The 71,757-nt window shown below is 46.3% G+C and overlaps 1 protein-coding gene and 1 long non-coding RNA gene across 2 annotated transcripts; both read left to right on the top strand.

Annotated features, from left to right (window-relative positions):
* Positions 1 to 51,183: 51,183 nt before the first annotated feature.
* Positions 51,184 to 54,898, top strand: LOC139359355 (uncharacterized). The gene is made up of 3 exons (XR_011615274.1): positions 51,184 to 52,222; positions 53,662 to 53,734; positions 53,897 to 54,898. It is a non-coding gene; the product is annotated as an uncharacterized lncRNA (long non-coding RNA).
* A 1,900-nt stretch (positions 54,899 to 56,798) lies between these two features.
* Positions 56,799 to 60,599, top strand: LOC139359529 (TBC1 domain family member 3F-like). Its single transcript, XM_071082651.1, has 6 exons — positions 56,799 to 56,905; positions 58,138 to 58,186; positions 58,468 to 58,588; positions 59,301 to 59,395; positions 59,745 to 59,810; positions 60,281 to 60,599. The coding sequence occupies exons 1-6, from the start codon at positions 56,799 to 56,801 to the stop codon at positions 60,557 to 60,559; spliced, it is 717 nt and encodes a 238-aa protein (XP_070938752.1). The 3' UTR covers positions 60,560 to 60,599.
* Positions 60,600 to 71,757: the final 11,158 nt, after the last annotated feature.

The following is a 71,757-nucleotide window of genomic DNA, read 5'->3' as shown; positions in this document are numbered from 1 at the left end:
AAAAAAAAAAAAAAAAAAAAAAAAAAAAGACGGGCCCATGTTGTCCAGCTTTGAGGTCTTGGAAGAAGTTACACCAGTGTGAGAATAGGGGGTCAGTTTCCTCCAGGATCCAAAGAGCGTATCAGGGCCCCTTGGGATGAGGAAAGGGGCGCGGCCTCTCCAGCAGCCACACGGGCTGCAGTAGGATGGGGCTGGGGCTGGCCCTGTTTATCACTTGGCCCTCATCATGGGAACAGAAAGACCAGGAGGCAGAGGAGGAACATGGGGCAGCTGGTTGCCTAAGCAGAAGGCACCTCAGGGAAGGGGTTTTAGTTTGTTTTCACACTGCTGTAAAGAAATGCTTGAGGCCGGGCGTGGTGGCTCACACGTGTAATCTCAGTACTTTGGGAGGCCGAGGCGGGTGGATCACCTGAGGTCAGGAGTTCAAGACCAGCCTGGCCAACATGGTGAAACCCCGTCTCAACTAAAAATACAAAAAATGTTAGCTGGGCGTGGTGACGGGCGCCTGTCATCCCACCTACTTTGGGAGGCTGAGGCAGGAGAATCCCTTGAACCTGGGAGGCAGAGGTTGCAGTGAGCCTAGATGGTGCCATTGCACTCCAGCCTCAGTGACAAGATTGAAACTCTGTTAAAAATAATAATAATAATAAATACTTGAGACTGAGTAGTTTATAAAGGAAAGAGGTTTAATTGACTCACAGTTCAGGGAATTACAATTATGGCAGAAGGCGAAGGGGAAGCAGGCACCTTCTTCACAAGGCGGCAGGAGGGAGTGAGTGGAGAACGAGGAAGTGCCGCACTTTGAAACCATCAGCTCTCCTGAGGGCTCCCTCACTCTCAGGGGAGCAGCACGGGGGAAACTATCTCCAGATCCAATCACCTCCCACCAGGTTCCTCCCTTGACACAGGAGGGATGAGTTTTGGGTGGGGACACAGATCCAAACCTATCAGGGTCTCAGCCTGTCTTGCAGGTCCCCGGGGCTGAGGCTGAGTACAGATCTGCTGGCCCTGCTCTACAGCACCGGGGGCTCTGCCTGTGCGCCCCCATCTGCTACTTCCTGGGGTGGTGGCTGCTTCCTGAAGAAGAGGTTGGATCTGCTCTCCTACCCACCCCTCTCCAGGGCCTTGTGGTGCCCTGGCCACATCCTCCCAGGGTAAGGGCAGGAAACTGGGCTCCTTGCCCTTCTTGTTGCTTGGGTGACCATCCTGGGGTCATTTGTAGGCCCCATCACTGTTCCTCCTTCTAAATGGAGAGCATTTTGGCAAATCTTCCCAGTAGAGGCCGGGGGCTCATCCCTGTTATTTGTTCTAGCTTGGTAAAGCCAGGTGAAGACATCTGGGCAAGCAGAAAGTAGAGTGGCCCCCAGGAAGGGTGGGTGGAGGGTGCTAGCCTTTGGGCTTGCCTGGATCAGCGTGTGAGGGGGCAAGATTATCAGCAAGTAGGGTTGTCAGGGCTAACATCAGGAGGCAGTAATAATGCTGGTGGGGGGACGGTGGTGTGGCTGGCTTGGTGTGGGGCATGAGAGCCAAGGTTTGTCAGCTCGCAGAGAGGCGCCTGACCCACGGACTAGCGGCTGCGGAACCCAGTGGTTGCCCTTAGTTCCTGGATCCTGGGAGACTTCTGGAACCTGGGCCTGGGGCAGCCTAGGGGTGGAGGTGGTGGGTGACATGGGTAGGGGTCTCTGCCTCTCTCTTTCAGTAAGAGGGAGAACCAAGAAAGGCACTGAAGCATGGTCTGCAGAGAAGGCACTTGTGCAAACACCAGGAGAATGAGGGGCCTGAGTTGTCTTCATTTCTCCTAAAAACATGCATTCTCTCCCAGGACACCCTGGTGAGGGCATGAAGCACAGGGTGTGTGTGTGTCTGTGTGTGTGTGTGTAGGTATATGCATGCGTATGTATGTATGTATGTGCATGTGTGTGCGCAGGTATGTGCATAGGAATGTATTTATGTATGTGCATGTATGTGCGTGTGTGGGCGTGTGTGTGCGTGCGTGTGTGCATGTGTGTGTGTTGCAGGGCTTTACAGTGGACAGGATGTGGGAAGACAGCTGCAGTTCCAAGCTGCAAGTTTTTCTGATAGAATGGTTAAGATTCCCTGGACCACAGAAAGAGTGTTTCATTTGCACCCATTTTTATTAGCATTTAAATCTGCATTATTTGTAGCAGGTAAACCTTATGTTGCTTAACTATTTTTAGAAAGATTTACACCAGCAGTCCCCAAACTTTTTGGTACCAGAGACCAGGTTTCTTGAAGACAACTCTTCCATGGACCCGGGAGAAGGGGAAGGGATGATGCGGAGATGATTCAAACCCATTACATTTATTGTGTGCTTTATTTCTATTATTATTTCACATATATTTCTATTATTATTTCATTCCATCTCTCCACCATCTGTGGGCTAACAGGCTGTGTTAGTTTTCTAGGGCTGTTTTACAGGACCACAGACTGGGCACCCTCAACAACAGAATCTTACTGTCTCACAATCCTAGAGACCATGAGTCCACCATCAAGGTGTCAGCAGGGTGGGTCCCACTGAGGCTGTGCAGGAAGGCTCTGTTCCAGGCCTGTCTCTTGCTGTGTGGGTGGCCGTCTTCTCCCTGTGACTCTTGGTTAAAGGTGACTCTGGTACGGGCTCAGAAGAGGAGAGCTGGACAGAATGTCGGTAGCATATGGAGGGGGTCAGGCCTGGTGTCTCATGCCTGGAATCTTAGGACTTTGGGAGGCCAAGACGGGAGGATCACTTGAGGATGAGACTTCAAGACCAACCTGGCCAACATAGGGAAACTCAGTCTCTTAAAAAAATAAAAACATGGACGGGAAAAATCATCCAGATGAAGTTTCAGATGGCAACGAAGAACATGTTATTGGAAACTGGAGGAAAGGTGATGCTTGTCATAAAGTGACAAAGAACTTGGCTGCATTGTGCTCCTAGTGTTTTCTGGAAGGCAGAGCTTGCGAGTGATGAACCTGAAATTTGGCAGAAGAAATATCTAAGCAAAGTATTGAAGGAGCAGCTTCATTCTCTTGAATGTTTCTAGGAAAATGAAAGAAAAGAAGAATGATTTAGAGACAGAATTTAAAATCAAAAGGGAAGCAGAACTTAAAAACTTGGGAAGGTTCTAGCCTTCTCAGCCTGTCCATATTGAGCAGATAAGAAAGTGTGTTTGGGAGAGAACATGAGGGTGTGGGTCAGGAGGCCTGCATGGATCAGGGCTGTGATCTTCACCAGGACAATGGAAGAGGGACCCTGAAGGCAGTTTGTAGATCACTCAGGCTGCACTCTCATCACAGGCCTATGGTGCCAGGGCACTGACAGCAGTACGGTTTCCAAGGAAGGCCCTGGGGTGCCCTGAGGACCTTGGGGCTTGCTGCCCAGCACTCCCTGACGTCACTGGTCCCCACATTCTGGTGTGGCACTCCTTGACTCCTCCAAGTGTTGCTTAATGGGCTCCTGTCCAGGGGAGAAGTGATGTCCCCCCTCCAGGGGACACAGGCAGAAAACCCTTCGGCAGCATCCATGTGGTGCTAATTCTGCAGGTGTACAGATTTTGCTTTTCTCTTATAGAAATGGTGGAGTCAATGAAGAAAGTAGCAGGGATGGATGTGGAGCTGACAGCTGAAGAAAGAAACCTCCTCTCTGTTACATTTAAGAATGTGATTGGAGCTAGAACAGCCTCCTGGAGAAGAATCAGCAGCCTTGAACAGAAAGAAGGAAACAAGGGAGGAGAAGACAAGCTAAAAGTGATTCGGAAATAGCGGGAAATGGTGAGACTGTTGTACAATAGTCCCCCTTATCCGCAGTTTTAGTTACCAGTGGTACAGTACAATAAGATATTTTGAGAGAAAAAGAGATTATGTTCATATAACTTCTATTAGTGTATGTTACAGTTGTTCTGGTATTAATCTTTTACTGTGCCTGGTTTATAAATTAAACTTCACCAAGTCTGGTATGTATAGAACAAAACATAGTATATATCAGGCTTGGTATTATCCATGGTTTCAGCATATCCACTCGGGGGTCTCAGAATGGATCCCTCTCAGATAAAAGGGAACTATTGTATTTTCAAGAAAAATGATGAGTGGTTTGGGTTAACTTTGTCCCATTCTTCTTTTTATTGAAAGACTCAGGTTTATTTTTAAATCCAATATCGTAGTTTTCAATCTTTGGGTTTTATACAACAGAAATTATCTGGGGGAAGGAGGTTGCTGTTACCTGAATATGTCCTAATTTTTGCCTTTTATTTTTATGGTTTTAGAAAATGTCTCTGAAAAGGGAGGCTTGTTTCTTTCGAGTGTCTGGCTTAGTTCTCAGGCTTATGTCTCTCAGTAATTTGGCCATAGGGATTGGCATTTGAGGTCACAGCCTAGTGCTCAGATGACTGCATATATAGTACACATTTTATATCTTGGAAGATTTTTGTCTTTTGGTCATGTAGATTAGGCTACAGAATATTTCAGGGCAAAGGCGAATATCTTTTTCTCCTGGAAGCTGCAGTAGTGGGCAAAAAAGTGAGATCCTGTCCCTAAAAATAAAGTTGTAAGCTGGGATTGATGTTACCACTACCATGAAATATTTTGGGTCAAAGAATTTCGATGACCAATAGACAAGTTTTGTGTCCCAGAGGAATGAGGAAGTGAGAAAGCTGAAAGAGGTGAAGAAAGAAGTCCATGAGCTACACTGTGGGACTTGGGCTAGCTACGAAAGGGAGCAGGAAGCAAAGAGAGCAACTGATACTTTGGGAGAAGATGTGAAAAGTTCAAGTCTGGATGTCTTAGATGAGAAACATGCGAAAGAAAGAAAGAAGGAAGGAAGGGAGGAAGGAAGGAAGACAGGAGGAAAGGAGGAAGGAAGGAAAGAAGGAAGGAAGGAAGGAAGGAAGGAAGGAAGGAAGGAAGGAAGGAAGGAAGGAAGGAAGGAAAGGAAGGAAGGACAGAAAGAAAGAAGAAAGAAGGAAGAAAGGAAGGAAAGGAAGGAAGGAAGGGAGGGAAGGAAGGAAGGAAAGGAAGGAAGGAAGGAAGGGAAGGAAGGAAGGAAGGAAAGGAAGGAAGGAAGGAAGGAAAAGAAAGAAAGAGAGAAAGAGTGTAGATGTCTTGATGAGTCCCTAAATAGAAACAAGAAGAGAAAAGGAACTAAAAGACGAAGCCATGGGCCAAGAGTGGAGCATTACAATGTAAGACTTCTAGGATGGAGCAGCACAGTTAGGGATACGGACAAGTGCAAGTCTTGGAGTAGAAAGCACAGAACTCTGTTGACTGGAATGTGGCCACACCATACCTTGGTGTGATCTCAGGTATTGGATAGGTTGGCTGAATGTGGGAGAGGGGCCTAGAGATCTATTGATGACAGAAACTGAGAAATAGAATGTAGAATATCGGCTTGTAAGGAGGAAGGGTTTGGAGTAACAGGAGAGGAGTCACTGAGTATGTGAAGAGCTAGGAGAACATGGAAACCTTTCGTCTCCTACAGCAGTCTCTATTTGAAAAGCCATCAGGGAGATAGTTGATTCAGAAAATAGTTTTGCTTAGCTAAGATAAGGATGCAATTACGGAAGAAAGGGTAAGCAAATGTTTTACAGTGGAAAGGAGGTTCCAGGAGCGTGAGAGGAACCTAGAAAGGTCCAACAGTAGTGCCAAGAGTTCATAGAAAATAGGAAGCAAGTGGCCGGGCACAGTGACTCACGCCTGTAATCCCAGCACTTTGGGAGGCCGAAGCTGGTGGATCACGGGGACAGGAGATCAAGACCATCCTGGCTAACATGGTGAAACCCCGTCTCTACTAAAAATAGAAAAAAAAATTAGCCAGGCATGTTGGTGGGTGCCTGTAGTCCCAGCTACTCAGGAGGCTGAGGCAGGAGAATGGCATGAACCCAAGAGGCAGAGCTTGCAGTGAGCCAAATTCGCACCACTGCATTCCAGCCTGAGAGACAAAGTAAGACTCCATCTCAAAAAAAAAAGGAAAAAAAATACGAAGCAAGCTGGGTATATGCGTTTAGAGGTGCTGTACATTTTCAGCATTATAAATGAATAGAGATGAGTGACAATAGTTTTTTGGTCCATAGATTTTTGGTAGACTAGTTTTGGATCTCTTCCACTAAAGGGATTGCTTGTTGAACGTTGTTAGGAATGTAAGTACTGAAGGCAGACTGCGTGGGTTTGAATTTTATTCTGTCCCTTGCACCCTGTCTGAGTTCAAATCCTAGCTCTGCTTATTAAGTTCTTTTAAGGGGATGATCTTTGAGCAAATGTTGAGCTTCTGTTTTCCCAAGTAAATGGACACAATAGTTGCTACCTTGTGAAGGATTCGTGTAATTTACCAGCATTTACCAAGTAGCATCGGTCTTCAGTTTTAGTCGTTGGTGATTCTGTAGTTGGATTGTGAGGCGGTGCTGGGGTGGGAGGTGGTGTGTGCCTGTAGCACTTAATTGCAGGCAGAAAAGAAAAGATACTTTTGATAACCCAGAGGCAGCTTTTCTCTGCTTTTGTGTCAAAAGAGAAGAAGGGAGTTTGGAGTGGGATAGGAATTCCCTTTAATACAAGCTCTCTTCCACAAAACCAGAGGTAGATAGAATGTGTAATAATTCACAGAATTTCTAGACTGAAACACTCTGATTTTTTACAATTTATTTTTTATTTTTTCAGGTTGAGACAGCTAAAGTTAATCTGTGGGGACGTTTTGGATGCACTGGACAGCAAGGTTTTCTATTACAAAATGTAGGTTCTATACTAGAAAGGAAAATGTAAGATTAAAAGTTGGCCTTTTTAGAATCATGACTTTCTTCTATGTAGGTTTCCAACTTTTATTTAAAAATAATTGTTTAATGTTAGAAGGATAGTTGATGTTGGAATAAAAAGATGGTCAGGCTATTATAAAAATGCATTAGCTTTTGCTTTAGTTATTTATATTCTTTTGCTTTCATGGGACCTATCTCATTTTCCTCCCCCAAACAGCCACACATTGCACAGTGCTGGCTGAATGTTTCATGCAGAAAGTTTATTTTATGATTAATACACTTGTGCCACTTCTTGGAACCACTTGCTTGTTTAATTCTAGTCTATCAAGTGATAATTTTGTTGATATTTAGAGGTTCCTCACGTAATTTCGGTGGGATTTTTGGTTATATTTAATAAGGAAAATAATATGAAATGTCTCACCAAAAAAAAAAAAGAAACAAAGTCAATTATTCCTGAGAGTGTTTAAAATTATTGAAGTACACTTGTTAATTGTTAGTGTAGAACCTACATTTCATAATAGAAAACCTTGGACTTGCCAGTGGTAGCTGCTGGAATGAGGTGTCTGTTCAGTACATCCAGAACGTCGCCTCAGATTAACTTTACCTCAGTCTCAACCTGAAAAAATAAAAATAAATTTAAAAAAATCAGATTGTTGAAGTCTAGAAATTCTGTAAATCATTACACATTCTATCTACCTCTGATTTTGAGGAAGAGAGCTCAGTATTGAACAGAATTCCTTCCTCTCTCCCAACTCCCTTCTTCCCTTTTGACACAAAAGCAGAGAAAAGCTGCCTCTCGGTTATCAAAAGTATTTTTCCTTTCCGCATGCAATTATGTGCTAAACACACACACACACCACCCCCCACCCCAACACCCCCGCACAGTCCAAATACAGAATCACCAATGACTCAAACTGAACACTGATGCTACTTGGTGAACGCTGGTCAATTACATGAATCCTTCACAAGGTAGCAACTATTGTGTCCATTTACTTGGGAAAACAGGAGCTCAACATTTGCTCAAAGATCATCACCTTAAAAGAAGTTAATAAGTAGAGCTAGGATTTGAAGCCAGGCAGGGTGCAAGGGACAGAACAAAATTCAAACCCAGGCAGTTTGCTTTCAGTGCTTTCATTCCTAACAACGTTCAACAGGCAATCTCTTCAGTGGAAGAGATCCAAAACTAGTTAAGATACCACAAATCTATGGACCAAAGAAACTCTTGCCATTCATCTCTATTCATTTATAATGCTGAAAACGTACACCACCTCTAAGGGCAGATACCCAGTTTGCTTCCTTTTTTTTTTTGAGATGGAGTCTCGCTCTGTTGCCCAGGCTGGAGTGCAGTGGCAGGACCTCGGCTCACTGCAACCTCCACCTCCCAGGTTCACACCATTCTCCTGCCTCAGTCTCCGGAGTAGCTGGGACTACAGGCGTCTGCCTCCATGCCCGGCTAATTTTTTTTCTATTTTTAGTAGAGATGGGGTTTCACCGTGTTAGCCAGGATGGTCTCAATCTCCTGACCTCGTAATCTGCCCATCTCGCCCTCCCAAAGTGTTAGGATTACAAAGACGTGAGCCACCGCGCCCTGCCTTTTTTTTTTTTTTTTTTTTTTTTTTTTTTTTTGGTATCTTTGGTTGGTTGTTTGTTTTTGAGATGGAGTCTCTCTCCGTCGCCCAGGCTGGAGTGCAGTGGCGCCATCTCTGCTCACTGCATATCCGCCTCCTGGGTTCATGCTATTCTCCTGCCTTAGCATCTGTAGTAGCTGGGACTACAGGCTCTCGCCACTACGCCCGGCAATTTTTTTTTTTTTTATTTTTTTTATTTTTAGTGCAGACAGGGTTTCACCGTGTTAGCCAGATGGGTCTCAATCTCCTGACCTCGTGATCCGCCTCCGTGGACTTCCCAAAGTACTGGGATTGCACCACGGTCGACCTACTCATTGTTTTTTAAACAGAACAGAACGTATCAGAGTGGGACAACACCATTGCACAGTGCTGGCTGAATGTTTCATGTAGAAAGTTTAGCCGGGCGCGGTGGCTCAAGCCTGTAATCCCAGCACTTTTGGAGGCCGAGATGGGCGGATCACGAGGTCAGGAGATCAAAACCATCCTGGCTAACACGATGAAACCCCGTCTCTACTAAAAATACAAAAAACTAGCCGGGCGAGGTGGCGGGCGCCTGTAGTCCCAGCTACTCGGGAGGCTGAGGCAGGAGAATGGCGTAAACCCGGGAGGCGGAGCTTGCAGTGAGCTGGGATCGGGCCACTGCACTCCAGCCTGGGCGACTGAGCGAGATTCCCTCTCAAAAAAAAAAAAAAAAAAGGAAAAAGAAAGTTTATTTTGTGATTAATACACTTGTGCCATTTCTTGGAACCACCTGCTTGTTTAATTCTAGTCTCTCAAGTGATAATTTTGTTGATATTTAGAGGCTCCTCAGTTAATTTATGTGGGATTTTTGGTTTTATTTAATAAGGAAAATAATGTGAAATGTCTAAGAAAAAAAAGACGCAAAGGCAATTATTCCTGAGAGTGTTTAAAATTATTGAAGTACACTTGTTAGTTGTTAGTATAGAACCTACATTTCATAATAGAAAACTTTGGACTTGCCAGTGGTAGCTGCTGGAATGAGGGGTTTGTCCAGTGCATCCAGAACGTCGCCTCAGATTAACTGTAGCTCAGTCTCAACCTATACAAATAAAAACAAATTAAGAGAAAAATCAGATTGTTGAAGTCTAGAAATTCTGTAAATTATTCCACATTCTATCTACCTCTGATTTTGAGGAAGAGAGCTTAGTATTGAACAGAATTCCTTTCCCTCACCAAACTCCCTTCTTCCCTGTTGAAACAAAAGCAGAGAAAAGCTGCCTCTGGGTTATCAAAAGTATCTTTTCCTTTCTGCATGCAATTAAGTGCTACAGGCACACACCACCCCCTACCCCAGCACCCCCTCACACTCCAAATCCAGAATCACCAATGACTAAAACTGAACACTGATGCTGCTTGGTAAAGGCTGGTCAATTGTATGAATCTTTCACAAGGTAGCAACTATTGTGTCCATTCACTTGGGAAAACAGAAGCTAAGACATTTGCTCAAAGATCATCTCCTTAAATAAACTTAATAAGCAGAGCTAGAAATTGAATCCAGGCATGGTGCAAGGGACAGAAGGAAATTCAAACCCAGGCAGTTTGCCTTCGGTACTTACAATCCTAACAAGGTTCAAGAGGCAATCCCTTTAGTGGAAGAGATCCAAAACTAGCTAAGATACCAAAAATCTATGGACCAAAGTATTGTTATTCATTTCTATTCATTTATAATGCTGAAAATGTACAACACCTCTAAAGGCACATACCCAGTTTGCTTCCCTTTTTTTTTTTCTTTTTTTTTTGAGAGGGAATCTCGCTCTGTTGCCCAGGCTGCAGTGCAGTGGCAGGACCTCGGCTCACTACAAGCTCCGCTTCCCGGGTTCATGCCATTCTCCTGCCCCAGCCTCCTGAGCTGGGACCACAGGGGGCCGCTACCATGCCCAGCTAATTTTTGTGTATTTTTAGTAGAGACGGGGTTTCACCATGTTAGCCAGGATGGTCTCGATCTCTTCGACCTTGTGATCTGCCCATCTCGGCCTCCCGAAGTGCTGGGATTACAGGCGTGAGCCACTGCACCTGGCACATTTTATGTATTTTGCACACATTGTTTAGCCATTGAACTTTTGATGGATAGTAGGAATGACCGTGGCCCCTCCAGGCAGGGCATGGAGCACAAGGCCCTCCTTTATGGGCTGGACTCACTAGTGGACTGCTTACCTGTGACTCACCTCCCAGGCTCAAGCTGATGCTAAGGTGTTGATTTGCTGGAACTCTGAGCAGTGCCTGTGTCTCCTTGGGCTCTGGGAGAGTTTTTCTTTTAGCAGTATTTTACGGAGATATTGTCTAGGTAGAGGAAAATGTAGACCCTGGTTTTCTGTTTGAGTGTTGTTTTGTTTTGTTTGGTGACAGGGTCTTGCTCTGTCACCAAACCTGGAGTGCAGTGGTACGATCATAGCTCACTGTGGCCTCAGCCTCCCAGGCCGAAGCAGTCTTCCTGCCTCAGCCTCCCTGTAGCTTGGACTACAGGCGTGCACCACCATGCTCCACTCATTTGGTTGATGTTTAGTAGAGACAAGGTCTTGCCATGCTGCCCAGGCTGGTGTCAAACTCCTGGGCTCAAGCAATCCTCCCACCCCAGCCTCCCAAAGTGCTGAATTAGAGATGTCAACCGCTGCACCCAGCCTCGGCCTATTTTTAATGGAGGTAAACACCTGTGCGACCACCACCCAGAACCAGATCCAGCGCATTTCCAGCCTCTTTAAGACTCCTTCGTGCCCCTCCCAGTCAGTGACCCCCAAGGGTGATGCCATTCTGACCTGTTGTTCAACTTGACTCGAACGGAATTCTCACAGCGTGTGTCTGTTTGGATCTGGCTTCCGCTCAATTGCGAGGCCCATTCCTGTTTCCTGTGGCCCAGCTCCTTATTATTGCTGAGGGCCACTCTGTTGTATGAAAACCAAGATTCATTTCTCCTTTCTCCTGTTGGTGACCATTTGCATTGTTTCCAGCCTGGGGCTACGGTGAGTAAAGCTGTTCAAAACAGACAAACATGTTTTCCTTTCTCTTGGCTAACTTTTTAGAAGTAGAAAAGCCAGAACACAGACGTAGATATTTGACTGTATTACAACTCACCAAGCAGTTTTTCTTTCTTTTTATTTTTTAATTTTTTGAGACAGTCTTGCTCTGTTGCTCAGGCTGGGGTGCAGTGGCGTGATGACACTTCACTGTAGCCTTGTCCTCCTGGGGTTGAGTGAGCCTCACCCCTCAGCCTCCCACGTAGGTGGGACCACAGCTGTGCACCATCACAACCGGCTAATTTGTTTTTTAAATTATATGTAGAGACAGGGTTTTCCGATCTTGCCCAGGCTGGTCTCAAGGCTCCTGGACTCAAGTGATCCTCCCACTTCAGCCTCCCAAAGTGGTGGGATTACAGGCGTGAGCCACCACGCCCTGCCTGGTTTTCTAAGTTGGATTATTTTACACTCCAGTCTGCTGTGAATGAGAGTCCAGTTGTTCCATATCCCAAGCAATTGGCGATTGCCTACAAATGACGTGGCATGATGAAATTGTTCCTGGTGTCCATGGTGTCCGAGAGGATTGCAAAGAATTTCCCTTCCTTTCTCTCCTTTCTGTTCCCCCTGTATTGTCTACTCCTTAAATTGGTCAAATTCTACTTGATCCAGGAACATAATGGAGATGGAGAATGCAGACGACACATGTGGCCTCAGTCTATGGGAGCATCTCAAAGGAATTCATCTGCAAATTGTAACACATCTAGGCAGCACAAGAAGGAAGAGAAGTGCAGACTCACGTATGGCCCAGTCGCACTTTCCGTCCCCTCGTGCCTGTACAACGTTTACCCGCGCATCCTCGGTCATGTCCCTGCTGTGAGGCAACTCTGGCTAGGAACCGACCTTGAAAATGTGCACGGCCCAGCTGCAGAAGGTGTCCTCCTGCCCACTGAGCTCATCCTCTTCCCCCGTTGAGGTGATCTGAGAGGCCCCCAGGTGGGACAGCTTCTGGATGAGGCCATGAGCAAAGGCTTAAAACTAAGGGTACTCGCTGGAGCCGAGGCCAAACGCGGCATACCTGCCCAAGGACATATACAGAGACACATGTCCCATGCAAGCAGCACCTGGCACCCAGCACCCAGCAACAACAGCATGGAGGGCCAGGCCCAGGCTCTCCCTCTCCAGCTGGAACATGGAGCTGGACCCCCTTCTGGTCCCCTCTGACCCCCCAGCCTTGTCACCAACTCCCATGACCACCCCATGCTTGGCCTGCAGACCTGGAAGAAGGACTTGCTTTCCGTGACTTGACCTGTGACACACTCTAAGGGCAAACTTTTGACCCAGGATCCCTCTGTGCCTGGCCATCTCTGGGAAGACCCCATATGCATAGCCAGTTCCATCCCCTGAACCCAGACATTGGGTACATAGGGCAGGGCTAGGAGGTATAGGAGGAGGGAAAAAGCTTTACCTGAATTTGCTGGTAAGCTCTTTCAGCATGAAGAGGGATTTCTTCAGTTTCTGGAAAGAGATGGGCCCAGGAGTGGTGGCTCACACCTGTAATCCCAGCACTTTGGGAGCCCAAAGCGGGCAGATCACGAGGTCAGGAGTTCAAGACCAGCCTGGCCAACATAGTGAAACTTCATCTCTACTAAAAATACAAAAATTAGCTCGGCCCGGTGGCTTATACTTGTAATCCCAGGTACTTGGGAGTCTGAGGCAGATTTGCTTGAACCCAGGAGGCAGAGGTTGCATGAGCTGAGATCGTGCCACTGCACTCCAGCCTGGGGAACAGAATGATACTCTGTCTCAAAAACAGAAAGAAAGGCTTTCCCCAGCTTCCTCTCATACCCAACAAGCATGAAGAAGCCAAGGTAGAGGAAAGCTGTGATGCATTCCCAGAATAGAGCCCTGGGAGGTTTCAATATACCACAGCCCTCTCACCCACCATGGTGAGGACACAGAAGAAATATCTGGGTTGTGCACCCCAGCAGGTGAGACAGAGGCAGCCTCCAAGCAGCCCCCTGGGCATCAGCATGGTGCAGGGAGAAGGTAAAGATTTTTTTTTTTTTTTTTTTTGAGACAGAGTCTTGCTCTGTTGCCCAGGGTGGAATGCAGTGGTGTGATCTCAGCTCACTGCAGCCTCTGCCTCCCAGGTTCAAGCGATTCTCCTGCCTCAGTCTCCTGAGTAGCTGGAGTTACAGGTGCATGCCACCATGCCCAGTTAATTTTTGTATTTATTTATTTTTTTTAGTAGAGATGGGGTTTCATCCTATTGGTCAGGCTGGTCTTGAACTCCTGACCTCAGGTGATCCACTGGTCTTAGAGATGGGGCCTCTAAGGAAGTAATTAAGTTTAAGTGAGGTCATAAGGGCGGGGCCCTGATCCAAAAGGATTAGTGCCTTTATAAGAGACATGGAGAGCACTTGTTCTTGCATGCGCCGGCCCTCCCCTCCACCTCCCATGCACTGAAGAAAGGGCATGTGAGCACACAGGATGAAGGCAGCCATCTGCAATCAGACACCAACCCTGTTGGCAGGTTGATTTTTGAACTTTCTCCAGAACTGTGAGAAAGCAAATTTCTGTTGTTGAAGCCACATTTTTTGTGGCATTTTGCTGTAGCCTAAGTGGATTAATAAACTCCATTTATGAGCACACTGTGCCAGCCCTGTGGTGACTGGTAGCAGCTGGCTGGGTCATTGTGCCTAGTGCACCCCTGTTGTTCAGTGCCTATCCCATGCTGGCTGCTAGGAGCAGGCATTAGCATGTGATGCAAAGATCTTCACATTTCATGTCTGTTGCTGTAGATCTATGGACCTATGTCTCCCCATACCCCCAGGCCTCCCATATTCTAATATTTCTTTCCTGGGCCTCTGAGCAACCAGTGAAGCCATTCACTACTGCCATGAGCTCATACACACTTTTGCCTCGAGCCACGTGTCTCTCTCTACATAAAGCAGATGATCAGCACACTCCCGAAATCTCTAAACATTGGGAGGATTTCCTGTCACTCCTCATTTCAGGGCTAGTCCTGAGAGAGAGTGTAGTTAGCAGAGTTTGTTTTCAGCTTGTAACCACATCAGAGTATAACCTGAACCATCTATGAACCAGTCTCAGTATTGTTCCTCCTCAGCCAGCACAGTAGCTCATGTCTGTAATCCCAGCAGTTAAGCAGGCTGAGGTGGGCAGATCACCTGAGGTCAGGATTTCAAGACAAGCCTGGCCAATATGACGAAACCTGGTCTCCACAAAAATACAAAAATTAGCCAAGTGGGGTGGTGCGTGCCTGTTATTGGGGCTGGCATAAACCTCACATGATTTTTTTTTTTTTTTTTTTTTTTTTTGAGACTGAGTCTCATTCTGTTGCCCAGGCTGGAGTTCAGTGGCACAATCTCTGCTCACTGCAAGCTCCACCTCCTGGGTTCACAGCATTCTCCTGCCTCAGCTTCCCAAGCAGCTGGGACTACAGGTGCCCGCCACCACGCCCGGCTCATTTTTTTATATTTTTAGTAGAGACGGGGTTTCACTGTGTTAGCCAGGATGGTCTCGACCTCCTGACCTTGTGATCCGCCTGCCTCAGCCTCCCAAAGTGTTGGGATTACAAGTGTGAGCCACTGTGCCTGGTCAATGCATTTTCTTTCTTTTTTTTTTTTTTTGGAGGCAGAGTCTTGCTCTGTCACCCAGGCTAGAATGCAGTGGCACCATCTTGGCTCACTGCAACCTCCGCCTCCAGGGTTCAAACCATTCTGTCTCAGCCTCCCAAGTAGCTGAGATTACAAGTGTGTGCCACCACACCTGGCTAATTTTTGTATTTTCAGTACAGACGAGGTTTCGCTGTTGGCCAGGCTGATCTCGCCTGTAAAACCATATGATATAATGGGTCACATGGCCCAATAAGCAGGACTGCTTGTACTGTAACCTGAAACCACTATGTAGCCCTTTCCTGTACTAGGCCTCACACAATGCTGGTAGATTTCCTTGTCACTTGGTAAGGTTTAAAGCAGTGTTCCTAAGTGGGGAATATGCTGCCACCAGAGCCCAAAGAGGCCTGGTAGGCATTATGCTTGCTTCTTAGTGGTGGGAAGTGCAAGATGGAATAATTTGACCTTTACTTTGGAAGGAGATATCCCCACTATGCCTGAAGCCACTAAAACTTCACTAGTGTGACAGGACCCTGAATCTTTGTAGAACCCTCTGGAACACATGTCTTACCCAGGCCTCCAACAAGTGTTTGTATTTCTTGCTCATCTGGTGCAAGTAACATCATGTCATTGATATAGTGGGCCAGTGTAATATTCCGGGGTGTTCAGCTGGTCAAGGTCCTTTCAGAATGTATTTCTACAGAATGCAAGAGAGTTAACACAACCCCAGGGCAGGACTGTAAATCTGTACTGTTGTGCATCCCACATGAATGTAAACTTCTTCCAGTTAGGAATGGATAAGAATGCAGCCAAGTGTGGTGGCTCATGCCTGTAATCCTAGCATTTTGGGAGGTTGAGGTGGGTCAATCGCCTGAGGTCAGGAGTTCAAGACCAACCTGGCCAACATGACAAAACCCTATTATCAGGGGAATCCAGCCTCCAATATTTCAACGTAGGTTCCTTTCTATTTTCCCTAAGTGCCAGCCGGTCTGAGAAATAAAGGGAAAGAGTACAAAAGAGAGAAATTTTAAAGCTGGCTGTCCGGGGGAGACATCACATGTCGGCAGGTTCTGTGTTGCCCCTTGAACCGTAAAACCAGCAAGTTTTTATTAGGAAGTTTCAAAGGCGGGGAGTGTACGAATAGGGTGTGGATCACACAGATCACAGGTTTCAAGGGCAACAAAAGATCACAAGGCAGAAGGTCAGGGCGAGATCACAAGGTCAGGGCGAAACTAGAATCACTAATGAACTTCCATATCGCGCTGTGCACACATTGTCATTGATAAACATCTTAACAGGGTTCAAGAGCAGAGAACCGGTCTGAATAGAATTCGCCAGGCTGGAATTTCCTAATCCTAGCAAGCCTGGGGGCGCTGCAGGAGACTAGGGCGTGTTTCATCCCTATCTACAGCTGCATAAGGCAGACACTCCTAGGGTGGCCATTTTAGAGACCCGCCCTGGGAATGCATTCTTTTCCCAGGGCTGCTAATTATTAATATTCCTTACTGGGAAAAGAATTCAGCAATATTTCTCTTACCCGTTATCGATAATAACAGAAATATGGCTCTGTTCCGTCCGGCTCCCAGGCAGTCCGACCTAATGGTTATCTCCCTTGTTCCCTGTTCTTTTTTCAAAGGGCCCAGATTTCATATTGTTCAAACACACATGCTTTACGAACAATTTGTGCAGTTAACACAATCATCACAGGGTCCTGAGGCGACATACATTCTCAGTTTATGAAGATGATGGGATTAAGAGATTAAAGACAGGCATAGGACATTATAAGAGTATTGATTGGGAAAGTGATAAATGTCCATGAAATCATCACAATTTATGTCCTTCTGTCACGGCATGGTGGCAGGCACCTACAATCCCACCTACTCAGGAGGCTGAGGCAGGAGAATCACTTGAACCTGAGGGGTAGAGGTTGCAGTGAGCCAAGATCACATCCCTTCACTCCAGTCTGGGCAAAAGAGCAAGACTCCATCTCAAAAAAAAAAAAAAACCAAAAAACAAAAAACAAAAAAAAAATGCATTGGCCAGATTAATGGCTAACACTAGCACACACCTAAAGCCATGTTAATCTGCTGTAACAAAAATACCATTTGTAACCCAGCAAGCACAACTGGGGCTATTCCTAGGATGAGTTTGCCACATCCTTCAGGAACTGAAGTTCCTGCATTTCTACCATTTCTACTTCACTTACAATGGACCATTGCATTCTGGTTAAGGTCAGAATTAAGTGGGGAAAACATGACTCCTGCATTCATGAAGTCTTCAAAGGTGGCTTTAATCTCTGCTGTGTTCCCTGGAGTGTCATACTGTCTTTTATTTACTCTCTTGGATGGAGGAGGAGGGAGTAGTTTCAGAGGTTTCTACTTGGCCTTCTCCACTATGATAGCCCTAATTTTACAGTCTAAAGAAGAAATTATTGGGAGAAGCCATCTACCCTGGATTCTGAGTATCCCTGCACATTCTTACTAATATGCTGAGAAGACAAGACCTTGCTTCTCTCTACTTAGGAGATTTCTCAGGGTTGTACACACAGCAGTGAACCTTGAGAGATGAGCTAACATCTCCTTCCAGGACAAAGAGTAGATTTGCATACTGCTTATAAAAATAGTAGATTTCCGGCCAGGCACGGTGGCTCATGCCTGTAATCTCAGCACTTTGGGAGGCCGAGGCAGGTGGATCATGAGGTTAGGAGTTTGAGACCAGCCTGACCAACATGGTAAACCCCGTCTCTACCGAAAATACAAAAATTAGCTGGGTGTGGTGGTGGGCATCTGTAATCCCAGCTACTCAGGAGGCTGAGGCAGGAGAATCGCTTGAACCTGGGAGGCGGAGGTTGCAGTGAGCTGAGATTGAGCCACTGCACTCCAGCCTGGGTGACAGAGTAAGACTCTGTCTCAAAAGAAAGAGAGAAAAGAAAAGGAAGAAAAGAAAGAAAGAAAGAGAGAGAGAGAGAGAGAGAAGGAAGTGAGGGAGGGAGGGGAAAGAAAAAGAAACAGTGGACTCCCATAAAAAGGAATGCAATCATGTCCTTTGCAGGGACATGGATGGAGCTGGAAACCGTTGTCCTCAGAAAACTAACACGGGAACAGAAAACCAAACATCGCATGCTCTCATTTCTAAGTGGGAGTTGAAGAATGAGAACACAGGAAACATGGTGGGGAACAACACACACTGGGGCCTGTTGGAGAGGTTTTGGGGAGGGAGAGTATCAGGAAAAACAACTAATGGATGGTGGGTTTCATACCCAGGTGATAGGTTGATCTGGGCAGCAAACCACCATGGTACGCGTTTCCCTTTGTAACAAACCTGCACATCCTGCGCATGTACCCTGGAACTTAAAACACAAGTTGAAGGAAAAAAAATGGTGGATTCCCTAAACTCAGTGATTTTTCCCCTGTAACACAACCCACTTTATGTATAGGCATCAATCTGGATCCTCTTCATCGCCTCTGTGGGAACTGGGGACAAGGTGAACGGATGCAGACATGACCCTGATACTGCTTGCTGTGGTCTGATAAAGTCCTTTCTCTCTGACTCAACAGTCTCATATTCAACCAGCAAACATGAAACAATAACAGACTAATGGCTTTTAAGGAGGGCAAAATCCTAGTCCCTGACAGCAATGATGGGGAGCAGAGGTGGTTCTTCCAACGCCCAAGTATGTCCATGTCATATTACATTGCATTATACATCTGGAGACAGAAAATCAGGTGGGTCTTTGGACTCCCTGCAAACTAGACCTGGGTCAAAGGCTCCATTTATTACCTAGCCCCAATATACTCCCACTTTAACAGGGAGACCACAGTGAAGCTTTGGGTCTCCAGGCATCAGTGTGAACTCAGGCCTTATATCCAATAGCCCTCAAAAAGGCTGGGAATTACCCTTTCCTGAGGAGATGGCCATTGGTTTCTTTGGAGAGGGATTGGGGGAATCACAATCATATACGTTTGCTGTGGCACTTCTTCCTGGAAACCGACTCTCTCCTTCAGTCAGGTTCTGGGTTCTGGGTTATTGGGGTGACTACCCTCAAACTCCTCATCACCCATCTTTGATTTCTTCTGGTTGTGCAGATTGAACATTTGGCTTTTTGGCTGCTCCATCGATCTTACGCTGGGAACATAATGTTCTTTTTTGTTTCCATCTGACACTTTTATTGTTTCACTTTTTCTGTTCGATTCATTGGAGTGATTTGGGAGTGTGATATGAACCACGGCTCCAGTTTACATCCTGATGGCGTTCCAATTGCTCCACCACCACCTGATTCCATCACTGGATTTATTCTTTTATTGAGTAGTACATCTTTTCCCCACTGATTTGAAATGGCATTTTTGTTAAATGCTACAAATTAATTTTTTTTTTTTTTTGAGATGGATTCTCACTCTGTTGCCAGGATGGACTGCAGTGACGCAATCTCGACTCATTGCAGCCTTTGCCTCCCGGGTTCAAGTGATTCTCCTACCTTAGCCTCTTGAGTAGCTGGATTACAGGCATGTGCCACCACACCCAGCTCATTTCTGTATTTTTAGTAGAGACAGGGTTTCACCATGTTGGCCTGGATGGTCTCCATCTCCTGACCTCATGATCTGCCCACCTTGGTCTCCCAGAGTGCTGGGATTACAGGCGTGAGCCACCACGCCCAGCCAAAAATTCATATTCTTATTAATTTTCTCCATAGCTCTCCTTGAATCTGATCCTCCCTGGTGTCACTCATTGTGCTAAGTGTGCCCAGCTTGCATCTGAGGGTTAAATGCTAGTCCCTGACAGGATCCTGCCCGTTCTGTGGCAGCATTTGCTACCATGAACACTGACCCATATGTAACAGCCTCAGTGAGTTTCCCAACAATACCAGTGCCCCTCAGTCAGCGCATTCCTTACTGCTTTGTAAAGAGTGCCCTCTAGACCCTCCCATGCCATGGTAGGCTGGCATTATGCAGAATATCCACTCTAATGTGCCCACCACACTCAGTCTTTTATCCCTTCCTCCACCATAGTCCATGATAGTTCGAGCGTTTCTACTTCACTTACAATGGACCGTTGCTTTTCCCAAACTTTGAAAGGCAACCGAGCAGCTTAATAGCACCATCTCCTGGGATCTTCAATAGTTGTTACATTTTGTATCACAGGCTATTGGTCCCACATTGATAACCTCTGTTATCCAAATTTATTCAGTGCTCCTTGATCCACCACCCTCAAGATACAATGCCAGATGTACTTTCCCGGCTCCTGCTGGAATCTGTGATCTAGGTCCTGCAGCTCCTTTGGCGTATACTGGACCTGAACATGATAGAGAACACAACCTTCTTTGGAACTTTGCTGCTCTTATGATGAAGGCCTGGTCCTGTTCCTCAGGCTTTTCTGCTCTCCCGTTGCAGGCGATGAGTCTCTTTATATGCTGCCAAGGAGGGCCTCTGGTTTTCACACTTCAACTTACAGGCGATTAATCACCCTCAGCCTTTCATGTCTTTCTCCAATGCAGCAAGAGCCAGAAGAAACAGCCATCCAATTCTCAAGTCCTTATGTTAATATAATTACTGTTGCCCTTGAAACTCTCAAATTCCTCTCCAGTCTATTCTCTCCCATCAGTTTCCCATTCCAGTTCCCTGCTGCTGGGAGGTTTGTTGTTGTTGTTTTGGTTTGGTTTGGTTTTCTTGTTTCTCTGAGACAGTCTTGCTCTGTTGTCCAGGCTGGAGTACAGCAGCACCATCTCGGCTCACTGCAACCTCTGCTTCCCAAGCTCAAGTGATCCACCTCAGCCTTCCGAGTAGCTGGGACTACAGGTGTGTGCCACCATGTCTGGCTAATTTTTTTTTTTTTTTTTTTTGAGACAGAGTTTTGCTCTTGTTGCCCAGATTGGAGTGCGGTGGCGCGATCTTGGCTCACTGCAACCTCCACCTTCCAGTTTCAACTGATGGTATTTTTGTTAGAGCAGATTAACATGGCTTTAGCTGTGTAGCTATTATTAGCCATTAATCTGGCCAATGCATTCCGTTTTTTTTCTTTTCTTTTCTTTCTTTTTTTTTTTTTTTTTTTTTGAGATGAAATCTTGTTCTTTTGCCAGGCTGGAGTGAAGGGGTGTGATCTTGGCTCACTGCAACCTCCACCCACCGGATTCAAGTGATTCTCCTGCCTCAGCCTCCCGAGTAGCTGAGATTACAGGTATGTGCCACCATACCCGGCTAATTTTTATAGTTTTAGTAGAGACGGGGTTTCAGTATGTTGGTCAGTCTGCTCTCGAACTCCCGACCTTGTGATCCACCTGCCTCGACCTTCCAAATTGCTGGGATTACAGGCATGGGCTACTGCACCTGGATGGAGGTTTTAATAATCATGCTGGGCATAAGCCACTGTGCCTGGCAATTTTTTTTTTTTTTTTTTTTTTTTTTTTTTTTTTGGTAGAGATGGGGTTTTGCTATGTTGCCCAGGCTGGTCTTGAACTCCTAAGCACAAGCAATCCACCTGCCTTGGCCGCCTAAAGTGCTGGGATTACAGGCATGGGCTACTGCACCTGGCTGGAGGTTTTAATAATTACACCACAACCTCTTGCCACGGGTTTGATCAGGTGTTTATTGTAAGCCGGCTGTTGGGTGAAACAGCTCTATAATCCCATCATCTGCTTCTCATGAGAACTCCTGATACCAACTGTCATAAATTAGCTTCCCTGGGAAACTGACTCTGAGACTGAGATTTACTCTGAGTCATGCAGGAAATGTCTTTGGGAGTGCTTTAGGAACAGGGTTGCCAGATAAAATATAGCATGCCCAGTTAAGTTTGCACTTCAGATAAACGAAGAGTGCAATATGTTGGACATGTTTATATTAAAAGTTATTCTTACTTATCTGAAATTCAAATTTCACTGGGCGTGTGGTGTTTATATTTGTCAAATCTGGCAACTTCTGTCTAAAGAACAACACCTATGAGAAGTGAGGAAGGCGAGCTCGTGAAGGGGAGACGTTCAACTATAAGCAGCTGGAGGAGAGGCTTCCACTGAGTCTACAGCACCGTCTGTAGGTTGGAGAGTCCTTCAGAGCTGCCCTGGGCCAGGTGCGGTGGCTCACATATGTAATCCCAGCACTTTGGGAGGCCGAGGTGACGGATCACCTGATGTCAGAAGTCCAAGACCAGCCTGGCCAACATGGCGAAACCCCGTCTCTACTAAAAATACAAAAATTAGCTGGGCATGGTGGTGGGCGCCCGTAGTTCCAGCTACTCAGGAGGCTGAGGCAGGAGAATCACTTGAACCCAGGAGATGGGGTTTCACCGTGTTAGCCAGGATGTTGTTGATCTCCTGAACTCATGATCCACCCCCTTCGGCCTCCCAAAGTGCTGGGATTACAGGCATAAGCCACCATGCCTGGCCAACCATCTGATTTTTGACAAACCTGACTGAAACAAGCAATGAGGAAAGTATTCTCTATTTAATAAGTGGTGCTGGGAGAACTGGCTAGCCATGTAAAGAAAACTGAAACTGGAACCCTTCCTTACACCGTATACAAAAATCAACTCAAGATATATTAGGTGGGGCATGGTGGCTGTAATCCCAGAACTTTGGGAGGCTGAGGCAGGTAGATCATTTGAGGTCAGGAGTTTGAGACCAGCCTGGCCAACATGGTAAAACCCTGTGTCTTCTAAGAATACAGAAATTAGCTTGGTGTGGTGGCAGGTACCTGTAATCCCAGCTACTCGGGAGGCTAAGGCAGGAGAATCACCTGAGCCTGTGAAGTAGAGGTTGCAGTAAACTGAGATTGTGCCACTGCACTCCAATCTGGGTAACAGAGTGAGATCCTGTCTCAAAAATGAAAATAAAAATAAAAATAAAAACAAAAAAAATTATAGATTAAAGACCTAAATGTTAAACCCCAAACTATAAATACCCTAGAAAAGGGCCGGGCGCGATGGCTCATGCCTGTAATCTCAACACTTTAGAAGGTTAAAGAGGGCAGATCACCTGAGGTCGGGAGTTCTAGACCAGCCTGGCCAACATGGTGAAACCTTGTCTCTACTAAAAACACAAAATTAGCTGGGCATAGTGGCATATGCCTGTAATCTCAGCTACTCAGGAGGCTGAGGCAGGAGAATTGCTTGAAACCAGGAGGTGGAGGTTGCAGTACGCCAAGATGGCGCCATTGCACTCAAGGCTGGGTGACAAGAGTGAAACTCCCTCTCAAAAACAAACAAAAAATCCCTAGAAGAAAATCTAGGCAATACTGCTCAGGACATAGGCACAAGCAAAGATTTCATGATGAAGACACCAAAGGCAATTGCAACAAAAGCAAATATTGACAGATGGGATCTAATTAAAGAGCTTCTGCACAGGAAAAGAAACTATCATCAGAGTGAATAGACAACCTACAGAATGGGAGAAGATTTTTGCAATCCATCCTTCTGACAAAGGTCTAACATCAAGCATCTATAAGGTACTTACACAAATTTATAAGAAAAAACCAAACAGCCCCATTAAAAAGTGGGCAAAGGACATGAAGAGACACTCCAAAAGAAGGCATACATGCGGCCAACAAACATGAGAAAGAGCTCAACATCACTAGTCATTAGAGAAATGCAAAGCAAAACCATGATGAGATACCATCTCACACCAGTCAGAATGGCTATTATTTGTTTGGTTGCATGTTTGTTTTTTTGAGACAGACTTTCGCTGTTATTGTCCAGGCTGGAGTGCAATGGTGTGATCTCAGCTCACCGCAACCTCTGCCTCCTGGGTTCAAGTGATTTTCCTGCCTCGGCCTCCCAAGTAGCTGGGACCACAGGCGCCCACCACCATGCCTGGCTAATTTTTTGTATTTTTTAGTAGAGATGGGGTTTCACCGTGTTAGCCAGGATGGTTTCCATCTCCTGACCTCGTGATCCACTCGCCTCGGCCTCCCAAAGTGCTGGGATTAAAGGCGTGAGCCACCATGCCTGGTCGATTTTGTATTTTTACTAGACATAGGGTTTCTCCATGTTGGTCAGGCTGGTCTTGAACCCCCGACCTCAGGTAATCCGCCCACCTCGGCTTCCCAAAGTGCTGGGATTACAGGCGTAAGCCACCACGCCTGACCCCTATTTGATTAAGGCATTGTAGTAGAGATTCTATTTTATAGAGTTGACTGCAAATTCGGGTCAATCAGCCACTATGTCATATAATGTAAGATAATATAACTTGAAATGCATTAGATATCTAAGTATAAAATAATAAAAACAAAAGTGAAGAAGTGTGTATGAAGACAACTTGATTAAGAGGAATCACAAAGGAAAGTGACTATATGAAAGTTAAGTTTTTTCCATGGTGAAAGCATAAACAAAATTAAGAAAAAAACAATAGATTGGGAAAATATTTGTAACACATATGAATGAAAGTCTGTAACATATAAACAGTTTCTACAAATTAATTAGAAAGAAACTAATGACTAATAGAAAAATGGACAAAGGCTGCAAATAGGCAAATTGCAGAAGAGGAAATTCAAATAGACAATAAAAATATAAAAAGACACTGCTCAGCCTCACTATTCAGGAAAAAGCAAATTAAAACAAGAAAGAGATGCCACTTTTCAATGATTGGCAAAAGTTATAAAGAGTAACCATATCTGCGCCAGGCACGGTGGCTCATGCCTGTAATCTCAGCACTTTGGGAGGCCACGGGAGGCAGAGAACTTTGAGCTCAGGAGTTCGAGACCAGCCTTGACATCATGGTGAAAACCTGTCTCTACAAGAAATACAAAAATGAGCTGGCCATGGTAGCTCATGCCTGTGGTCCCTGCTTCTTGGGAGGCTGAGGCTGGGGGATCCCTTGAGCCAAGAAGTGGAGGTTGCAGTCAGCTGAGATCATGCCACTGCATTCCAGCCATAACAGAGTGAAAGAAACCCTGTCTCAAACAAACAAAAAGAGTAATTATACCTCATACTGAAAGCATGAATAAAGGACACCACACATGCTGGTGGGAATATAAATTGCTAAAGCCAATTTGGAAAATAGCATTTAAGCTACCAGTCTGTTTTGGAAATCTATCCTACAGAAATAAAAGCATCAATTTGTAACCAAGTAGCTCAGCTTCAAAATGCATTTTGAAACTTTTTTCCTTTCTTACATTTAGCCTTGAAACAAACTTTAAAATTATTTGTTGGCTGGGCCTGGTGGCTCATGCCTGTGATCCCAGCACTTCGGGAGACCGAGGCAGGTGGATCACTTGAGGCCAGGAGTTCGAGACCAGCCTGGCCAACATGGTGAAACCCCATCTCTACTAAATATACAAAAATTAGCAGAGATCATGCTGCTGCACTCCAGCCTGGGCAACAGAGTGAGACTCTGTCTCGAAAATAAATAAATAAATAAATAAAGTTCTTTGTTTCTCTCCCTTCCCACCAGATAGACACTCTTATGCACAGTGCTCACTTATGTAATTATGCACTTATTTAGAAATTCCAGGGGCTAATTTTGAAACATATCAGGCATGAAGACCCAACTGCTAAATTCCAGAGATTACCTCAAGGCAGTTAATCTACAACATGGCCATTGTTGAGATGATAGCAGCCCGCGTGGGTGGACTGTGACTCAAGACAGCCCTGGAACAAGATAGCAGGCCTCCTACCCAGCACTACTCCCACATGGCTCCCATTCCAAGTTCCCCTTTTTATCTATCTATCTATCTATCTATCTATCTATCTATCTATCTATCTAATCTTTCTTATACTTTGAGATGGAGTCTTGCTCTGTTGCCCAGGCTGGAGTGCAGTGGCACGATCTCAGATCCCTGCAATCTCCACCTCCTAGGTTCAGGCGATTCTCCTGCCTCAGCCTCCCAAGTAGCTGGGATTACAGGTGTCCACCACCAGGCCCAGCTAATTGTTTTGCATTTTTAGTAGAGACGGGGTTTCACTATGTTAGCCAGGCTGGTTTCAAACTCCTGACCTCAAGTGATCCGCCTGCCTTGGCCTTCCAAAGTACTGGGGTTACAGGCATGAGCCACAGTGCCCGGCCAAGTTCCCCTATATTCCTGGGTTTACAGGCTTGTGCCAGGCCATATTACATAATTTTTAAAGCCAGTGTTATGGTCCTCATCTGTTAGTTCAGAGCAGCAAGGTCCAGTGGAAATATAACGTGAGCTATATGTGTAGTTTAAAATTTTTAGCAGTCACGTTAAAAACACTAAAAGGAAACAGGGGCTCACATCCCAGATAAACACCCGGGTCTTTTAAAAAACTCAGGCGTGGCTGTGCGCGGGGCTCATGCCTGTAATTCCAGCACTTTGGGAGGCCAAAGCAGGCAGATCACAAGTTCAGGAGTTCGAGACCAGCCAGCCTGGCCAACAGGGTGAAACCCCATCTCTACTAAAATTACAAAAATTAGCAAACACTGTGAAACCCCGTTTCTACTGAAAATACAAAAAATTAGCCGGGCGTGTTGGCAAGCACCTGTAGTCCCAGCCACTCGGGAGGCTGAGGCAGGAGAATGGCGTGAACACAGGAGGTGGAGTTTGCAGTGAGCCGAGATCGCGCCACTGCACTCCAGCCTGGGAGACAGAGCAAGACTCTGTCTCAAAAAAAAAAAAAAAAAAAAAAAAAAGGCCTGGGATATCATTTAATCTAGAAGTCATTACCTGACAGAATGTAAACTGAAAAAATATATCTGAAATAAAAAATTTCACTAGATGGTATCAATAATAGGATAAAGATTACCAATAGAGCAAAGAGTTAGTGAAGATGGGTCAAGAGAAATTGTCCAGGCCAGGTATGGTGGCTCATGCCTGTAATTTGGGAAGCCAAGGTGGGTGGATCACCTGAGCTCAGGAGTTCAAGACCAACCTGGCCAACATGGTGAAACCCCATCTCTACTAAAAATACAAAATTAGCCAGGTGTGCTTGCAGACACCTGTAATCTCAGCTACTGGGGAGGCTGAGGCAGGAGAATCGCTTGAAACTGGGATGTGGAAATTGCAGTGAGCCAAGATCACACCAATGCACTCTAGCCTGGGTGACAAAGTGAGACTCCATCTCAAAAAAAAAAAAAAAAAAAAAAAACCAGTCCAGGCACAGTGGCTCATGCCTGTAATCCCAGCACTTTGGGAAGCCAAGGTGGGTGGATCACCTGAGGTCAGGAGTTCGAGACCAGCCTGGCCAACATGGAGAAACCTGTCTCTACTAAAAATACAAAAAAATTAGCAGGGCGTGGTGGCAGCTGCCTGTAATCCCAGCTACTTGGGAGGCTGAGGCAGGAGAATTGCTAGAACCCTGAGGACGAAGGTTGCAAAGGTTGCAGTGAGCCAAGATGGCACCACTGCACTCCAGCCTGGATGACAGAGTGAGACTCCGTCTCACCAAAAAAAAAAAAAAAGGAAACAAACAAATGAGCTGACATCCTTAATGGTAAAAGGTTGAATATATTCCCCTTAAAATCAGGAGCACGGCACAGATGTCTACTGTCACCATTCCCATTTAATTTATTAATAACATCATATCGGCAGTTACAGTTAATATAATAAAGCAAGAAATAAAAGGCATAGGCATCAGAAAGGAAGAAGCTGTTTCTATTTGTAGACAACACTGTCTACAAAGAATCTACAAAAAAGGTTCTGAAAACGCATAAATGAGCAATGTTATTCAAAGCCACAGCTTTTACATCAAATCTTCTATCTCCAGATCCTTATATCAAATTGCCAACTGGATATCTTCACCTGTATGTTTCCCAGGAACTCCTAAGACTCAGTATTTCCAAGCCCAAATTACTGATATCTGTCTAAACTTGGTCTTTCAAGAAAATTCCCTATTCCTCTGGTAATGCCACCAATTTACTTATTCTAATAGAGCTTCCCAATGTTGATTGATCCATCTATCCATGCTGAGAAATGAAGGTTTGTCTTAGACTATTCCTCTTACCTGCCCCATATACGTGGTCAGTTAGGCTATCAGTTAATCTTGTTATGAAACCAATTGCCCCAAACCTAGAGTCTTAAAAGACAATAATCTATAGGCTGGGTGTGGTGGCTTATGCCTGTAATCCCAGCACTTTGGGAGGCCAAGGCGGGAGGATCACGAGGTCAAGAAATCGAGACCATCCTGGCCAACATGGGGAAACCCCCGTCTCTACTAAAAATACAAAAATTAACTAGGCGTAGTGGCGTGTGCCTGTAGTCCCAGCTACTCAGGAGGCTGAGGCAGGAGAATCACTTGAACCCAGGAGGCGGAGGTTGCAGTGGGCTGAGATCATGCCACTGCACTTCAGCCTGGTGACCCAGTGAGACTCCGTATCAAAACAAAAAACAAAACAAAACAAAAAAAAATTCCCCTACTCTTAACTTATGTTAAGAGTACCAAAACTAGGCCGGGCGCGGTGGCTCACGCCTCTAATCCCAGCACTTTGGGAGGCCGAGGCGGGCGGATCACAAGGTCAGGAGATCGAGACCACGGTGAAACCCCGTCTCTACTAAAAATACAAAAAATTAGCCGGGCGCGGTGGCGGGCGCCTGTAGTCCCAGCTACTCAGGAGGCTGAGGCAGGAGAATGGCGTAAACCCAGGAGGCGGAGCTTGCAGTGAGCCGAGATCGCACCACTGCACTGCAGCCTGGGCGACAGAGCGAGACTCCGTCTCAAAAAACAAATAAACAAAAAAAAAAAAAAAAAAAAAAAAGAGTACCAAAACTAGGGCCAGGAATGATGGCTCATCCCTATAATTTTGGCACTTTGGGAAGCCGAGGCGGGAAGATAGCTTGAGACCAGGAGTAAAATAGCGAGACTCTGTCTCTACAAAATAATAAAAACTTAGCTGGATGTGGCACACACCTGTAGTCCAGGTACTCACGAGGCTGAAATGGGTGGGTCACCTGAGCCTGGGAGGTCAAGGCTGCAGAGAACTGTGATCGCACCACTACATCCTACACCTAGCCTGCGCTACAAGGTGAGACCCTGTCTCAAAAAAAAGAAGTACCAAAAATCTATAGCTGTTTCAGGAATAAAATACATGCAGTTAGTGAGGTTTTTCTCCCCCACTGCTATGACTAATTTTTAGTTGAGACGCTAAGCCACACATCATTTTAAGTCTGTGGCCCAACCAAAAAAGGGAATCATACTCTCCAAAGAATTGTACCTTCCTGCTCTAATTGCTAAAATAAAACGTTGTCTTATGGAAATCAGTTTTGTAGGTATCAAGAAGTTATAAAAGCATGGCTTATTTAAAAAAAAAAATAGTGGGCCAGGTTATCTACATGAACTGCAAAGCAAGCAAACTGAATTTTCTTATCCAAGAGCCCATCCTCATACTTACAATTTCCCATGACTACATGGAAATTCTTTCACTTACTAGAAAGGCTTGATTGGCGCTTTCACTGAGAGTTGAGTCCTCTGGGCTGGCGACAGGTGTCTGATGTGTAAACTTGGAATCAAACTGACTTACATCCTCTTCAGATTGCTTTATACAAACAAAATAATTTAGAAAATAATAAATAGTCCATATGACATCAATCAAATGCACCGTAAGCTCTGGGAGCTCTTTTCTCAGCAGTTAACTACAATAAAGTATTAGAATAGTCTTAGCAGGCACAGAATGAAGAAAAAAATGCAGGTGGAAAGTACTGAGTCAAATTACATGTTCAAATCTTAAACTTGCACTCAAATAGATTTTAGAATACAGTTATTCCTATTAAAAATGTGAATATAGCAACTGGACATGGTGGCTCATGCCTGTAATCCCAGCACTTTGGGAGGCTGAGGCTGGCAGATCACAAGGTCAGGAGTTCGAGACCAGCCTGGCCAATATAGCGAAACCCCATCTGTACTAAAAATACAAAATATTAGCCAGGCGTGGTGGTGGGCGCCTGTACTTCTAGCTACTCGGCAGGCTGAGGCAGGAGAATTGCTTAAACCTGGGAGGCAGAGGTTGCAGCAAGCACAGATCGTGCCACTGCACACCAGCCCAGGCGACAGTGTGAGAGTCTGTCTCAATTTAAAAAAAAAGTGAGTATATCGAACTCCGAACAAGCTGGAAAAAATGTGAATACCAATTTCCCCTCTCACAAAGCTTCAGTGTGCCTAGTCCACTGGCTAAATCCCTGTGTAGAGATAATTAGTTCAGTTGGCTACTGCAGGTTTGTAATAAACCTGAAAAACTACTGAAGCAGAAATAAAACATGAATTTTTTTTTTTTTTTTTTTGAGACGGAGTCTCGCTGTGTCTCCCAGGCTGGAGTGCAGTGGCGTGATCTCGGCTCACTGCAAGCTCCGCCTCCCGGGTTCATGCCATTCTCCCGCCTCAGCCTCCCAAGTAGCTAAGACTACAGGCGCCCGCCACCACGCCCGGCTAGTTTTTTGTATTTTTAGTAGAGACGGGGTTTCACCATGTTAGCCAGGATAGTCTCGATCTCCTGACCTCGTGATCCACCCGCCTCGGCCTCCCAAAGTGCTGGGATTACAGGCTTGAGCCACCGCGCCCGGCCTAAACATGAATTTTTTAAATCACGTGTTTAACTGGTAAGATGCTCCAGTTACAGTTTCTTCCCACAGATTATTTCATTCCTTTAGAAATCTAAAGGAGCAAAAATAATTCTCTATTCTGCATGGGTTATAAGTTATATTTCCCTGTGAAAGTGTAGTTATCACTTCAGTGCTAACCATGAGATTGATTTCTTTAATTCCTTCTCTCTTTCCCAAACTATCTGGTTAGACTCCTGGGCCGAATGTAGGAAGTAAATAATAATTTAGAATATCTGACTTCATACTAAAAGGTGACCACACTGACCTTATAATTCTCCCAGAGCCCAGACTGTGAACCGCACTCCCTGGAGGAGCGGCTGATTCCAGGTGTGGGGAAATGCACGAGATAAGCACAGAACACCAGTTTCCTTATTTTGCTCTCTGGTACAACACCGGCCCATGTGCTCATGTCAAAAGGACTCAGAAACCAACATGAAGACGCACCCAGCGTTCACTGCAGCCAGCATTCAACGAAGGGAAAAACTGAGCATCAATAAAGACAACTGCCAGTGCGGGGGTTCACACCCATCATCCCAGCACTTTGGGAGGCAGAGGCAGGCGGATTGCTTTTGAGCCCAGGAGTTGAAGGCCAGCCTGGTGAACATGGCAAAACCCAGTCTCTCCCAGAAACACAAACATTAGCTGGGCATGGTGGTGTACCTGTGGTCCCCGCTACTCAAGAGGCTGAGGTGGGAGGATTGCTGGAGGCCGGGAATCAAGGCTGCAGTGGGCAGAGATTATACCACTGCACTACGGCTTGGGTGACAGAGGAAGACCCTGCCTCAAAACAACAAATGAATAAATAAAAATAAAATAAAAACAAATGCAATGAAATGAAACACAAATATGTTCAAATGTGTAAGTTTATAATGTACTAAAAAAGAAAAAATCACACACAAAAAGTTCATTGGTCAATTTTGGGAGATGCTAGGGAACTAATTCATTATTCTGAAAACTAGGAAAGAATCAAACATACATCCTGTCTTTCCTGTGCGAAGTACACCTTGAGTAACTAACTGATCAAAGACTTTCTCTTTATTAAAGAATTCCAGCTAACAAAGAAGGAAGAAATAAGAGTTAGAATAAGACCATTTCACGAACACCTGATGAAATTATAAAAGTAGGCCAGAGTTTCTCAACCTCAGTGCTACTGACGTTTTAGGCCTATTAATACTTTGCTGTAGGGGGCTGTGCTGCGCCGACTCTTACCCCTGAAGGTACCTGTGGCGTTCCCTCCCCCACGCTGTGACAATCAGTGTGTCTCCGGACATTGCCAAATTACCCTGGCGGTGAAATGCTGACATAGACAATGATCAGTGACCACTAACATCACACACACACACACACACACACACACAACTACACATTATGCCTCCTGATCAAAGCATGTAATACTGAGAGTTTAATCTGAATCAGATCAACCACCTAAATTTAACTACCAGTTTTTGGAAATTCAGGGAACAGATGAACATGGTCAGTGAAACTATGGGGATAATATCAGCAAAATCAAAATTTGAGAGTTCTACAGGACAAATTACCCGGTTTCGTCAGTAAATCACAAGGGGAATCTGTAAATGACAAGAGACCTAAGAGACATAGTAACCAAGTTATATACAGACCTTGATTAAATCCTCACAAACAGGACGAGAAAAAAGAAAAGAATGGAACAACAACAACAAAATTAGGTGGGGCAACACAGGGAAACCTCATCTCTAGAAAAATTCAAAAAACTAGCTGGGTGTGGTGATACACCCCTGTGGTCCCAGCTATACGGGAGGATCCCTTGAGCCTGGGAGGTTGAGGCTGCCATGAGCCATGATCATGCCACCACACTCCAGCCTGGGCAACAGAGAAATATCCTATCTCAAAAAAAGAAAAAAAAAAAAAAAAAACTGGGCAAACTGTCAACTTCTGAGGTGTGATGCTGGGACGGCAGTTATGTTTAAACAAGATGACCTAATCATTTTTTAAGCTGGGCGGTAGGTGTATGACAGTTCTCCTCCTTAAAATTGTCTGTTGCTTTTTAAAGTGGGTCACATTATGCTCCATGACCAAAAAATAATCACCATCATCATCCTCCTCCTTCTCCACCTACATCCCAAGGAATGGAAAAAGAAACTGTATTTTCTCAGATTCTGAGGTGGGAGAAAGACAATAACTAACATACTAACTCATTTACTCATAAACATATTGCTATGGGGTGAAGCATGTGCCTTACCCACCCCCCAAAAAATTCGTATGTTGAAATTCTAACCTCTAGCTCCTCAGAATGTGAGCTTATTTGGAAAGGGTTATTGCAGAGGTAATTAGTGAAGATGAGGTCCTACTGGAGTAGAGAGGAACCCTAATCCAGTATGCCTGGTATCCTTACAAAAAGGGGAAATTTGGCCACAGATATGCACACAGGTAGAACACCATGTGAACATGAAGACAGAGATCCGGGTGATGCACCTACAGGCCAAAGAATGACAGAGATTACAGCAAACCACCAGAAGCCAGGGGAGAGGCAAGGAACATACAGTTCCTCACAGTCGTCAAAGAAACCAACTCTAACAACATGACGTAGAACTTCTAGTCTCCAGATCTATGAGATAATGAATTTCTGTTGTCTCAGCCACCCGGTTTGTGGTACTTTGTTGCAGCAAGCCTAGCAAACGAATGCACATATATTCTATAGTTTGAAGAAAGAATTCCCAGAAAATCATATTTAAAATGGTTAAATTAAGCAAAATAAAATAAACCAATAAAAGAAAAGTCCCAACTACCTGAAATATTTAATTGTCTTAGAAAACTGACTTAAAAATAGCTCATACAGTCAACTGCCACTGGCTTTAGTTCTTTAAAAAACAGTACAAAAATAAAAGATGCTTGGCTGGGTGCAGAAGCTCACACCTGTAATCCCAGCACTTTGACAGGCTGAGGTGGGTGGATCACTTGAGTCCAGGAGTTCGAGACCAGCCTGGGTGACATGGTGAAACCCTGTTTCTGCAAAAAATTAGCCAGGCATGGTGACACGTGTCTGTAGTCGCAGCTATTCCGGAAGTTAAGGTGAGAGAATCACCTGATTCTGGGGAGGTCGAGGCTGTTTTGAACTGTGATCGTGCTACTGCACTCCATGCTGGGTTCCTGGGTGACAGAGTGAGACTCCGTCTCAAAATAAAATAAAATAAATAAAAAATAAAAACAAAGATGCTGAAGAGAGGATAAACCAGAGATCTCTGAACTGCTAATGAAAATAATGTTTCTGTCTCTCTGAGATTTTTCCTTTTTTTTTCTTTTCTTTTTTTTTTTCTTTTTTTTTTTTTTTTTTTTTTGAGACAGAGTCTCGCTCTGTCGCCCAGGCTGGAGTGCAGTGGCCCCATCTCCGCTCACCGCAAGCTCCGCCTCCTGGGTTCACGCCATTCTCCTGCCTCAGTCTCCTGAGTAGCTGGGACTACAGGCGCCCGCCACCACACCCGGCTAATTTTTTGTATTTTTAGTAGATTCGGGGTTTCACCGTGTTAGCCAGGATGGTCTCCATCTCCTGACCTCGTCATCCGCCCGCCTCGGCCTCCCCAAGTGCCGGGATTACAGGCGTGAGCCACCGCGCCCGGCCGCGATTTTTCTTATTCTAAAAAAGTCTCAAGCGATCCTCCTGCTTCAGCCTCTCAAGTAGCTGGGACTTACAGGCACATGCCACCACACCCAGCTAACTTTTTTTTTTTGAGATGGAGTCTCGCTCTGTCGCCCAGGCTGGAGTGCAGTGGCCCGATGTCGGCTCACTGCAAGCTCCGCCTCCCGGGTTCACGCCATTCTCCTGCCTCCGTCTCCCGAGTAGCTGGGACTACAGGCGCCCGCCACCACGCCCGGCTAATTTTTTGTATTTTTAATAGAGACTGGGTTTCACAGTGTTTGCTAGGATGGTCTTGATCTCCTGACCTTGTGATCCGCCCGCCTCAGGCTCCCAAAGTGCTGGGATTACAGGCGTGAGCCACCGCGCCCGGCCCAGCTAACTTATAAATGTTTTGTAGAGATGGAGTCTTGTTATGTTGCCCATGCTGGTCTTGAACGCCTGGCTTCAAACAATCCTCCCACCTCGGCCCTTTAAGGTTTTGGGATTACAGGTATGAGCCCCTGCACCCAATTATATGCTTTCATGTATACACACCAACAGAGGTTTAAAGGGGGGGCTCCACCTTTCCAGCCAGAAGTTCTTCCCAGTTAACGTGTCTAAAGAATGGATGAGCCTAGGGGAAAAAAAAGCAGAAAGAAAAGTTGAGGGGAATAGACTTTGCTGGATTGAGAAATTAATCACCTTTTTGAAGTTACAAGTCACAAAATAAGCTAAACTTATAAGCAACTACATATAACCCTGAGAAATACATAAAACTAGCACTATCTTCCCCACAAAACACCAAACATGCCAATCCCTACTTGAACTTCTCCAGCGTCCCCAGGCCCAGCTCCCAGACGAGGAGCAGCTTGAAAGAGGAAAAAAAAGCCTGGATAAAGAACCTTAGTCAAACTGATTTTTCTCCTTTTTAGACTTTGCTTGTCTACTTTGCCTTGAGAAAATATAGTTTATTGGCCAGGCACGGTGGCTCATGCCTGTAATCCCAGCACTTTAGGAGGCCTAGGCAGGTGGTTCAACTGAGGCTGGGAGTTCGAGACCAGCCTGGCCAACATGGTGAAACCCCTTCTCTACTAAAAATACAAAAATTAGCCTGGCATGGTGGTGCACACCTGTAATCCCAGTTACTAGGGAGACTGAGGCAGGAGAACCACTGGAACCTGGGAGATGGAGGTTGCAGTGAGCCAAGATCATGCCATTGCACTCCAGCGTGGATGACAGGGCAAGACTCCATCTCAGAAAGAAAAGAAAAGAGTTTACTAATTACTACTGAATAATTGTTTAAGGGTCTGTAATCCCAGCACTTTGGGAGGCCAAGGCAGGTAGATCAACTGCGGTCAGGAATTCCAGACCAGCCTGACCAACATGGTGGAACCCCGTCTCTATTAAAAATACAAAAATTAGCCAGGCGTGCTGGCGGTCGCCTGTAATCCTGGCTACTGGAGAGGCTGAGGCAGGAGAATCGCTTGAACCTGGGGGACTGAGGTTGCAGTGAGCCAAGATTGCACCACTGCACTCCAGCCTGGGTGACAGAGCGAGACTCTGTCTCAAAAAAAAAATAAAAAAAGAATTACAAAAAACAATATGAAAAGAAAGTCGTTAGACAAATCTGTACTTCGCCTTCAAAAACTGAAGACTTTTTTTGTTCAATATATATTATTCAAAATATACATTAAATTCTATCTAGTTAAATCCTAGTCATTGAATCTTATAGTGTTGGTGACCATTTAAGAACTTTACCTTTTTAAGCAGATCTCTGGCTTCTTGTGTGAGGTAGGGAGGCAAACTGAGTTTACATTTGAGGATGTTGTCAGTTGTTTTCCTTCTATTCTCCCCAGTGAATGGGGGCTAAGAGTAGAAGACAAGTGAAAAATATTAGCAGGGAGTGAAAAATATTAGCATATAAGAAACAAATTTTAAATAACAATATTATCCATTTCCTGAATTAGTTATGCATGGAGATCACAAATGTATGCTGTGAAATGGGCTAACTGCTAAAGACCTTTATTTTGTTTTAGAGACAGGGTCTCACTATGTTGTCGAGGCTAGATTCTATTAATAATCCTTGGCTCAAATGATCCTCCCACCTCAGCCTCCTGAGTAGCTTGGGCTACAGGCATGCACCACTGTGCCCGGCAGGTGCGCAGTTTTAAGCAACAGGACAGAGGAAGTAGCAGTGTCCTGGAAGGAAGCCTGTGTTTCCACCATTAACTTGCTGTGTGATAATAAGTGAGCTATGTGATTTTATGCTTCAGTTTCTCCATTTATAAAATAAGGACATTATCTGTTCAACATCTATTTCACAGGCCTGCCATGACATAGATCATTTAAATGAAAATGTTTCTGAAAGTATGGGATCTCATATAATCATACAGCATTATTAGTGTTAAACTGCTAATAACAAATCTCTGGGCTTTGCAAACTCCACTGGTAACATTTTCAGAAAGCACAGGACAGGTCTCTTGCTACAGTGACTCAGCACAGACCATAATATGTGCAGCTTTTAACTGTGCACGTACGGCTCCAGTCAGCATGTCACACATTAATACAATAACTCCACCAATCCACAGCACGATTGTGGCCGCTTCTCATCAAGATTTCAGGGGCCCTACAGTGAGAAAAATAATATGCTTAAAACTTCACCCATTTGCCTATCATCTGAATTAGAATTTTAAAACCAATACACAGTCAATGAGGGTACAGAAAACAGATACTATTCCTTAAAAGAGGTAAAATTAGCTGTTACCCCCAAACCAATTATGCTTAACATGCAGCTCACATGTCTTCTATTGTTCCACAAAATGTATGTGTGACTGTTCCATCATGAACAGATTCTTTGCATAGTCCGAAGTCTGTTTGTTTCACATGACCTACAATGAAAGATTACAGCATGATTATTCTCAGAATTCCAAGTTCGTGCAGTGTTTGGACATGTCATATAACACCTTAATCTATCCTTCCATTTAACTTTTCTTGCCTCAAACTTTTCTCGCAGATGTCAAGAACAAGGTACCATCCATAAAATGGGACACTGACTGTTTAAGGTTAGGGCGAAGTCACATTTTGCCAGTGATATAATCTATTTAGTAAAGAGAAAATAAAGATAGAGAAAAAAGTGAAATAACCTGTCTAAGGCTCTAGCTTTAAGTATACACAGAATCCTCTACCATCCTGAAAAAGAAAAATCCTGGAAAAACTGTTTTATGAAGTCTAGTTTAAGTACACAGACGCTAATAAACATATTCTGTACCTTTTTTTATTTTTTTTTGAGACGGAGTCTCGCTCTGTCGCCCAGGCTGGAGTGCAGTGGCCGGATCTCAGCTCACTGCAAGCTCCGCCTCCCGGGTTCACGCCATTCTCCTGCCTCAGCCTCCCGAGCAGCTGGGACTACAGGCGCCCGCCACCACAGCCGGCTAGTTTTTTTTTTTGTATTTTTTAGTAGAGACGGGGTTTCACCGGGTTAGCCAGGATGGTCTCGATCTCCTGACCTCGTGATCCGCCCGTCTCGGCCTCCCAAAGTGCTGGGATTACAGGCGTAAGGCACCACGCTCGGCCCAAATATCTAGCTTTTATCACAGTGAACTGTGAAGAGTTCTGAAAATAGTCTCAGAAAGTCACTATAACAAGGTAACTCATTCTGCCCAATGCTACCAATTAGAGGAAAGAAATAAAATTGCCAGACAGTATGAATCAATCATCGCTGATCCAGAAAGTAAAAAACTTACCACCTTATACAAAGATCATTTCAGTTCAAGTTTAGCTTTCTTTATTGGACTGTCATAACGAGTGGTTCAACAACCTCAGGGACTCTAGCATTTGAGGTTCATTTCACAGAAAAGGCATAATGACCTATTGATTCAAATGTAAATAAATATTACACTCTGATACAGAAAAAGTATGGCCTTTATTTTCACAGAACCGTCTGATACACTCAACCTTATAAATCAAAGAAGTTAACTATTCTGTCGCTCCCCTTTTCTATCCTGTGACTTAGAATTCAGATCAGAATCCAGGTTTTGGGGAGTGAGAAAGGTGTTGATGAGAGGAAGGAAGAGACACTGATTCCTATGATATATTCAGTTAAGTATATAATTTCGCCTTAAAAAAAAAGGTGGGTGGAGGAGTATAATCTGGAATGTTTCTATGAGCCTCAATTGTTCATACCTCATTTTCTAAGAGTTTGAAGCAATTAACTACCTCATGGATTATTCTGCAGACATCTAAGGATTAGCAGCTGCTACCACCTTCTAGATACCCTGGGTCAGCTGGTTGCTCCTCTAGGGTGTGAATTGCCAAGTCTACCCACGGCCCAGATTAGCGTAAATTGAGCTGTCTGTAGCAGCATGCGGTTGCAGTCAAGGCTCACTGTGCTGGATCTGTAGTTGTAGAGATTATCAGTCTCTCTGATGTTTATGTTTGTTGTTGCAAACAAACAGCAAGAATACACTGATTCTGGCGGGGGAGGGGGGTGAAGGTGAGTTATGCCTGTAATCCCAGCAATTTGGGAAGCTAAGGTGGGCAGACCAATGTCACTTCAAGGGTCCTGCGAAAATTGCATAACCTGAATCTAGTACTAGGGAAACATCAGCTACACCCAAAGCATTCTACAAACAAACTGGCCTGTACCAATCAAAAATGTCAAGATCATGAAAGTTAAAGAAAGACTGAGGAAATGTTCCAGATTAAAGGAAACTAAGGAGAGTTATAATTGCGTCAATGTTAATTTCCTATTTCTGATCATTTTAGTATAGTTATGTAAGAGACTGTCCTTGATTTTAGAAAATATACACTGAATAGGCTAGGCACAGTGGCTCATGCCTGTAATCCCAGCACTTTGGGAGGCCGAGGTGGGCTGATCGCCTAAGGTCAGGAGTTTGAGACCAACCTGGCCAATGTGGTGAAACTCTATCTCTACTAAAAATACAAAACTTAGCTGGGTATGGTGGTGAGTGTCTGTAATCCCAGCTACTCGGGAGGCAGAGGTTGTAGTGAGCCCGAGATTGTGCCACTGCACTCCATTCTGGGCGACAGAGTGAGACTCCATCTCAAAAAAAAAAAAAAAGGAAAGAAAGAAAACATATACTGAAATTTTAGGGGTAAAGGGAAATCACGTCTGTAACACTCTCTTAAACAGTTCAAAAAAATTGGCCAGGCGTGGTGGCTCATGCCTGTAATCCCAGCACTTTGGGAGGCCGAGGCAGGCAGATCATGAGGTCAGGAGATCGAGACCATCCTGGCTAACACGGTGAAACCCCGTCTCTACTAAAAATACAAAAAAATTAGCTGGGCATGTGGGTGTGCTCCTGTAGTCCCAGCTACTTGGGAGGCTGAGGCAGGAGAATGGCGTGTACCTGGGAGGCGGAGATTGCAGTGAGCCAAGATTGGGCCACCTACTCCAGTCTGGGCGACAGTACCAAAAAAAAAAAAAAAAAAATTATGTATGCATGCGTATATATATGTATACACATATACATAGAAGGATAAAACAAAATAAATGTGGTGAAATGGCAACATTTGGGGAATCCAGGTGAGAAATATATAGCAATTTACTTTATTTTATTTTTTGTGTGTGTGACTGAGTCTCACTCTGTTGCCCAGGTTGGAGTCTAGTGGCTCCATCTTGGCTCACCACAACCTCCACCTCCCAGGTTCAAGCAGTTCTCTTGCCTCAGCCTCCCAAGTAGCTGGGATTACAGGAGCACACCACCATGCTCGGCTACTTTTTCTATTTTTAATAGAGACGGAGTTTCACTATGTTGGCCAGACTGGTCTCAAACTCCTGACCTCATGATCCACCCGCCTTGGCCTCCCGAAGTGCTGGGATTATAGGCATGAGCCACTGAGCCTGGCATAGGAGTTCTTTATACTACTCTTGAAACTTTTAAAGTATGAAATTATGTCAAAATAAAGTTTTTCGGGGCGGGCACAGTGGCTCACACCTGTAATACCAGCACTTTGGAAGGCCGAGGCGGGCAGATCACCTGAGGTCAGGAGTTCTCGACCAGCCTGGCCAACATGATGAAAGCCCAGCTCTACTAAAAATACAAAACAATACCCCGGTGTGGTGGCGCATACCTGTAGTCCCAGCTAAATGGGAAGCTAAGGCAGGAGAATCGCTTGAACCTGGGAGGCAGAGGTTGTGGTGAGCCGAGATTATGCCTCTGCACTCCAGCCTGGGCGAGAAGAGCGAAACTCCATCTTCAAAAAAAAAAAGTTTTTCTAACGTCAATAGTCATAAAAAAGTGGCTACATTCTGCACCTTTCTGTTCCATGTTACATGTTACTGCAAAATCTTTCTCAGAGAACTGAACTGTGTTTGGTAGAAATAGATACTTGTGGCCGGGCACAGTGGCTCACACCTGTAATCCCAGCACTTTGGGAGACCGAGTCAGGTGGATCATTTGAGGTCAGGAGTTCGAGACCAGCCAGACTAACATGGCAAAACCCCATCTTTACTAAAAATACAAAAATTAGCCAGGTGTGGTGGCGCATGCTTGTAATCCCAGCTACTTGGGAGGCTGAGGCAGGAGAATTGCTTGAACCTGGGAGGCAGAGGTTGCAGTGAGCCAAAACTCCATCTCAAAAAAAAAAAAAAAAAAAAAGAAAGAAAGAAATAGATACCTGTGATCTAGAAATGATACGGAAGCAACAAGTTCCTACGAGGTGGTAGGCCCTGGAAAATGTGGATGATCTCCATTGTAAGCTATATACCCCATCACTAAGGTTACATTAAACTAAAAAGCGTTGTTTAAAGATCCAATTCCAAAAATAGTCAGTATGTTAAACCATCCTCCCAATGATTTAAATTACAGTATCTTACCCCAGTACAATTTGATGGCTCTGCATCACTTAGGTATTTGTCTTTCTGTTAAGTGAATGATTATAAAGGAATTAAAATAAAATTTTACAGATGAGGGAAAAAAAATCTTTAGTTTCCTCCATATTTGTCTGCCAATAGAAACATATGGTCACATCTGAATTTTGTCCTTCAGTGTACTCATTCATTTTAAGCACTATTTGCTCATAATGGGAAAAAGTATTTTTCCATTGAAAAATAACTTTTTGACCCAGTTTCTGGAGCAAATGCAAATAATTACACCAAACTCTGTGTACTGACCACTGAGATACTCAAGGATGAGATAGAGTTTTCCACCAGTCTGAAAGGCATATATTAAATCCACTTTACTTCCTCCAGAATATTCCGTTCTGTTTTTGTGAGAGCTCTGTCTTTGGCATTTCTTACTATCATTGCCTAAAGGAAAAGAGATAATCCATAAGAATAAAATAGTGAATACTTTCATTGTATAGTAACTGGAAAATCTATTTTGTGTTTTTCTTGCCAATATTGAACTATTAACATAGTTCCCACTAGAAAGTGAGATGGGGTAATGGAAAATGTTCATTTTATATATGCCTCTGAGCAGTTTGGATTTTTTGCAGTGAACATGTAAATGACTACCTAAAGAGACTTTTAAAAAAGAAATCTGTAATCAGATCAAGTTTATTCATATATTCACAAACTATTGAGTCTGCTATGCTCCAGGCTGTGCCAAGAAAGCAGAATAGAAGGAACACCCTGTTCACAGGAGCCCAAAAGTCCATAGGAGCCCAAAGTCTCAGGGAAAAAAAGACAAGTCAATGTAGGTAAGCGCAGGATGGTGAGGGTAAACAGGGGAACTACTTCTAACCTAGCAAAAAGTCTTGCTTGAAACTTATTAAAATGAAATGTGGCCTGGATGTGGTGGCTCATGTCTGTAATCCCAGCACTTAGGTGGGCAGAGGCAGGAGGATCGCTTGAGCCCAGGAGTTCAAGATCTGCCTGGTAACAAGCGTGACTCCATTGTCCACACAAATGGTAAAAAAAAAAAAAAAAAAAAAAAAAAAAAAAGAATGAAAGAAAGAAAAAAAGAAACAAAGAAAGAAAGAAATGTAGAAGGTAAAAAAAGAGGCATTCCGGTGCAAAAGAGGCTTGATAGAACAGGATATGTCTGGGGAATCTGCAAGTAGTTCAGTATGGTTGGAAGTAGTTAGAGATTAGGCTAGAGAAGTAGGTAGAGGCCAGGAAATGGAAGGTCTGGAAGAAGGAAGGTCTGGGTGAAATGAACAAATCTTTGGCTTTACAAAAGACACATCTAGCAGCAGTAGGGAGTATTAGGAAAGAAATGAGACTAGTTAGGAGACTAGTATAATAAACCAACTAAGAAGATTATAAGAAAATGAAGGTAGAAAAAAATGAAAGGCTAAGAATGCATAATTTGCATTTGCTGAGAAACTACATATGAGAGGAAATGGTGATCCCTTTATTTCTGCATGAGTAATAGGATAGATAATGGTGCCACTTAACATCGGCAAATGAAAGTGAAAAAGTTTTGGGAGAACGATGCTCTGTTTTAGACATGCCAGGTGTAAGTTCCAGGAAGTTCCCCCAATCGTACATCTCCATAAGTAACATGGAAAGCAAATACACAGGTTATTGGTTGCAATATTATCTGTGAAAGTGAAACACTGGAAACAGCCTAAATACTCAGACACAGGATATTGGCTGAAAACCTATGGAATCTACACAACATGTAACAAAGCTATAAAAATAAGAAAAATCTCTATAAAAACAAGATGCAAAAGAATATTTAAAAGTACAACAGCATGGATACTACACTATCTTTTGTACAAGAAAGGGGAAAAGAAAATATATAATACATATATAAAATATGTATCTGCTTATACCTGCAAAAACAAAGACAACTAAGATAAACTAAAAGCTAATGATAATGGAAGGGAAGGAGAAGAAATAAGACTTTTGAGTATGACTTCTGAGTAAAATGTTTTATCATCCACTTTTTTCTTTCCTAAATCAAATATTACTGCAATTATAAAATGTAGATTTTTCTTTTTGAACCGTATTAATGTTTAATATATTCCAAAAATAAAATAAAATCAACAAGGATGAAGGGTGAGAAGTACAACTAAATACAGTAGGAATACATCAGTTTAATTGACTATTACACCAATAGCTTTACCACAGAAAGAGAAAGAGAAAAAATACATAAGAGAAAAAGATATATATATATATTTTTAGATGAAGTCTCACGCTGTCAACCAGGCTAGAGTGCAGTGGCATGGTCTTGGCTCACTGCAACCCCCGGCTCCCAGGTTCAAGTGATTCTCCTGCCTCAGCCTCCCAAGTAGCTGGGACTACAGGTGCTCGCCACCGCACCTGGCTAATTTTTGTATATTTAGTAGAGATAGGGTTTCACCATGTTGGCCAGGCTGGTTTCGAACTCTTGACCTCATGATCCACCCGCCTTGGCCTCCCAAAGTGCTGGGATTACAGGTGTGAGCCACTGTGCTTGGTGAGAAAAAGATGCTTAAGTAATTTTAGACTGCACGCCCTTAGTGGCCTATGTGTAAGCACACAAGAAATTGCAAAGAAATATTAAATCAAACTTAGTAGGTTTGTAGCTGGAAATACTATTGGTATTAAAATTTTCATTATGCATATACTGTACAACTGAACAAATGAGGGCATTCATTTATGTTGTTACCAGAGTTCTCACTGTAGAAAAAAAGGAGATCCAAATATGAACTGAAAGAAGAATGTGGCCAGCGCAGTGGCTCACGCCTGTAATCCCAGCACTTTGGGAGGCCGAGGCGGGTGGATCACAAGGTGAAGAGTTCAAGACCAGCCTGGCCAAGATGATGAAACCCCATGTCTACTAAAAATACAAAAATTAGCTGGGCATGGTGGCAGGCACCTGTAATCCCAGCTCCTCAGAAGGCGGAGGCAGAGACTTGCTTGAACCTGGGAGGTGGAGGCTGCAGTGATCCGAGATCACACCACTGCACTCCAGCTTGGGGGACAGATGAAGACTCCATCTCAAAAATTAAAAAATAAAATAAATAAATAAATAAATAAATAAATAAAGAAGACGAATGCTATGGAATTGGGCTAGAATTAGGGCTAATAATACGAAGCACTATGGGAAGCCAAGGCAGGCGGATCACCATGTTGGCCAGGAGTTTGAGACCAGCCTGCCCAACATGGTGAAACCTCATCTCTACTAAAAGTACAAGAATCGGCCGGGCGCGGTGGCTCAAGCCTGTAATCCCAGCACTTTGGGAGGCCGAGACGGGCGGATCACGAGGTCAGGAGATCGAGACCATCCTGGCTAACATGGTGAAACCCTGTCTCTACTAAAAATACAAAAAACTAGCCGGGCGAGGTGGCGGGCGCCTGTAGTCCCAGCTACTCGGGAGGCTGAGGCAGGAGAATGGCGTGAACCCGGGAGGCGGAGCTTGCAGTGAGCTGAGATCAGGCCACTGCACTCCAGTCTGGGTGACAGAGCGAGACTCCGTCTCAAAAAAAAAAAAAAAAAAAAAGTACAAGAATCAGCCAGGTTTGGTGGTACACACCTGTCCTCCCAGTTTCTCCAGAGGCTGAGGCATGAGAATCACTGAAACCCAGGAGGCCTAAGTTGCAGTGAACTGAGGCAGCCTGGTGAGTGAACCTCCAACTAAAAAAAAAAAAAAAATTAAAAAGGGAGTATAAGGCCAGGTGCAGTGGCTCATGCCTGTAATCTCAGCACTTTGGGAGGCCGAGGTGGCTGGATCACTGGGTCAAGAGATCGAGACCATTCTAGCCAACATGGTGAAACTTCATCTCTACTAAAAATACACATGCCTACGTGGCACATGCCTGTAGTCCCAGCTATTCTGGAGGCTGAGACAGGAGGATTGCTTGAACCCGGGAGGCAGAAGTTGCAGTGAGCTGAGATCACACCACTGCACTCCAGCCTGGCGACAAACAAGACTTCATCTCAAAAAAAAAAAAAAAAAAAAGAGTAAAAAATCTTTACAGAAGAATGACAACATAGAAAAAATACAGAAAAAATAGAAAAGTCTCCATTTTATAATCACTATAGTAATATTTGATTTGGGCAAGAAGCAATCCAGATGAAACCATTAAGTAAAGATTATTATGGAACAGAATATTCACAATGTTTCTATCATTCCATAGATCACTTGTTCATTACAAAAGGAAAAAGAGGCCGGGAATGGAGGCTCACGTCTGTAATCCCAACACTTTGGGAGGCCAAGGAGGGCAGATCACCTGAGGTCAGGAGTTTGAGGCCAGCCTGGCCAACATGGTGAAACCCCATCTCTACTACAATTACAAAAATTAGGCAGGCATGGTAGCAGGCACCTGTAATTCCAGCTACTTGGGGTGCTGAGGCTTGCTTGAACCCAGGAGATGGAGGTTGCAGTGAGCCAAGATTGCGCCACTACACTCCAGCCTGGGTGACAGACTGAGACTCCTTCTCAAAAAAAAAAAAATTCCCTTACTGTTAAGACATATATAGAAGAAATTAGGGGTGAAGTGCTGTGAAATCTGCACTTAACTCTCAAATTGTACAGAAAGAAAATTTATTAAAGTTAAAAAACGTGAATATTCATAGATACACATATATGTGGGAACAGGTAGAAAGGGAGGGACACACAGACAAAGAAAATATGGCAAAATGGTAACAACTGGTGATCACTAACTACTGCAACTATTTGAAAAGTTTAAAAAATGTCAAAGGTATATTACTTTTGAACTACTCAGGAGGTTTAAGTTTTTGAGTTTTTGAAATAAGCAATCCATTGTGAGGAAGTCTGAGAAGCCACAGACTGAGATAAGATGAAAAATAAGTAAAGTAGAATCACAGTAATAAAAGGAACAGAGTTTCAAAATGCTGTGGTCAGTAGCTTCAATGCAAAAGAAAGTTAAATTAAGGACGAACTCCATAAAGATAACTGGATTCAGCAACTGGGAAGTCAGGGATGACCTAGGGTACGGAAGCCTCGCTCAAACAGCGGAGTTGGGCCACGTGCCGTGGCCCACATGTATAATCCAGCACTTCGGGAGACCGAGGTAGGTGGATCTCTTGAGGCCAGGAATTCAAGACCAGCCGAGCCAACATGGTGAAACTCCATCTCTATTAAAAATACAAAAATTAACCAGATACGGTGGCACGCCCCTGTAATCCCAGCTACTCAGGGGGCTGAGGCATGAGAACTGCTTGAACCTGGAAGGCAGAGACTGCAGTGAGCTGAGATAGGGCCACTGCACTCCAGCCTGGGTGATAGGGCAAGACTCTGTCTAAAAAAACAAAAAATAGGCTGGGTGTGGTGACTCATGCCTGTAATCCCAGCACTCTGGGAGGCCATCAGTGCCCTGGCACCTGGGCCTGTGATGAGAGTGCAGTCTGAGCGATCTACAAACTGCCTTCAGGGTCTCTCTTCCGTTGTCCTGGTGAAGAGCACAGCCCTGATCCATGCAGGCCTCCTGACCCACACCCTCGTGTTCTCTCCCAAACACACTTTCTTATCTGTTCAATATGGACAGGCTGAGAAGGCTAGAACCTTCCCAAGTTTTTAAGTTCTGCTTCCCTTTTGATTATAAATTCCGTCTCTAAATCATTCTTCTTTTCTTTCATTTTCCTAGAAACATTCAAGAGAATGAAGCTGCTCCTTCAATACTTTGCTTAGATATTTCTTATGCTAAATTTCAGGTTCATCACTCACAAGCTCTGCCTTCCAGAAAACACTAGGAGCACAATGCAGCCAAGTTCTTTGTCACTTTAAGACAAGTGTCACCTTTCCTCCAGTTTCCAATAACATGTTCTTCATTGTCATCTGAGACTTCATCTGGATGATTTTTCCCGTCCATGTTTTTATTTTTTTAAGAGACTGGGTGTCCCTATGTTGGCCAGGTTGGTCTTGAAGTCTCATCCTCAAGCAATCCTGCCATTTCAGCCTCCCAAACTGCTAAGATTCCAGGCATGAGACACCATGCACGAACCCCTCCACATGCTACCAACATTCTGTCCAGCTGTCCTCTTCTGAGCCCTCACCAGAGTCACCCTTAACCAAGAGTCACAGGGAGAAGACGGCCACCCACACGCCAAGAGACAGGCCTGGAACACAGCCTTCCTGCACCGCCTCAGAGGGACCCATCCTGCTTGATCTCGGACTCATGGCCTCCAGGACTGCGAGACAGTAAGATTCTGTTGCTGAGGGTGCCCAGTCTGTGGTCCTGTAAAACAGCCCTAGGAAACTAACACAGCCTGTTAGCCCACAGATGGTGGAGAGATGGAACGTGCAATGGAGCTCCAGGCTTACTGTCTACAGCTCCCAAAGTGCACTATGGGACCCTCGGGTGGGTGTAGGTATGCAAGACAATTTTCGGTGGTGCAGGATGAATAATCCCAATTGACATAAAAATGTGTGTATCTTGCTGGGTAAATCAGAGGTCCTGACCTATTAGGAACCAGGCTACACAGCAGGAGGTGAGCAGTCAGCCAGTGAGCAAAGCTTCATCTGTAGAAACAGCTGCTTCCCATCCCTCGCATTACCCCATGAGCTCTGCCTCATGTGAGATGAGTGGATTAGATTCTCATCGGAACATGAACCCTACTGTGAACTGCTCATGCCAGGGATCTAGACTGCGTGTTCCTTATGAGAACCTAATGCCTGATGATCTGTGACCATCTCCCATCACCCCCAGATGGGACCATGTAGTTAAAGGAAAACAAGCTCAGGGCTCCCACTGATTCTATATTATGGTGAGTCGTGTAATTATTTCATTATATATTACAGTGAAATAATAATAGAAATAAAGCACACAATAAATGTAATGGGTTTGAATCACCTCCGCATTATCCCTTCCCCTTCTCCCAGGTCCGTGGAAGAGTTGTCTTCAAGATAACTGGTCTCTGGTGCCAAAAAGTTTCGGACCAATGATTTAAATGTTTGTAAGAATAGTTAAGCAACTTAAGCTTTACATGCTCAAAAAATACAGGTTTAAATACTAATAAAAATGGGTGCAAATGAAACCACTCTTTCTGTGGTCCAGGGAATCTTAACCATTCTATCAGAAAGACTTGCTGCTTGGAGCTGCAGCTGTCCTCCCACATCCTGTCCACTGTAAAGCCCTGCAACACACACACACGTGCCCCCCCCACACACCTGCACACAGATGCACATACATAAATACATTCAAATGTACATACCTGCACACACACACGCACACACAGGCACACACACACACGCACACACACAGATGCACAGACATAAGTATATTCACATGTACATACCTGCACACACACACACGAACATACATACATACACATGCATATACCTGCATACATATGCGTGTGCACACACACACACACAGACACACACACAGACACACACACACACACAGACACACACACATGCTGTGCTTCATGCCCTCACTAGGGTGGCCAGGGAGGGAATGCGTGTTTTTAGGAGGAATGAAGACAACTCAGGCCCCTCATTCTCCTGGTGTTTGCACAAGTGCCTTCTCTGCAGACCATCCTTCAGTGTCTTTCTTGGTTCTCCCTGTTACTGAAAGACAGAAGCAGAGGCCCGGCACATACTTGGCTGCTTAGGGCTCAAGCCAAGTTCACAAGCTTCCTGGGGAGCCTCGTGAGATGAAGGCACTGCACAGCCTCCCTAAAAGAGGTGTCGGCTTTTCCTGGATCCTTGAGCCCAGGAAGGCGATAGGTGAGACATCACAGTTCATCAGAAGACACAAGCAAACTCCCGTGAGAAAGGGCAAGGGTCAAAGATTTGACTCTCCTGGAGAAGGGGTTCTCGGGCTATAAGCAGCAGGCGGAAGACGTCATTGCATGCGCAGTGAGGTGACGGCGAGCTCCAGTTTTCACTGGGAACTGAGATCAACAGTGACCTGACCCCCTACTCATGCTCGTCTCTCCCTGTCTCTCTCTTTGCCTTTTGTGTCTCTCTCCCTATCTCTCTTGCTCCTTTTCCTCTCAACCTCCTCTGTCTCTCTCCCTATCTCTCTTCCTCTCTCTCTCTCACTCCCTTCTCCCCATCTCTCTTTCTCTCTCCTTCTTTTGCACTTCTCTCTCCCTCCTCATCTCTCTGCCTGCCACTGTTCAGGCTCCTGGGGCCCCCACGTGGATGGGCGGACACAGGACTCCTAGGCTACCCGTCACAGCGCAAGCACAGGGCTGCAGGCCCTTGGTCCCCCACCTCCCAGCATCCTCAAAATGAGGGGTGTGGGGTGTGCCCGTGCTCTCCTGGGTGGGCGCCCCACACTCCAGGAAGCAGAAACTGCAAGTCACAGCTGGCTTGAGTGGCGCACCCATGGGGCTGCCAGCTTCCATCGTGCCATCTGCTGAGGCCAAAGCAGAGGACACCAGCCCAGGCTGGTCTCTGCAGCAGGGTGGGGGTAGGGGTGGGCTTGGGGTTGGGGGTAGGGATGGAGCCGCCAATGCAAACTGGCCCCTGGCTGGTTTCCTACCCTTCACCCTGCCATGCAAGGCCTGTCCCACCCCTACCCCTGTCTCCCACCACCTCCACCCCTAGGCTGCCCCAGCCCCAGGCTCCAGAGGTCTCCCAGGATCCAGGAACTAAGGGCAACCACTGGGTTCCACAGCCTCAGGTCCATGAGTCAGCCACCCCTCTGTGTGCTGACAAACCTTGGCTCTCATGCCCCACCCCAAGCCAGGACACACCCCATCCTCCACCAGCATTATTCCCGCCTCCTGATTTTAGTCCTGACAGCCCTGCTTCCTAGTAACCTTGCCCCCTCCCAGCCTGGTCCAGGCAAGCCCAAAGGCCAGCACCCTCGCCCCACCCTTCCTGGGGGCCACTCTACTATCTGCTTGTCCAGATGTCTTCACCTGGCTTTACCAAGCTACAACAAATAACAGGGATGAGCCTCTGGCCTCTGCCAGGAAGATTTGCCAAAGTACTCTCTATTTAGAAGCAGGAAGAGTGATGGGGCCTAAGAAAGACCCCAGGATGGTCACCCAAGCAGCAAGAAGGGCAAGGAGCCCAGTTTCCTGCCCTTACCCTGGGAGGACGTGGCCAGGGCACCACAAGGTCCTGGAGAGGGGTGGGTAGGAGAGCAGATCCAACCTCTTCTTGAGGAAGCAGCCACCACCCCAGGAAGCAGCAGATGGGGGCGCACAGGCAGAGCCCCCGGTGCTGCAGGGCAGGGCCAGCAGATCTGTACTCAGCCTCAGCCCTGGGGAGCTGCAAGACAGGCTGAGACCCTGATAGGTTTGGATCTGTGTCCCAAATCCATCGCTCCTGTGTCAAGGGAGGAACCTGGTGGGAGGGGATTGGATCTGGGGACAGTTTCCCCCCGTGCTCCTCCCCTGAGAGTGAGGGATTTCTCAGGAGAGCTGATGGTTTCAAAGTGTGGAACTTCCTCGTTCTCCACTCACTCCTTCCTGCCGCCTTGTGAAGAAGGTGCCTGTTTCCCCTTCGCCTTCCGCCATGATTGTAAGTTCCCTGAACTGCGAGTCAATTAAAACTCTTTGCTTTGTAAACTACTCAGTCTCGAGTATTTCTTTACAGCAGTGTGAAAACAAACTAATACCCCTTCCCTGAGGTGCTTTCTCCTTAGGCATCCAGCTGCCCCATGCTCCTGTTCTACCCCCTGGTCTTTCTTTTGCCCTCATGAGGCCCAGGTGATCCACATGGCCAGCCCCAGCCCCATCCTACTGCACACTGGTGTGGCTGCTGGAGAGGCCGCGCTCCTTTCCTCACCCCGAGGGGGCCTGATATGCTCTTTGGATCCAGGAGGAAACTGACCCCCTATTTTCACACTGGTGCAACTTCTTCCAAGACCTCAAAGCAGGATAACGTGAGTCAGTCTTTTTTAATGTTTTCACTTGCTAGGGCTGTCACTAGGTCAGTCCTAGAGAGTGGTGCCAATGGATAAATGGATGAACGAATGGACAGTAGTCCAGGGACGATGTCCCTGTCTGTACTGAACTAGGTCCTTCCTCCAATAAGAAGCCTTCCTGAGTGAGTTTATACAGTCATCCCTTGGTATCCATGAAGGATGAGTTCTAGGGTCCCGGGGATGCCAAAATCCATGGATGCTCAAATCTCTGATATAACATGGCCTAGTATTTACATATAAGCTATGCACATCCTCCCATAGACCTTAGACCATTACTAGATTATTTATGACACATAATGCAATGCAGATGCTACATAAATGGTTGGGATACTGTATTCTTTAGGGAATGATGACAAGAACAAAGTCTGCACATGTTCAGTAGAGACATAACCATGCAATTTATTTTCTGAGTATTTTCTATCTGCTGTTGCTGAATCCACAGATGCAGAGCTCCCAGATACGAGGGCCAAGTGTGCTTTGAGAGTAGGGTGGGAGAGTTTGTGAATGAGTACAGGGGAACAGGTGTCGATCAGGAGGGCCCTGCATTGGGACATCTGGACACCGTGTCTCAGGACTTGAGACTCCATTTGGAAGGCACAGCAGACTCAGCCCAGGTCATAGCCCTCCCCTTGAAGGTTCATTTTATCCCAAGCTCTTTCTGGAGCCTGGAATTTGGCATCCCCTCTAGGCCCTGGGTGGAAGGACTGATGAACCAGATTTGAGATAACATATCTAGAATAGAGTGAGGCCCTACTGTGTGCCCAGCACTTTCCCCACAGGATCCTCTAGCTAGAATATCCAAGGGTCATGGAGAGAAATACCCAGATAAAATATCAGAAATGAAAAAACAGATACCATTAGAGACACTAAAAAGACAATAAAAAGATAATAAATAAAAAGATAATAGTATAAGCATTTGTATTCTGAAATTCAACAGCAGCAGTCAATTTCCTCCACCCCTATGTGTGTCCCAGACCACCCTGGGTGGGGAGGGCTGAGGTCAGGGAAAACCCATGGATGCTCTGATGCTGGTCCTGTGTCTCGGGATTGACAGTGATGAGGAATTTGGGGGCACACATGAGTGGGGAAGCCAGGCCTGGCCAGAGAAGCAACACATATGTGCACAGAACTGTTTACCCACATACACGTGTGCACGCACGTGTGCAAACACATTGCAGGCAGGCATGTAGCCGCCTCAGGCAGTGGAGGACCCTGACTCTGGGCCCTGCTGACCCGGGCAAGTCCCCATTGTGATGCGTGCCATGACCTCAGAATGTCACTGGTGCTTAGCACCAATCCGCTCTCAGGCCTGCCTCTGTGTTCTACGGCAGTTACCCACGCACAGTGGTATCAGCTACACACGCACAGGGGTATCTGTGAACACTTCTGTGGACTCAAAGGTTTTCTACCCGAGAGGCATAACGCAGGCCAGCTGATTCGTCAGAATCAGGTGAGTGTGTCCTGCTCTCTTCCCTCCAGGCTGACGGAAACAGTGGCTATGCTGACTTGGGGACAGGGGCTATGGTGTTGGCCTCTGGGCAGCTACCGAGGAGGGTCATCCCTGAGCACTCACCGGTCGCCCGTTCTACACTGCTCGTGTAGACGCTTGGCTCTTTCGTCCTCATGGTGGCTTCATAGAGTGAGTGCCATTCCCTAGTGTACCCATTCGACATGTGAGACGTCTGGGGTCAGAGAGGCGGTAACCGGCCTGAGAATCCAGACAGGACCCTGGGTTTTGCTCTCAGCCTTGCTGTGCGCCGTGCTGAAATTCAGGCCTGAACCCTGTGACCTCCCTGCCCTAGATCCCAAGTCTTCCCAGTTTTCCCATCCCGACGGGGCAGAGCCTGGTCCTGGCAGAGTCACTGGGATGGATCCACTGTAGGTGTGGTGGATAGGAGGGTCCTCAGAACACCTCTGTGCTCTAAGCTGGGTCCTGATGGTGGCTGTGGGCCTCACTGAACACACACGGTCCCTTGTCCGGGGGAACCTTCTGTCCTTGGGCACTTGTGGAAAATGAAGGCCCCCTGGAGGGCTGGCTGGGGGGAGATCATCTTCCCTTCTGTTCAAAGGGGTCCAGGCACTGGGGTTCCCTCCAAGTATTTCTTGCTCTGTCTGGTCCTCTCGAGGCCTCGCCCTCCTTTTGCCCCGAGTGTTCCCAGGAGGAATTGTCCATCCAGGTGTTCTCCAGGACCAAGGACCCACGGTCCTTCCTCAGTGACCCAGGAAAATGAAGCCCCTTCTGTAGGGACAGCTCAGAATGGTGGAGTCCACAGTCTCTCCCCGAGTGAGGGTTTCCATTAGCACAATAGATCATTTTCATCCCCCAAACCGAACACCCTCCTGCTCAACTGGCATTATTCCTAAAGTGGCTTCTCTGTTCAGACTGAAGGGCCACGGGAGCCAAAGTGATGAGCGGAGAAGAACAGAGCAGTCAGGAGAGATCTTGATCCCTGTAGAAAACTGGGCATCTCTGTGGTCCCTGAGCATCCCAGGAGGCCGATTGTACAGAGACCTCTGGTCGCTGACCTCAGTCTCCCTCCACATCCCTGGAATAGCCCATCATGGGCCCTTCGCCCTTGGCAGGTGGACACCATTCAACCTGCTGGGGCGGATGTGTCCCCATTTCATGGCATTTAGGGATGACGAGACTCTCTGTCCAGGTCCCACTGTCCTTAAGTCCTTGGGATGATGCCCACCCCTGCTTGGGGCTTGACACTCCAGGGACTCGTGCAGTTGTGAGACAATGGGTCTGGCCCCTTTTTACCTGGGGACGGTGGTGGAATGGAGGTTACCCAGCCAGCCAGCATCTGGGAGCCCGATGGGAGCGGTTCAGGTTTTCTCTGAGGCTCTCGGGTACAACGTAACTTTTAGATGATTTTTGTCTCACAGGATGGAAATCGCAGAGGATGCAGATAGTTTGTGGGCACAGGAGCGAGAGAACATCATTATGAACTATGAGAAGGTACAGGTCGGTCTGCTTCTTGGAGGGAGGCCTCTTCCAGTGCACCCTGGTCAAAGGGTCCTGGGCTCCCTAGGAGCACAGGGTGGGCACGGGTGGCCACTACCTCCAGGCCCGTGCACTCTTTACCTTGGACCCTTCACCAAGGCTCCCTCTGGGTTACAGGGACACCGAGGTGAGCTGCCAGAGGACATGGGGCCTGAGCCTGTTGGAATCTACAGCAGCATTGATCGCTTCGGGATTGTGCAGTGAGTCCTCTGTGCTCCCCTCACCCCTAAAGCACCTGTCTCAGCTCAGGGATGGGTTTGCTTTCAGAAAGGCCTTTCTGAGGCAGGACTGTCTCGCCGGGTCAGGCCAACCTCCTTTCCAGGGTCAGAACTCCTCCCTGGCTCCCCTGCAGGTCCAGCCCGAGGTTGCTGTTAGGCCAGAGGTGCGGGGCCCATCTAGGGAGCGGGTGGGAATGGAGACTGGGCTAGGTCAGGCCCCTGGACTCTCAGCAGTTCTGTCCACAAGTCAGCACAAGAGGAGCGGGGCAGCCTGAGGGTCTGGCCCTCTCTACTTGGAGACAACCCCAGTGAGATCCATGTGTTGTGGCCACAGGGTGAGGGGACGCCTGGCTTAGCCTCAGGGCTGTTGTCCAGCGGGTCTCTGAGGGTCCACCTGCCCCTGTCTTCCCTCATTTCCCTAGAGCTGCAGCCCTCACTGCCCCCATCAGGAAGATGGAAAGGCATGGAGACAGTGGGGGCTGTGGCCCTAGAGGAACAGGGGAGAAGACGGGCAGGGCCCTGTTCTGGGCATCTCATATTAAGGTCAGGGAGGTGGCAGGGCTTGTGGCTAAAGACCCTGGGTCTGGTGCTGGGGAAGGGATCTGGGTCCAGGTAAGAGGAGCCCAGACAGGAGTCCATCCCTTAGGGATCATAGGATGCAGAGACAGAGGATCCCAGGGGAGGTAGGGTGGGAGGGAGCTGATGAGCGGTGCCACTTCTGAAACGCAGGGTGTGTGGGTCAGGTGCAGGGAGAGGCAGGTGGATGCTGGGAGGTCAGAACTTGCAAGGGCCTTGGGGCTGTCAAGTGGGATGGGCCCCTGGTACACCAGGAGTACACCGGGCAGGTCTCAGGGCAGGCTCCCTTGACCCTGGTGGGGTGATGTGGTCACTCCCTGAGGGACTCCTGTGAGGGCCCTGTCGCCCACCCTGGGCGGCCGCCATCCCGTCTCAGGCCTGACCTTTCTCAGCTCCAGCAGAAAGCACCATCTCCAGTCCAGGACAAGCAGCTCCATTATGCAGCCTGACCGCCCCCCACGCCAGGGGCCCCAGTAACCCCACCCAGGCTGGCCCCACACTCCTTCTTCTCCCAGGTCCTGCCCCTCCTGGGAGTCAGCCCCACAGGAAGGCCCTTGTCCTCCCTTCCCTGTGTCTTCTCCTGGGCTGAGCCCTGAGCTGGATACGGACAGAGCCTGTCCTTTCTGGGGGGTTGGCTCCCAGTCTAGGGCAGCTCCAGGCCCTGTGCAGGTCCTCAGTTCTGCCTGGGTTGTCTTACAGTGAGACAGAGCTGCCTCCTGCCACTGCTCCGGAGGAGAAGGTAAGAGCCTGATGCATGGGGGGGCTGGTCCAGGGGCGTGGGGACTGGGAGGGTGGTCGGTGAGGCAGAGGAGGCCGCTGGCCAGGGCAGTGGTGGGTGAGGGCAACACGCTATCACTGGGAGGGGCAGCAGTCCCTGCTGGATCTGACCCCAAGTTGCTGTAACTTGGGCAGTTTGATAAAATTCCAAAGTGAGAACCACAGTTGTGGCTTGGGGGTGGCTGCCGCCTGTATCAGGACCCCACCCAGAGGCTGGGACCTGACCTACGACTGGTGTGTCTGTGGCCTGAGGACCGCACGTCCCGGGGTCCCAAAGCCAACCCACTGGTGCTCATTTGCTCAAAGGCTCTCAAACCTTAGGGTCTGCCATTCCCTGGTTCCCTCCAGCTGGGTCCACCAGGGCTCCAGAGCCCAAGATCCAGCATCCACAGGCGGCTCTGGGAAGCCTGGCAGATCCCCTAACACCAACATTCCTCATTTGACAGCAAATGCGGCGGGAGATAACACGAAAGAGCAAGTGGATGGAAATGCTGCGACAATGGGAGACATACAAGAACAGTAAAAAAGTAATGTGTGGAGGGAGAGGCCCCCGGAACCACTTTCTGCAGAGACAGGGGACAGGCACCCATGGCTGTGGCCTGGCACCGTCAGCCTCTCAGAGGGCGGGGGGCACACTGTCCTCACCCAGAGGACTGCAGGCCTGGTCGGTGGTTTGCCTGCCTATTCGTGCAAGCGTCACCTTGCTGGGAGGGAATCTGAATCTAGGGCTGGGACTACCCAGAGCTCAAGGCTAGAGATGTCCTGGTGACCCAAAGGAAGGAAAATGTTCAGATCAGAGTCCCGACTCTGAGTGTCCATCCACTTTTTCAATCCTGGGAAGGGAGACTGTGTCCCAGCTTAATGTCACCTCTAACGAGGAATCACAGCGTCAAAACCAACCATTTCCAGAATCCTCGGGCTCTGGTCCTCACTGGGGTCGCCCCGTGGCCTGTGACACCAGGTTGTTTTCTGCCCACAGCTGAGAGATCGAGTATATAAGGGCATTCCCATGAACATCCGGGGCCAAGTGTGGTCAGTCCTGCTGAACATACAGGAAGTCAAGTCAAAAAATCCCAGAACATACAAGGTACGCTCAGCCAGAGCACAACAAACAGGACAGGCCGTGTCAGGGGCTCAGGTCTCCAGCTGGAGGGAGCATCAAGCCCAGGCTGGGGGGTGGGTGGGATGGTCAGATGCACATCCTGGGCACGGACAGTGACATAGTCACCACAGACAAACTCAGCTCTGGTGACCCTCCCCGGCTTCAGTAACAAGCCAAAAAGCAGCTTTGTGGAGAAGGAAACCTTCCTGCTTTCCTTCCTTCCCGGAGTGCTGACTGTGGGCCAACTGCCATTTGGGGCAAGGAGTCTTCCATCTGTTCTGAGGCTGCTTCCTCCTTTTGATCTGTTCTGAGGCTGCTTCCTCCTTTTGGCCCTACCCTACAGGTCATGAAGGAGAAGGGCAAGAGGTCATCTGAACACATCCACCAGATCAACGTGGACATAAGCAAGACACTAAGGACTCACATCTTCTTCAGGGATCGATACGGAGCCAAGTAAGCCTATGGGAGCCACAGGATCACAGCAGACATGGAGTGAACGAAAGGGATGGGAGATTCCCCAGAGCAGAAGCCAGGGTCACCTAGGAGGGATGACAGAGCTGCCAAGAGCTCTCCTGGCCCAGGGAACAGCTGGCACCATGAAACAAGCACCTCCCTGGTTCCAAGCCCTGGGCCAGACTGGAACACGTGGGGCCAGAACCCAGGAGGATCCTGAGGAGACAGAAGGCAGCAAACAAAATCATGCACAATGGTGAAAGGTGCTCTCCCGGACCCACGGGGACCCACGGTAGGACTCACGGGAGGGTGGCAGGACAGAGGGCCCTAGAGCCTCCCGAGGTAACACTGACATCACCAAATGCTGGGGCAATAAGGGGTCCTGGAAACTGTCATCCTTGTCTGCTGGGAACGTGATATGGCACAGCCACTTTGGCAGCCAGTTGGGCAGTGGCTCACAAAGCTCAATGGACTTCAACCACGTGTCCCCAAAGTGTCTCAGATATTGAACCCACTGATTTGAAAACTGACATCCACATAAGATGTTCACTGATTAATTCATTGTCACTCATACACGGAGACGTCGGGGATGGCCTTCAACACGGGAATGGGGAGAGCAAGACCGGTCCTCCCTCCAAACGGAAGACCCAGTGAGAAAAGGGATCGAGCCAGTGATGGCTGGATGAATATGGGTGGATCCTAGATGCATTTTGCTGAGGGAAAGAAGCCAGCCCCAATAAGCTACCACGTAGGATTCCCCTTCCTGGGTCATTCTGGAAAAGACCAAATCATAGGGACTGAGAAGTAGTCTGGGTGGCCAAGGGTTGACAGACTGGGGAGAGGCTGGGTGCATAGGGGCCACCCTGGAGACTTGGAAGATGAAGGAGTCACTCCAGGAGGGGCTGGAGCGGTGGCCGGGAGACTCTGCCCATTGGTTTAGAACCGTGGAGGAACTGTACATCCAAAGACTGAACTGGTGTGTGTGCAAACTGAAAAAAAAATAAAATCATTCAGAGTGAAAAGGATCAGGCAAGCCACTGTACGACTGGGCTATCTGCATGTCACAGATGTGGATTTTACTGAAATATTTCTTCAAAGGCTCTGAGAAGCTCACTGCTTATCTGGTGAATCATCTGAACCTGAAATGGGATTCGTTGTTAGGCTTTGTGGACAAAGTGAAACCAACAGCATCTGCACAAAACAAACAAAAGCCTCCTTTCTCTGTCTCCTAGGCAGCGGGAACTATTCTACATCCTCCTGGCATATTCAGAGTATAACCCGGTGAGTATTCCCGGCAGTGACGTTCCCGGGCAGTATTTCCCTATTCACAGGAGTGGGTGTCTGGTGGGGTGCCATCGCTTCTTTTAAGGTTAGTATGGACAAGGTGCTGAAGTGCCTGATGGACTTGGCTCTTGTCATGAAATGAATTTGCACCCTGAGGAAGCCTCTTCTTCAGAGGAAGCCTCCCCAGTCACCTCTGCCCTCTCCAATGCCATGAGTCCTCCCAGGTGACCTCAGTCCTCCCAGGTGATGTCCTTTCACGGTGACTCTGGCTCTTGCAGGAGGTGGGCTACTGCAGGTACCTGAGCCCCATCGCGGCCTTGTTTCTCCTGTATCTGCCTGAGGAGGATGCATTCTGGGCACTGGTGCAGCTGCTGGCCAGTGAGAGGCACTCCCTGCAGGGTAGGTGGACAGCTGCCCAAGGGACCTCATGCAGCCAGACCCAGAGACGGCCACCCTGGCCAGGTGATCTCGGCTTTCAGCCAAGGCACCTTCCTTGTGTAGCCAGCTCCTTGGGAGTCTTCAGGGTGTCTCTGCTGAGGGTCCCACAGGAGTCCGCGGCTGACCCCCAAAGCCCAAGTCAGACGCCTTTCATCCCCATCAGCGGAGGGCATCTCATCCTCCCCGTGGCCACCCTCTGTGTCCTGCTGCCACGCCCTCTGGCTCTGATTCTGTGCAGCTCACTCTCCCCTCACTGAGAGTCCTCCTGCCCTCCAGCTGCCCAGGCTCCTGCTGCCCTTGGTGCCCACAAATGGGCCGACCAAGCCCAGGTGGCAGCATCTCCCCATCCTGTGTCCCCTGGCCCGACCCCACTTCCAGGAGACGACCAGGAAACCCAGAACCCGCCCTGTTCTGGCCGCCATGTGGTGGCCTCAAGTCAGGCTTGCCCTTTTTGCACCCTGGTCCAGGAGGCCTCTAGGGAAACCTGCAGCCAGACTCCAGGGGATGTTCCTGACCCACCTCCCCAGGGCAAAGGCTGCATGGTGGGGTCACCAGATGGGAGGGTGAAAGGCCTTGCGGTTTGGGGGCCTCTCCAGCTGCCCAGCTCTTCCAGCTGATGGCTCCACATCTTGGGGAAAGGCTCTGATTCCTTGATGGGCTGGGGTATTCTCAGGATTCCACAGCCCAAATGGCGGGACAGTCCAGGGCCTCCAAGACCATCAGGAGCATGTGGTCCCCACGTCACAACCCAAGACCATGTGGCGTCTGGTGAGTTTATGGCGTCTGGTGAGCAAGCTTGGGCTCTTCTCCAGAGGCCCTGCATCCCGTGGCGCTGGTGACTGGCTGAGTCCCAGCCACTGGCTGACCTGGGATGTCGGGTTCTCCATGGGCCGGGAGTTGGTCTATAGGACAGAGGCACAGGGATGGGGGCCCAGCTCCCGCAGAGCAGGGCAAAGGGCAGTGTGTGCACCGGGAGTGTGGGAAGGGGACGGTGTTGTGGGGAGCCCTGGACGCTGCCCATTGTTCTGCACTAGGGGAAGGGTCTTCAGAGGCCCTGGAAGAGGGAAGTTTTTAGGGCAGCCCAGGGGGCCCTGAGCATCTCTGTTCCTCCCATCAGGACAAGGAAGGTCTTTGCGCGCAGGGTTCCTCGTTAGGCTGGCTTCTCCAGATGTTGAATGACGGGGTAAGAAGACATAGGGAGACCCTGACTCAGGGACCCTCCTTGCCCTGCAGTGCCCTGCTTCCCCAGCCCGGGGGTCTGGCTCACCCACAGCCCACAGGAGGCTCTGCCCACAGGGGGGTCCCCACAGGACACCCAAACAAAACCCTCTGCCCAAGGGGGGTCATCCCAGGGCAATAACTGGGACTCAGACCCCGCCTTACAGGCAGACTGGGCCAGAACCCAACTTGGCAGGGATCAGGGAAGCCTCAAGCCCTGGGCAAGCCCCTCTCTCCAGGAGCCACACTCCCACTCCAATGAGTGCCCCCCATGAGGAGCTGCAAGACCTTGTCTGATCCAGCGCCCTGGAGGGCTCAGGAAACCCTCATGGGGAAGGTCACTGACTCTGGGGACTGAAGCCCCAGTGGGCTCAGCTCGAGCCACCAGCCCCAGCCTGGAAGGGCTACAGTCTCCCACACCTGCTATCCCCACAGATCTCTCTTGGGCTCATCCTGCGCCTGTGGGACGTGTATTTGCTGGAAGGAGAACAGGTGTTGATGCCGATGACAAGCATTGCCTTTAAAGTTCAGAGGAGTAAGTCTCCGTGTGCCCAGTGGGGCGTGGGGAGCCCTGGGGTCAGACCCCGATTTACCCGAGGGCAGCTTCCTCACACTGTCCTCATGATCCTCTGTTCTGGCCCAGAGGGAGGTCTGACCAGGTGGGCTGGGCAAGGCACAGTGACACCGAGCCCGCCCCCCACATGGCCCAGATGAAAATCAGGAGTGTCCTGAGCACTTCCCTGCCCAGGTTGTCCCCCAGCCACTGTCTCCTGTGCACATCTGGACCCCTGGGGTGGCCACAGAAGGTTGTGGCACGGCCCAGTGGGAGACTGAAGTGGTCACAGGGTATCAGCTGTGCCCCCTCCCAGGGAACTCTCCTGGCCTGATGTCCACCCTGTCCCTAGAGCGCCTCACGAAGACATCCAGGTCTGGCCTGTGGGCACGGTTTCGGAACCTGTTCTTCCATACCTGGGAGTTGGATGATGACTCTGTGCTCAAGCATCTTAGGGCCTCTACGAAGAAACTAACAAGGAAGCAAGGGGACCTGCCACTCCCAGGTGAGCTCCAGTGCCATGTCCCCTCCCATGTCACCCTCTGGGGCAGTCAATAGTGGGGGAGTGCCCGAGACCCGCAACCCTAGTACCTGGGCCTTCCTTTTCACCTTTTCTTCCTCCTCTTCCTCCTGGACTCTAAGAAAGTACAGGAGGCCCACCGGTCCTCACGGCAGGTGCTCAGTGCGTGTGTACTGGATGTGTTGTGCCCGCAGGAGGAGGATGTGGGCATGACCGTCCAACAAGCCCCCTCCCACATTCCACAGTGTCTCTGTCGCCCCATCACAGGACCCTCTAGGGCACTAGATGAGCCAGACCCATTTGTGGGAAACCCCACCCCTCCCTGCAAGCACCCACAGCCTCAGACAGCAGCAGAGGCCCCTCACTGCTGCACGCTCCTCCAAGGTTGCCAGGACAACCAGCCTTGAGCCAGGGAGACAAGGGAATCGGGTGTCCCTGACCCCAGAGCACTCAGGGAGAGGGCACAAGCGGGACCCCGGGTGAGAGCTAGAGCCAAGAATTCAGCCAGATGTGGGAACGCTCAGTCCTGGCATGGACTGGGCAGCCCAGGAGGGCAGAGGGTGACCCATGTCCGGGTCCAATCACCCACTGTGGAGATGGGTCCCCATGTGAGGTGGCAAAGGGCTGGGTGACATCCAAGTCCCTTCCCACCTGAGTTCTCATTGGGGGCTGTATCCCTGGCCCAATAGTCCTGGGACGAGGGTGTGTGGTAGGAAGCCCCCAGCCAGTCTGGACCCTGGGGGCAGTCCCAGGAGCCACCTGCCATCCCCCCACAGCTTCCCCATGCCAGGTGGCACACACCTCTCCCCTGGGATCAGCAGACTACAGGTGCGTCCTCAGTGTCAGACCACGGGGCCACACAGAGACCCTGAGGACTCCAGAGACCTAGGCAGGTGGGGCTGGCCAGGAAAGGCCTGCATGGGCTCAGTGGAGACGCTGACCACGACTGTTTTCCTTTCAGCCAAACTGGAGCAAGGGTTCTCGGCACCTAGGCCTGTGCTGGCTTCAAGTGGCAGGACGACCCTCTGCAAGGGGGACAGGCAGGCCCCTCCAGGCCCACCAGCCCGGTTCCAGCGGCCCATTTGGTTAGTTTCCCCACCGTGGGCACCTCGTTCTTCCACATCCTGTCCTGGTGGAGCTGTCTGGGAAGACACCTACCCTGTGGACACTCAGGATGTGCCCAGCCCGGTCCCGGCTCAGGGAAGACCTCAGGGTTCCTGGAGATTCCTGGAGTGGAACTCGATGCCCCGGCTCCCGACGGACTTGGATATAGGAGGCCCTTGGTTCCCCCATTATGATTTCGAACAGAGCTGCTGGGTCCGCGTCCCTTCTGAACAACCCGAGCCAGCTTCACATTCTCATTTTATTTTTTGTTAAACTTATGAAAATTTATTAAGAAAGTGTGCACCTCGAAAGACATTCACGGATGGAGCACACTAGTCCCCAGATCACAAAGTCAACCATGTCCAGCCCCTCCCAGCACCCCCAGTCCTGCCACCAGCATTCTGAATTCCAACAACACCATGAGCCTGCCTTTGTACTCTACCCTTATGGAAGGATAACCCCCTTCATGTTTTAAAATAAATGTTTTCTGTTTAAATTATTTTAGATATACAGAAATATTGAAAAGGCACTACAGTGTCCGCCTACACCTTCCATCCAGCTGCCCCTAATTATGGCGTTTTGCAGTACCATGGCACATAAGAAATTTAGGCCGGATGTGGTGACTAATACGTGTAATCTCAGCAATTTGAGAGGTCAAAGCGGGAGGTTCAGGTTCACTTGAGTCTAGAAGTCTGAGACCAGGCTGGGAAACACAGGTGAACCCTGTCTCTAGAGAAAAGTCAAAGAAATTAGCCAGGCCTGGTGGCATGTGTCTATGGTCCCACCTAGTGAGGAAGTTGAGGCAGGAGGACTGCTGCAGCCCATGACTTCCAGGAAGCAGTGAGCCATGATTGTACCAGTGAAGAATAGAAAGGTAAATATTTGAAGTGTTACTTTATGCCACTAGGGAAAGCAAGAAGACTTTTATACCATCAGTATTAAGGTATACAGTTTTCTAAAAATTTATCTCTGCAGTTCAATAAGAAAAAATTCCTGCACATTATATTTGATAGAGCAAACAAAGAAAAAAATAAAAACATTAAAGGAAATGTCAGTATTACACTCATGCACTTTTCAAAGCATTACTAAAGAGCATCTCACATTTCTGTTTAAAACACTTGTACCATTGCATAATTAAGAATGAAGATGAGAGTTATTTGAGGTGTTTAAAAGTTGGTGGTGCCACATCTAACTGGTGTAAACTAGATAAAAATCACTCTAAAAAATTCAAATTCCATGCAAATGTAAAGATTATACAATCTTATTAAATTGTTAGACATTTTTTCTCAACTACCAAATGGGATAACATCATGTCTATAATTAGCAATTAGAAAATTCTATTTGCACACTCTTCAAAGTCCATTTTTAAAATTTTATACACATCATCTCTCATTTAGAAAATGAACATTTCAATATGCTTATTACACCTACGAAGAAAAATGTTCAATTTTATAATCTCAAAATTTTTGCTAGTCATTAAAATAAATCAAAGCATTCAGCATCAAAGGATATACAGATACACACTCTTAAGTAATTCATATACAAGGACCAGAGTATTAGAGGCCTAAGCTGCTCATTTTGTAAGACAGGGGACCCTTGTAGTATTTATTTTAAAAAGAAATAGCCCCATTCAACAAGGGAAAGATCATAATTTAAAATTAGAAACTAAAAGAAAAATAAGCCTTAAAGCTTCAGTGTATGAATATCTACCATTAAACAGAATGAGAAATAGACACTCGGGACATCAGACATACTGACCCTTCAAAGGAACATGGATACAAATATGTAACACCCAATCAAATGGTACCAACACCAGGATCCTGTGTGACAGCAAACAGTGACCAAATCTAAAGAATTCCCAAAGTTGTATTGAAATTTATTTTTCTGAAGGTTTTTAAGCGAGTTACAAAACAGCCTTACTTCAATTTTACTGTTTCCCAGTAAATAAAAATGAAAATAAATAAATGGGTGATAGGAATTCAGCAGAATATGAGAAACAAAGTCATCATCACAAAATGTATAATTGGGGCCAAAATCCAACTAACTAAAGGTGTTAAAAATATAAAGAGTTTCCTACAGGTTAATTTTATTCACTAAATGTATACCAAGATTCACTATCAATATTAATATTCTTTTATATATTGATAATACCTAAAAATTTTCCAGAACAGAAAACCCAAAGCCACTGACTGAAGAACCACTATAAATCAAAGTAAAGAAAGATATACACCAAGGGACATTAATAAAACTACAGAAAACTAAGGGAAAGAAATGAAAATTTTAAAAACAAAAGGCAAGTTATCAAACGAAAAAGTAGATAACTAAATAAAGATAGAAAACATTTTTTAAAAGATTTCCATTAAAGGGAACACCAAACAATTTTCCTTGGGTAATAGGAAAATGATTCCAGAAGGAAGCTCAGGACTGAAGAAAAACATGAAGAGCGATAAACACGTAGGCACACTGAATATATAATGAACATATAAAACGTTAATGCCTTCCCACTCATTTACAATGCAAATGACCATTTACATTAAAGATTAAAACACTGGTTGGTTTGTGAATGTGTGTAGCTTTCTGATAAAACTATAACAAAGACTGGAAACGCAACAGGTGAAATAAGTCTCTACGGTTTCATTCTACATTTCATGTTCAGTGGTACACACAGGCCGGGTGTGGCGGCTCACGCCTGTCATCCCAACACTTTGGATAGCCAAGGCGGGCAGATCACTTGAGGTCAGGAGTTTCAGAGCAGCCTGGCCAATACAGCGAAACCATGTCTCCACTAAAAATACAAAAATTAGCTGAGTGCAGTTGTGTGTGCCTGTAGTACCAGCCACGCAGGAGGCTGAGGCAGGAGGACTGCTTGAACCTGGGAGGTGGAGCTTGCAGTGAGCCAAGATACTGCCACTGCAGTCCAGCCTGGACAACACAGCAAGACTCTGTCTCAAAAAGAAAAAAAACAAAAAAGGGACACACTCAGTAGACTCAATTTACTGATAAGAAAATTACAATCCCTACAGCAACCACTATATAAATATAAATACTTATCTATATAGGAAGAGATATGGCCAAAAGGCAATTTAAGGCAATTTAATGTAATTAATTAAATTTAAATGCAATACTAACTGTTGCATTGTTAAACTGATTAAAATACAGCGCTAAAAACTAATCACAAAAAACCAGAAGAGAAGTAAGAGGGAAAATCAATGTTAAGAACAAACAGCAGAAGACTTCTACTTCTGTCCAAGACAGACCAAGACAGTGAAGAGAAAGGCACAAGGGAAAGTGGAAAATGTCTTGAACGGAATGGCAACAAATATGAAATTTATCAAAACTTGAGATGTAGGCTGGGGCAGTGGTGGCTGACGCCTGTTAATGGCTTGAGCTCAGGAGCTTGAGACCAGCCTGGGCAACATGGTGCAACCCTGACTCTACGAGAAATACAAAACATTAGCCAGATAAGGTGGCGTGCACCCGTAGTCCCAGCTACCTGAGGGGCTAAGACAGGAGGATCGCTTGAACCCAGGAGGTTGGGGCTTCAGTAAGCCGAGATCACACCACTGCCCTCCAGCCTGGGTGACAAATTGAGACCCTGTCCCAAAACAACAACAACAGTGGCAAAAACAAAAACAAAAAAACACAACTTGTGGGATTCAATAAAAGCAACAGAGAGGAACTTCCAGCATATATATTTTCATTAGAAAAGAATATCTAAAAGAAAAGACTTGGCCGGGCGCGGTGGCTCAAGCCTGTAATCACAGCACTTTGGTAGGCCGAGACGGGCGGATCATGAGGTCAGGAGATCGAGACCATCCTGGCTGACACGGTGAAACCCCGTCTCTACTAAAAAATACAAAAAACTAGCCGGGCGAGGTGGCAGGCGCCTGTAGTCCCAGATACTTGGGAGGCTGAGGCAGGAGATTGGCATGAACCCGGGATGTGGAGCTTGCAGTGAGCCGAGATCTGGCCACTGCACTCCAGCCTGGGCGGCAGAGCGAGACTCCGTCTCAAAAAAAAAAAAAAAAAAAAAGAAAGAAAAGACTTAAGTTTCCACCTTTATAAGTTAGAAAAGAAGAGGAAAATATAACACATAGTAAGTAGTAGGAAGGAAATAATAAAGAGCAGAAGTTTAGCAAAATAGAAAACAGGGAGATGGCATAAAAAATTAACAAGCCCAAAACTTTCTTTAAAAAGGTCAACAAAACTGAGCAATTCTATTTGGACTGGTCAAAAAAATAAAAATTAAAATTAAAACAGAAAAATCCAGAACACAAATCACCAACATCTGGCCGGGTGTGGTGGCTCACGCCTGTAATCTCAGCACTTTGGGAGGCCGAGGCGGGTGGATCACGTGAGGTCCAGAGTTCATGACCAGCTTGGCCAACATGGTGAAACCCCGTCTCTACTAAAAATACAAAAAATTAGCTATGTGTGGTGGTGTGCACCTGTAATCCCAGTTACTCAGGAGGCTGAGGCAGGAGAATCACTTGAACCAGGGAGGCGGAGGTTGCAGTGAGCTGACATCCTGCCACTGCACTCCAGCCTGGGTAACAAGAGCAAGGCTCCATCTCCAAAAAAAAAAAAAAAAAAAAAATTAAGTTAAAAAAAAATTCACCAACATCAGGAATAACAATGGGGTAACAACCACCAATGCCAGCAAAATTAACAAAATAATAATAAAATACTATTGGCGGCCGTGTGCAGTGGTGTGCGCCTGTAATCCCAGCACTCTGGGAGGCCAAGGCGGGTGGTTCACCCGAGGACAGGAGTTCAAGACCAGACTGGCCAACATGGCAAGATCCTCTCTCTACTAAACATAAAAAAATTAGCTGGGCGTGGTGGTGCCTGCCTGTAATCCCAGCTACTTGGGAGGCTGAGGCAGAGAATCACTTGAACCTGTGAGGTGGAGTCTGCAGTGAGCCGAGATCGTGCCACTGCACTCCAGCTTGGGTGACAGAGCAAGACTCCATCTCAAAAATAAATAAATAAATAAATAAATAAATAAATAAATACTATTGGCAATGTTAGTCCAACAGTTTCAGCAACTTGTACAAAGTAGTCTTGGAAAAATAGAGCGCACCAAAATTGACTTAAGTATATAAAAATAGGCTGGGCCCAAGGGCTCAGGCCTATAATCCCAATACTTTGGGAGGATAAGACAGGAGGATAGCTTGAGCCCAGATGTTCAAGACCAGCCTCGGCAACAAAGCGAGACCGCTTGTCTCTACAAAAAAAAGAAAAAGAAAAAATATTATCCAGGCATGGTGTGCCTGTGGTCCCACCTGTTCAGGAGGCTGAGGCAGGAGGAGCATTTGAACCCGGCGTTTCAAGCTGCAGTGAGCTATGACTGCATCACTGCACTCTCGCATATTGATCTTGGCTCACTGGGCAACAAAGTGATACACTGCTAAAAAAAAAAAAAAAAGAAAGAGAGAAAGAGAGGAAGGGAGGGAGGGAAGACAGAAAAGAGAAAGGAGAGAAAAAGGAATGTCCCTATAATTTTGCCAGAAAACAAATTTATCAGAAATTTTCCCAGAAAAGTTTCAGTTTCTCACGAAGTTCTATATAGAATTCAAAGAAAAATGACATCAAATTTACACAAACTGTTTCATTTTAAGTGACAAGCATAATCCTCAACAAACACCTGACAAAACCACTATAATTCTTAAAGAAACAGAGAATGAAAGTACATGACAAAAATAAAATACATGTCAGGAGATGGACAAGTGAATTTACAGTATCCTAAGAGTTTCAGAGGATTCAGAAGGAGGAAAAAAGTATATAGTAACATTAACTTTTTTTTAAGCTAATAGAGAGGGTAGAATGGAATGAGTGAAACAAACCAGAATAGGAAAGACAAATGCAAAACATGTAATAAGATGGAAGGTTTACACCAGGTGCAGTGGCTCATTCCTGTCATCCCAACACTCTCAAAGCTGAGGCAGGAAGATCACTTGAGCCCGGGACTACAAAGCTACAGTGAGCTAGGATCCTGCTACTTGCACTCCAGCCCGAACAACAGAATGAAAACCTGTCATTTAAAAACAAAACAAAACAGAAGTTTGGAATAGTGAAGGCCTTTCTAACTAATAACTCAAAATACAGACACCGTGAAAGATTAATAAATTGAACAAAATGAAGTAAAAAACCCATGCATAGTAAAAAAAAAAAAAAAAAAAAGTTTTTTTCAAAAGCACAATATAAATAAAGACTAGCCAGATGGGCAAAAATTAGTCCAACTCATATGAAAACAGCATAATAATATATGAGGGGCTCCTTATGAAAGCTCCAATAAATCACACTAAAAAAATCAACAACTGTGGCTGGGCACGGTGCTCACACCTGCAGTCCCACCACTTTGGGAGGCTGAGGTGGGTGGATCCCGTCTCTACTAAAAATAAAAAAATCAGCCGGGCATGGTGGCCTGCGCCTATAATCCCAGCTATTCGGGTGAGTGAGACAGGGGAGTCCCTTGAACGGGGGAGGCAGAGGCTGCAGTGAGCCAAGATCAAGCCACTACACTCCAGCCTACGTGACAGAGGGAGACCCTGTCTCAAAAAAAAAAAAAAAAAAAAAAACAACAACCAAGTCAAAAAGCAGACCACAGAAAAGAACAAATTGCTCTTCAAACTATTAAAAAATGTCAACTTCACTAATACTAACAGAAATGCAAAACTACTGTTGGATATACAAACTTTTACCTGTTGTTAGATTACCAAAGGTATGAAGAACAGCTTTTTTATTCATATATTGGTAAAACTGGGAAAACATATTCGTAAAACTATAGGGAGAATAATTTGGCACTATCTATCAAAATTAATTGCAACACTCCTTTGACCCAATGTTTCCAGCTATGGAAATTAATAATCCTATAGATATGCTTGTATACAAGCAAATGAAACATATACAAGAGTTAGTCATCAAAGTAGAAGATCAGAAAGTGCATCAACAACTGATCAATTAGATAACATGGTTAAAAAGGAAAAGAAAGCTCTATACTGATAACAGGATAAATTGTTCATGCCGGGTGCGGAGGCTGACGCCTGTAATCTCAGTACTTTGGAAGGCCGAGGCAGTAGGATCATTTGAGGTCAGGAGTTCAACACCAGCCTGGCCAACATCATGAAACCCCATCTCTACTACAAATATAAAAATTGGCTGGGCGTGGTGGCGCATACCTGTAATCCCAGCAACTTGGGAGGCTGAGGCAGGAGAATCGCTTGAGCCCAGAAGGTGGTGGTTGCAGTGAGCTGAGACTGCACTACTGCATTCCAGCCTGGGCAAATGAGCGAAGCTTCAAATAAAAAAAGAAAATTCAAGAAAAAAGAAAAGAAAAATCTCCAAAAACAAAACAAAACAAAACAAGGTAAATTGTTCAGTGAAATAAGTTAAGATGCAGAAGAGTATATAATATTAACCCATTTGTATAAAGATGGAGGGAGTAAACATTTGTCTATTCACATTTGAATATGCAAAAGAAACCTAGAAAGACATGCAAGAAAGTAGTAATTACATGGTAGCAGGAATGCTATTGATAAACTGGGCAGATGAGGAACAGGAGTAACAGGAAGGATTTTGAATATATTTTCAAATTTTGTACAATCTGACTCTACAACATAGTCTGAAAATTAAACCATAAAATATATATAGCTAGCCAAAATCATTGTATTTTTCCCTTTTATCTACTCACACCATTACTCTAGTCAATGGCAAAACTACTTTAGAGGTGGCTACCCAAACTGGAGAAGAGTATAGTAATAATAGCTAAACCTCTCCTTTTTTTAGCTGCCTCATCACATATGCCAGGGTCTAATAAATTCACATGTACACATTTCAGAATAGTACTGAGTTGTACAAAAATATGATTTATCTGACAAAGATAACTAAAAGTGGAGAAGAAAATGAGGAATACACAAGAGTCCATAGGAAAGCACACCAAAACGTGATACAGAAGTCAGCATTTCTTTCTTTCTTTCGTTCTTTTTTTTGTTTGTTTTCTTGAAACAGAGTGTCACTCTCACCAGTGCCAGGGACTGAAGTACAGTGGTATGACCATGGCTCACTGCAGCCTCGACCTCCCAGGCTCAAGTCATCCTCCTGACTCAGCTTCCCAAGTAGCTGGAACTACAGGCGCTTGCCACCATGTGTAACTAAGTCTTTTTATTTTTATTTTTTATATTTACTTTTGCGGAGACCAAGGTCTCCCTATGTTGCCCAGGCTGGTCTCATACTCCTATGCTCCAGTGAGCCTCCTACCTTGGCCTCTCAAAGAGCTGGGATTACAGATGTCGGGCAGCACACCCCGCCTAAAAGTCAACATTTCCTTATATTCAAGCAACAAAGATCCTCAGAGTTAAATAAAATTAATATTCACTAGGAACATCATCTGTCTAGAGATGTACAAAAGAGAAAAAAGAATCTAAAACAACAGATTTTAGGGCTAACAACAACAAAATGCGGCTCATTTTTCAAAAAAAAATTCCTAACACAAGAAGCTATATCCATTTTCAAAAATAGACTTTTTTTTTTTTTTTTTTTTTTGAGACAGCAGGCTAATGGGCAATGGCGCAATCTTGGCTCACTGCAACCTCCACTCCCCGACTTCAAGCAACTCTCCTGCCTCAGCCTCCCAAGTAGCTGGGACTACAGGCACGCACCATCACACCCGGCTAATTTTTCTATTTTTAGTAGAAACCAGGTTTCACTATGTTGGCCAGGCTGGATTCGAACTCCTGACTTCAGGTGATCCGCCTCCCTCAGCCTTCCAAAGTGCTAGGATTACAGGTGTGAGCTACCTCGCCCAGACAAAAAAATAAGAATTTTAATTAGAAGTGTGTATTTAATAGATCATTCTGCATAAAATATCCAATGCTTGTTTGTACACAAGTAGAAAAATTGTGAGTCAATACAATAAGGATTCATAAATTATAGCCACTACTGTTAAACATGAGTAGAAAACGCTGTTTAATTTGATGAAATAAAATAAACTGCCAGGTATTTGAAGATACTCCACCGGCCCAGTTTTCAATAAAAATTTTTTCAAGAAATCTCTGCACTTACCCCTATTATCTATTCTTTTTTAGGCTCCATCCTGATGGGGACACAGTTCATATCTCTATGAAAAAGAAAAAAAAAGAAACAGGTAATGAAGAAACATTTCAGACGATCAAAAACGTAGTATCTTCCCTACAACTTCAAAACTCCTGAAAATGGGAGAGCAGCATTTGTACTAGCTGCCCCCCAAGAATATTTCAGAACTTTCTTCACAAACAGTTGTTCCCGACGACATGTGATCTTCTTCAGAGGACAAGCTATTTTTTTAAAGTACATTTTAGGCAGGGCGCAGTGGCTTACGCCTGTAATCCCAGCACTTTGGGAGGCCGAGGCAGACGGATCACGAGGTCAGGAGATCGAGACCATCCTGGCTAACATGGTGAAACCCCATCTCTACTAAAATAATAAAAAAATTAGCCGGGCATGGTGGCGGGCGACTGTAGTCCCAGCTACTCGGGAGGCTGAGGCAGGAGAAGGGCAACAACCTGGGAGGTGGAGCTTGCAGTGAGTTGAGATTGGGCAACAGAGTGAGACTCCATCTCAAAAAAAATAAAATAAACAAATAAATAAAGTACATTTTAACTTTTAAACTCCTGCCACAGGCCAGGCTCAGTGGCTCATGCCTGCAATCCCAGAGCTCTGGGAGGCCTAGGCGGGTGGATTACCTGAGGTCGGGAG

Source organism: Macaca nemestrina, chromosome 17 (genome assembly GCF_043159975.1).
Source record: "Macaca nemestrina isolate mMacNem1 chromosome 17, mMacNem.hap1, whole genome shotgun sequence".
Taxonomy (NCBI): Eukaryota; Metazoa; Chordata; class Mammalia; order Primates; family Cercopithecidae; genus Macaca; species Macaca nemestrina.
This window is presented reverse-complemented; position numbering and strand designations above follow the sequence as displayed.

What these genes read in the sequence shown, in the direction of transcription:
- LOC139359529 (XM_071082651.1), top strand. Translation starts at nt 56,799, where the DNA reads ATGAAGGAGAAGGGCAAGAGGTCATCTGAACACATCCACCAGATCAAC. An exon ending in CATATTCAGAGTATAACCCG is followed by an intron (nt 58,187 to 58,467) that starts GTGAGTATTCCC and finishes TGGCTCTTGCAG; the next exon opens with GAGGTGGGCTACTGCAGGTA. An exon ending in TGAGAGGCACTCCCTGCAGG is followed by an intron (nt 58,589 to 59,300) that starts GTAGGTGGACAG and finishes GGGTATTCTCAG; the next exon opens with GATTCCACAGCCCAAATGGC.